The sequence below is a fragment of the Muntiacus reevesi genome, chromosome X (genome assembly GCF_963930625.1).
Source record: "Muntiacus reevesi chromosome X, mMunRee1.1, whole genome shotgun sequence".
NCBI lineage: Eukaryota > Metazoa > Chordata > Mammalia > Artiodactyla > Cervidae > Muntiacus > Muntiacus reevesi.
In genome coordinates this window covers 66,583,214-66,655,302 of record NC_089271.1, presented here as the reverse complement: position 1 = coordinate 66,655,302, position 72,089 = coordinate 66,583,214, and the positions used below count along the sequence as shown (strand labels likewise).

At 39.2% G+C, this 72,089-nt stretch overlaps 1 long non-coding RNA gene and 1 other non-coding gene across 3 annotated transcripts; both read left to right on the top strand.

Annotated features, from left to right (window-relative positions):
* Positions 1-23,878: 23,878 nt before the first annotated feature.
* Positions 23,879-23,950, top strand: TRNAC-GCA (transfer RNA cysteine (anticodon GCA)). Its single transcript has one exon. It is a non-coding gene; the product is annotated as a tRNA-Cys (tRNA).
* A 1,725-nt stretch (positions 23,951-25,675) lies between these two features.
* Positions 25,676-54,160, top strand: LOC136154253 (uncharacterized). 2 transcript variants are annotated; one of them, XR_010660501.1, is made up of 7 exons: positions 25,676-27,807; positions 45,232-45,320; positions 46,803-46,939; positions 48,482-48,689; positions 48,972-49,294; positions 51,749-51,879; positions 52,951-54,160. It is a non-coding gene; the product is annotated as an uncharacterized lncRNA (long non-coding RNA). The 2 variants fall into 2 exon arrangements; XR_010660500.1 differs by lacking the exon at positions 25,676-27,807 and adding an exon at positions 28,579-43,808.
* Positions 54,161-72,089: the final 17,929 nt, after the last annotated feature.

Genomic DNA, 72,089 nt, shown 5'->3' with positions numbered 1-72,089 from the left:
GAAATCTTGATTCCAGCTTGAGCTTCATCCAGCCTGGCATTTTGCATGATATACTCTGCATATATGTTAAATAAGCAGGGTGACAACATACAACCATGTGCATGAATGCTAAGTCACTTTAGTGGTGTCTGACTCTGTGCTACCCTATGGACTGCCAGACTTCTCTGTCCACAGGATTCTCCAGGCAAGAATACTAGAGTGGTTTGCCATACAGTCTTGAAACATCTAAAAATCCACTATTTACATTATGTGTAAAGTTAACTTATCCTAAAGTCCTTTTATAAGTTTTTTTAAATTTTTTAAATTGAAATATAGATGACTTACAATATTATATTAGTTTCAGGTGTGCAGCAGAGTAATTCAATGTTTTTTATGGATTATACTGCATATAAAGTTATTTAAAAATATTGGCTATATTCCGTGTGCTATACATTGCATCCATAGAAGCAGAAGATATTAAGAAGAGGTGGCAAGAATACACAGAAGACCTATACAAAATAGAACTTCATGACCCAGATAATCACGATGGTGTGATCACTCACCTAGATCCAGACATCCTGGAATGCAAGTCAAATGGGCCTTAGGAAGCATCACTATGAACAAAGTTAGCAGAGGTGATGGAATTTCAGCTGACCTATTTCAAATCCTAAAAGAAGATGCTGTGAAAGTGCTGCACTCACTATGTCAGCAAATTTGCAAAACTCAGCAGGGCCACAGGACTGGGAAAGGTCAGTTTTCATTCCAATCCCAAAGAAAAGCAATGCCAAAGAATGCTCAAACTACCACACAATTGCACTCAAATCACATGCTAGCAAAGTAATGCTCAAAATTCTCCAACAAGGCTTCAACAGTACGTGAACCGTGAACTTTCAGATGTTCAAGCTGGATTTAGAAAAGGTGGAGGAACCAAAAATCAAATTGCCAATATCCGTTGGATCATCGAAAAAACAGGAGAGTTCCAGAAAAACATCTACTACTGCTTTCTTGACTATGCCAAAGCTTTTGACTGTGTGGATCACAACAAACTGTGGAAAATTCTTCAAGAGATGGGAATACCAGATGACCTGACCTGCCTCCTGAGAAATGTGTATGCAGATCAAGAAATAACAGTTAGAACTGGATATGGAACAACAGACTGGTTCCAAATCTGGAAAGGAGTACATCAAGGCTGTATATTGTTACCTTGCTTGTTTAACTTAAATGCACAATACGTGAGAAATGCTGGACTGGATGAAGCACAAGCTGGAATCAAGACTGCCAAAAGAAACATCAATAACTTCAAATATGCAGATGATACCACCCTTATGGCAGAAAGCAAAGAACTAAAGAGCCTCTTGATGAAAGTGAAAGAGGAGAGTGGAAAAGTTGGCTTAAAACTCAACAGTCAAAAAACTAAGATGATGGCATCTGGTTCCATCATTTAATGGCAAATAGATGGGGGGACAGTGCAAATGGTGAGAGACTTTATTTTGGGGGGCTCCAAAATCACTGCAGATGGTGACTGCAGCCATGAAATAAAAGACGCTTGCTCATTGGAAGAAAAATTATGACCAACCTAGACAGCATATTAAAAAGCAGAGATATTACTTTGCCAACAAAGGTCCGTCTAGTCAAAGCTATGGATTTTCCAGTAGTCATGTATGAATGTGAGAGTTGGATTATAAAGAAAACTGAGTGTTGAAGAATTGATGCTTTTGAACTGTGGTGTTGGAGAAGACTCTTGAGAGTCCCTGGTCAGCAAGGAGATCCAACCAGTTCATCCTAAAGGAGATCAGTCTGAATGTTCATTGGAAGGACTGATGCTGAAGCTGAAACTCCAATACATTGGCCACCTGATGCGAAGAACTGACTCACTGGAAAAGACCCTGATGCTAGGAAAGATTGAAGGCAGGAGGAGAAGGGGACGATATAGGATGAGATGGTTGGATGGCATCACCGACTCAATGGACATGAGTTTGAGTAAACTCTTGGAGTTGGTGATGGACAGGGAGGCCTGGCATGCTGTAGTCCATGGGGTCGCCAAGAGTCAGACACAACTGAGTGACCGAACTGAGCTGAACTGAAATGTGAAGGCTTATTTCTGAACTCTCAATTCTATTGCATTGATGTATATGTCTAACTTTACGTCAGTATCATGAGTCTTAATTTCTGTAGTTTTGAAATGAATTTTAGAATCAAAAATAGTGAGTGCTACATCTTTATTTCTTTTTCCTCAAATTCTTTTAGCTATTCTGATCTCTTGCAGTTCCTTTTGAATTTTAGGATTAGCTTGATAATTTTTGAAGTAATCAAGGTGGGGTTTTGATAGGGATTGTGTTGGATATGTAGAAAATTGGGGGAAATAATGACATTAAGTCTTCCAACCCATGAACAGGAAATGAATGTTTTCTCATATACACAGCTTTTCTTAATTTTTTTCAGTGACATTTTGAAACTTTTTATGAAAAAGTTTTGTAATCTTTTGTTGAATTTATTCCTAAATTTTGTTATGCTATTTTAAATGGAATTTGCCTAATTAATTTTCAGATTTTTCATTGCAAGTGTATAAAGCTACAGTTGATTGTTATATATTGGTTTTGAATTGTACAACCTTGTTAAAATTGTTTCTTAGTTCTAGTTGTAGTAGTTTTGTATGGATTTTTTAGGGCTTCCTATATACAAGATTACATCATCTAAAAATAGATATAGTGGATTTCCATGGTGGGCCACTGGCTTAGACTCTGTGCTCCCAATGGAGAGGGCCCAGGTTTGATCCCTGGTCAGTGAACTAGATCCCACATACCTCAGCCAAGAATTTGAATGCTGCAACTAAACATCCTGCATGCTGCAGCAAAGATTGAAGATCCCACATGCCACAACTAAGACCCAGCATAGCCAAATTAATAAACAAAATTATTTAAAATAAAAAATAGATACAGCTTTTATTTCTTTCTTAATTTGGATGCCTTTTATTTCTTTTTCTTGCTGAATTGTCCTGAACCTCTACTGCAAAGCTGAATAGAAGTGGTGAGAGCAAACATCCTTAGCTTGTTCCTGATCTGTGGAAGAAAGGGATTTCATAGGTGCTATATTAACTTCTTATTGCCACTATAACAAATTACTGCAGTTAGTGACTGAAAATAATACAAATTCATTCTCTTAACTCTTTTGGAGGCCAGAAATCTGAAATCAGTTTCACTTAGTTAAAATCAAGGTGCTAGCAGGCCCATGTTCCCTCTGGAGGCTGCAGGGGACAATTCGCTTCCTTGCATTTTCTTCCTTTAGAGACTGCATGCATTCCTTGGTTTACAGGCTCTTTTTCCATCTTCAAATCCAGCAGTGTAGCATCATCTCTAATCTCTCACCTCTGCTTCCTGTCTCTCAACTTTTCTCTTTGACTCTGATCCCTTGCCTCTCTTTTAGAAAGAACCTTGTGATTACACTGGGCACATCTGAATAATCCAGCATAATTGCCCCATCTCAAGATTTTAATCACATCTACAAAGTATCTTTTACCATATGAGATAACATGCTTATAGGTTCTGGGAACTAGGACAAGGACCATTATTCAGCCTACCAAAGATACCCTTTGTGGGTGAGTTCCCTTCTATTCCTAGTTAGGTGTTTGTTTGCTTTTTTCATGAAAGAGTTTGAATTTCTTTAAAGGTTTTTCTACATTTATTGAGATGATCCTGTGGTTTTAGTGCTTTTTCTATCAGTAGGGTGATTGACTTTCCTGTGTTGAACCAACTTAGTATTCCTGCAATATATCCCACTTGGTTGTGACATATAACCCTTTTTATATTTCCAGGTCCAATTTGGTAGTATTTTGTTGAAGATTTTTGTGTCTATATTTTTAAGAGATGTTGGTCTTTAGTTTCCATTTTACATGTTTTTATCTGGTTTTGGTATTAGGGTAATGCTGGTCTCAGAGAATCAGTTGAAAATTGTTTCTTCCTCTCCTATTTTTTGGAAGAGTTTGTGAAGGACTGTTAATTCTTCAAACATTTAGTAGAATGACCAGTGAAGCCACCTGGGCCGGGGTTTATCTTTATGGGCTTTTCTTTGATTACTGTTTCTCTCTCTTCACTTTTGAAGGTCTATTCAGATTTTCTATTTCTTCTTAAATCAGTTGTTGATAACTTTTCTTTTTTCATGCTACCTATCTATTTCAGATGAAATTTCTGCAGGATTTAAGTTATCAGAATGTTTATGAGCCAAGTCATTGGTTGCTTTTTTTTTTTAAGTCAGAAATGTTCATAGAAGATAACTTTTCTCTGCTTAAAAATGAGGATTGGACTTCCCTCATGGCACTGGAGAAGGAAATGGCAACCCACTCCAGTATTCTTGTCTGGAGAATCCCATGGACAGAGGAGACTGGCAGGCTACAGTTCATGGGGTTGCACAGAGTCAGACACAACTGAAGTGACTTAGCAGATAGGAAGGCATGGCACAGTGGACAGGAATCCACCTGCCAATGCAGGGGACACTGGTTCAATCCCTGGTCCAGGAATATTCCACATACTGAGGAGTAATTAAGCCCGTGTACCACAACTACTGAGCCCCACTCTAAAACCCATGAGCCCCAACTACTGAGCCTGTGTGTTGCAACTACTGAAGCCCACACATCTAGAGCCTGTGCTCTGCAAAAAAAGAAGCCAACACAATGAGAAGGCCATGGGCCACAACAAAGAGTAGTACTGCTCACTGCAACTAAAGAAAATCCATGCAAAACAATGAAGACCCATTGCAGCCAAAAAAAAGATTGTGAGGATACTTTATTTTTTCATAGCTCCACTTCGAATGTGAAATTAGGGCATCTATAATTTCCTCAATTTCTATTTGATATGCATTTTCTCCAAAATAATTGATGCTCTCATCTGGCAATTTGAACATTTACAAATTATTTGCTATTTTTCATTTATTGTTGATAAAGTTTTACATTTATAAAGCATACTTTCCAAGTTGTTTTTTTAATTAGAATTAAAAATATATAGAAAATGTATATGTGAACACACATATTTTCTTTTGCTTCAGGCTCATATATGGCTCAGCACAGCACTGCCAGTTTCTGGCTTTACTTAAAATTTCAATATTTTGCTTACCATGGATCTATTGGGCTAATTTTATTTTTTTAATATTGCATTTACAACTTCATGTCTACTAGGATGACTGTAATAAAAAAGACAAACATTGGTAAGAATGTAGGAAAAGTAGAACTCTGATATGTTGTTGGTGGGAATGTATAAGGAAGGGTAGTTTGGCTCTTCCTCAAAAAGGTAAACCAAGAGTTACCACATGACCCAACAGTTCCACTCTAAGTATATGCTCAAGACAAAATATGATATCTTTGGGCTTCCCTGCTGGCTCAGATGGTAAAGAATCTACCTGCAATGTGGGGGACTCAGAAGGGAATGGCAGTCCACTTCAGTATTCTTGCCTGGAGAATTTCATGGACAGAGGAGGCTGGCAGGCTACAGTCCATAGGGTTGCAAAGAGTCGAAAGTATATGCCCAAGACAAAATATACGTCCACACAAAAATCTTGTTCATAACTGCATTATCCATAAGTCAAAAAAAAATGTCCATCAACTCATGAATGGATAAACAGAATGCAGTATATCCACTGAATGGATGAACCTTGAAAACATTATAAAAAATTAAAGAAGCCAATCCCAATAGGCAAATCCATAAAGACAGAAAATACACTTGTGGTTGCCTAAAACTTAGAGGAGAGGAGTTGAGATTGAGGAGAGGGGGGACTGTCTCCTAATGGGTACAAGTTTTCTTTTTGGAGTAATGAAAATGTTCTTAAAATATATTATGGTGATGGTTGTACAACTCTATAAATATGCTAAAAAACTATTTTATTGTGCACTTTAAATTTAAAATAAAGCTGTAAAAAATATTATCATTTTACATATGATAAAAAAAAGAAGTTAAGCTGAATGATAGTCAAGACTAGAATCCAGGTCTCATTGTGTTTTCACTGCATCCTGCAATTCCTGCACACAGATCCCTGTTTATTCTCATCAGGTCACATCCTCAAAATTTGCTCTCCTAGATATTCCCAAAGCCTCAGCCAACACTAGAAAAGGATAAGGGAGGCAAGAGTGAACACGTCTTTAGCCAAAGGATATATACATACTATACTGGATATACTAGAGTTCCCCATAATGAGCTCTGGGCCAGCTTCTTGCTTTTTGTCAAGTAAACTAATAAATGGCATTATTGATCATCTCTAAACAAAAACAGATAATCATGATGGTGTGATCACTCACCTAGAGCCAGACATCCTGGAATGTGAAGTCACATGGGCCTTAGAAATCATCACTACCAACAAAGCTAGTAGAGGTGATTTCCAGTAGAGCTATTTCAAATCCTGAAAGATGATGCTGTGAAAGCACTGCACTCAATATGCCAACAAATTTGGAAAACTCAGCAGTGGCCACAGGACCGGAAAAGGTCAGTTTTCATTCCAATCCCAAAGAAAGGCAATCCCAAAGAATGCTCAAACTACCACACAATTGCACTCTTAACACGCTAGTAAAGTAATGCTCAAAATTCTCCAAGCCAGGCTTCAGCAATACGTGAACCGTGAACTTCCAGATGTTCAACCTGGTTTTAGGAAAGGCAGAGGAATCAGAGATCAAATTGCCAGCATCCGCTGGATCATCAAAAAAGCAAGAAAGTTCCAGAAAAACATCTATTTCTGCTTTATTGACTTTTTAAATTTCTATGTTTCTCATAGCATAGCCTGGCTCAGTGCTAAGTTAAAACTTGGTTAGTCAGGAGAGGGAATAAGAGTGGTGGGAAATGACTTTCTAAGGGATATTGAGGCCTCTTAGAGAAGTGTAACCATTGCTCATGAAACACTCACGCTAGGTAGCTATTTTAGGTATAAAAACCACAAAAAGATCATTTTTTTCCCTCAGAAGAATAAGCTTGTCTCTATAGTAAATCTGGCCAGGCTGTCCTAAGGAGGCTATACAGACCTGAGGTTATGTAATTTCTTGACTCGACACTTCCATCCCTCAGGAAAGACAATGAATGCCTAGATCTAAAAAAGCTCATTTCTAGAAAGAAAATAACTTTAATAGAAATTTAAAACTTGTACAGTAACTCTCAGAAATGGGTCCAACCTGATTTTTTTTTCATTTATGTTTATTAGTTGGAGGCTAATTACTTTACAATATTGTAGTGATTTTTGCCATACATTGACATGAATCAGCCATGGATTTACATGTGTTCCCCATCCCGATCCCCCCTCCTGCTCCCTCCCCATCCCATCCATCTGGGTCTTCCCAGTGCATCAGCCCCGAGCACTTGTCACATGCATCCAACCTGGGTTGGTGGTCTGTTTCACCCTTGATAGTATACTTGTTTCAATCCTATTCTCTCAGAACATCCCACCCTTGCCTTCTCCCCCAAAGTCCAAAATTCTGTTCTATACGTCTGTGTCTCTTTTTCTGTCTTGCATATAGGGTATCATTACCATCTTTTAAAATTCCATATATATGCGTTAGTATACTGTATTGGTCCTTATCTTTCTGGCTTACTTCACTCTGTATAATGGGCTCCAGTTTCATCCATCTCATTAGAACTGATTCAAATGAATTCTTTTTAATGACTGAGTAATATTCCATTGTGTATATGTACCACAGCTTCTTTATCCATTCATCTGCTGATGGGCATCTAGGTTGCTTCCATGTCCTGGCTATTATAAACAGGGCTGCGATGAACATTGGGGTGCACATGTCTCTTTCAGATCTAGTTTCCTCCGTGTGTATGCCCAGGAGTGGGATTGCTGGATCATATGGCAGTTCTATTTCCAGTTTTTTAAGGAATCTCCACACTGTTCTCCATAGTGGCTGTACTAGTTTGCATTCCCACCAACAGTGTAAGAGGGTTCCCTTTTCTCCACACCCTCTCCAGCATTTATTGCTTCTAGACTTTTGGATAGCAGCCATCCTGACTGGCGTGTAATGGTACCTCATAGTGGTTTTGATTTGCATTTCTCTGATAATGAGTGATGTTGAGCATCTTTTCATGTGTTTGTTAGCCATCTGTATGTCTTCTTTGGAGAAATGTCTGTTTAGATCTTTGGCCCATTTTTTGATTGGGTCATTTATTTTTCTGGAATTGTGCTGCAGGTGTTGCTTGTATATTTTTGAGATTAATCCTTTGTCTGTTGCTTCATTTGCTATTATTTTCTCCCATTCTGAAGAATGTCTTTTCACCTTGCTTATAGTATCCTTTGTTGTGCAAAAGCTTTTAAGTTTCATTAGGTCCCATTTGTTTATTCTTGCTTTGATTTCCAATATTCTGGGAGGTGGGTCATAGAGAATGCTGCTGTGATTTATGTCGGAGAGTGTTTTGCCTATGTTCTTTTCTAGGAGTTTTATAGTTTCTGGTCTTACATTTAGATCTTTAATCCATTTTGAGTTTATTTTTGTGTATGGTGTTAGAAAGTGTTCTAGTTTCATTTTTTTTACAAGTGGTTGACCAGTTTTCCCAGCACCACTTGTTAAAGAGCTTGTCTTTTTTTCATTATATATCCTTGCCTCCTTTGTTGAAGATAAGGTGTCCATAGGTATGTGGATTTATCTCTGGGCTTTCTATTCTGTTCCATTGATCTATATTTCTGTCTTTGTGCCAGTACCATACTGTCTTGATGACTGTGGCTTTGTAGTAGAGCCTAAAGTCAGGCAGGTTGACTCCTCCAGTTCTATTCTTCTTTCTCAAGGTTGCTTTGGCTATTCGAGGTTTTTTGTATTTCCATACAAATTGTGAAATTATTTGTTCTAGTTTTGTGAAAAATACCATTGGTAGCTTGTTAGGGATTGTGTTGAATCTATAGATTGCTTTGAGTAGTATAGTCATTTTCACAATATTGATTCTTCCAATCCATGAACACGGTATATTTCTCCACATATTTGTGTCCTCTTTGATTTCTTTCATCAGTGTTTTATAGTTTTCTATGTATAGGTCTTTTGTTTCTTTAGGTAGATATACTCCTAAGTATTTTATTCTTTTTGTTGCAATGGTGAGTGGTATTGTTTCCTTAATTTCTCTTTCTGTTTTCTCATTGTTAGTGTATAGGAATGCAAGTGATTTCTGTGTGATAATTTTATATCCTGCAACATTACCATATTCATTGATTAGCTCTAGTAATTTTCTGGTAGAATCTTTAGGGTTTTCTATGTAGAGGATCATGTCATCTGCAAACAGCGAGAGTTTCACTTCTTCTTTTCCTATCTGGATTCCTTTTATTTCTTTTTCTGCTTTGATTGCTGTGGCCAACACTTCCAAAACTATGTTGAATAGTAGTGGTGAGAGTGGGCACCCTTGTCTTTTTCCTGACTTTAAGGGAAATGCTTTCAATTTTTCACCTTTGAGGATAATGTTTGCTGTGGGTTTGTCATATATAACTTTTATTATTCTGAGATATGTTCCTTCTATTCCTGCTTTCTGGAGAGTTCAACCTGGTGTTTTAAATGAAAGAGAGAGGATATGGTCCCAGGGTTTCCCCTTCACTCTTTTTCCTGCTTCCAGGTACTTCTAACAAAAACTTAAACTGTCTAAGTACAAAGCATTATCTTACTTACAGTTTTAATTTGCAGAGCAGAGCTTAGCACAATGCCATGCATTGTGTGTGTGTGTGTGTGTGTGTGTGTGTATTATATATTATATATATACAAATATATTCACACTCAGCAAAGAAAGGTTTCTTGAAATGGAAAGTTAAACATGGACTCTTAGAAGTTACAGATAAATGATATCTAGTATTGGGAACAGGACAGAGTGGGTGTTTTGACTAATCAGTCAACCACCAACAATTAATAAATATCTTATAAAAGACTCTGAAGCTGCTACTTCAAGGGATACAGAAATGAAAAATACATGATCTTTGCATTCCAAAAATTCACAGACTGATTGCAAATAGAAGACATACTCACAAATGAAACAATTCCAGAAAAATATCAACTTAGTGTAGAAGCAAGAATCAAACTATAACTCGGGAATAAGGCTGGATCATTATTGATGATTTATTCATTTGTGACTTTTGACAAATAATCTCTCTGAATGTGTTTCCTCCTCCTTGTTCCACCTAACTCATAGCACTATGTAGTAGTTCAGATAAGTGAGAGGATCTACATATGTAAAATAATATAACATGCCAAGCTAAAGTAACATATAGTTAAAACATCATATTGTTATTGTATTAAACAGGTTGGTTCAGATTATAGGCATGCCATTTGGTGCCAGCATCAGCACTACAAGAAACCCAGGCAGGGATTCCTGAAGCAAAGAGGACAGTTTCCTCACTCACCCCTTATTTACCAGTTTTTAAAATAACCTTATTGAGGTGTGATCAATACACAAAGTCTTTACATATTTAATGAATAGGACTTGATGAATTTGGAGAAAGAAATGGCAACCCACTCCAGTATTCTTGCCTGGAGAGTCCCATGGACAGAAGAGCCTGGCGGGCTACAGTCCATGGGATCGCAAGAGTTAGACACGACTCAGCGACTAAACTACCACCACCACTTGATGAATTTGAAGGTAAATATATACATGCAGCCATCACCATGATCTGTGTCATGAACATATACATCAACTCGAAAACTTTCCTCCTGTCTTATTAATTTTTGTGTGATAAGAACACCTAACATCTACTCTCTTAGCAAATACAGTACAGTATTGTTAACTATGGGCACTATGCTGCACAGTAGATCTCTAGGACTTACCCATCTTGCACAACTAGAACTTTGTACCCTTTGACTAATACTTCCCCATTTCTCCTTCCCCCTAATCCCTAAAAGCCACCAATCTATCCCCTGCTTCTGTGAGCTTGACTGTTTTACAGTCCTCATATAAATGGTGTCATGTAGTATTTATCCTTCTGTGTCTGGCTTCTTTCACCTAGCATAATATTATCCAGGTTCATGAAAGAGGACAACTATTAATAAGCAAATCATTCCCTGTTTCCTCCATTTTCTTTCCTGGCAGCCTCCCTCTATACACACACATTTATATTCAGATGAAATCAATTTTTATTAAAGGTTAAATGTAGTCTTTAAAAGTTATAAATGTCAGTCACAAAATGATAACTTCAGGAACATGGATGCAAATTCCCAAAGTCATCTCCCTACCATTTCCCATTTGGAGATAAAATGATACTAAATTTGGCCTAGTCCTTGCCCTCAAATAACCCTAGCTGGCCAATTGAATATCTCCCAGGGAACAGAGAAGTAACATAAATCAGTTAAATTATCAAATAGAAGACAATAAGGAGTTATAGAGACTATGGGCAACTAGACAATGCATGTTCCATATGATGATATTTTTCCTTTAAAATCGACAAAATAATGAACTTGAACACAAAATCTCAAAAGACCTGTCTATTTACTCAAAAGGTTACCCTAAAAAAGCACTTAGTTGCTCTTTTGTCTTTTTCTTGGCCAACTGGTACCCACCAGGCCTAATCTCTTTTCAGCTCTCTGCACATTTTTCATTTAAAGAAAGTGGACCTGGCAGTGGCAGTGAGGGCCACTCTGGATAGGGAAACTGGAAATCTGATTTTTAGTCTCAGTTCTGACTCTCTTTTCCCACTTGCCTATTCCCAAGTACCCATCCTGAATATACTATACAAGGTGACAGTAGGTCTTTGAGCCTTGGTTTCATTGACTATAGAAATAAAAGACTTGGATTCTGACCCATAAAATGCCCTTCAACTGAGATGTTCTGTATTTAAACTTGGGCTGAGGAAGATATAGTATTGGTAGCTCTTTTTCTGTTACTCTTGCCAGAATTCCACCTGTCTCTGGTCCTGGGAACAGCCACATTAAATTTGGATTGACTCAGACTCAGAGGAGTCAGCTTTCTTTGGATAAAAAGTTTCTTCCTGACAACTTTGCCTTTAGTCAGAGAAGAGGGCTACCTTTGCAGGAGGAAACCAATTAATATCTCTTTGATCCCCTGCCACTGATGGAAGCAAGGAAGAGGGATTGGATGCAAGAGGTGAAAGCCAAGAAATGACATCTAAGGAAAGTGGCAAATGCTAGCAATAAAGATATCTGAGAGATCTTCGGCCTTTGGCCCTCTTTGCTTTGCAATGAAGAGATACGTGGCCCATATCTACCTCAGTCACGTCCTAGTTTTCTATCAACTTTCACCTGGTGCCTATCCCAGAGTATCCCATCCTGGACAGCCCACTCAACAGGAACATCAAGATAGTGCTGTTGGGGGAAGCCATGTCGGGGTCACTGTGAGTATGTGTGTTTGGGGTAGGAGGACAGAGGGCAATGAAATTCTGGGGTCACCTCTCCTCACAATATAGTAAACAACTGAGAGGTCTGGCTGATGAGGGTGACTGAGAGGAGAAAGACAAAGGAATTTCACCAAGAAGGATGCTGCCAATCAGGTTGAAGGGGGTTGTGTGGTGCCAAAGCCTATGGGTAGGATATTTACATGGGAAAAACAGAGAGGAGGGAGTTTGGGGCTGAAAAAGAGGAATTAGGTAGTTACCTCCTGGTCCAGGGAACAGTAACTTGGGGAGATGGAGTTGCAGCCCCTCCCCTCCAAACTCAATCAACAGGTGGCTCAGCTGCATAGGCAAAAGAGCTAAACTCAGTGATGCTCTTCACTACCCCACCACCCAGGCACCCTCTACCCATGGAGGGGAAATGTGTGGCTTTCCCCTACTGCTACTGTCACTTGTTTCCCTCTTTTTCTGCTCTCTAGTGCTTGGCTTAGAATTTTTTGAGGAAGGTGGAGTGGGGAAGTTACCATTCTCCAATTCTAAGACAGATGCCTGTCTTAGAAAGGAACAAAAGTCTACTCAGGGCCAAACAAGTCAATCCTTCAACCCAAGAAACTGTCCCACCTCCAAGGGCTCTTAAAGCAAGAAGCCAAGAGGAGGGTAGGGTAGCATAAGATGTCTTTACCTTGCTTTGCAGCTCTGGTGGTCGGCTTTCTCACTCATCATTTCACTGGAGGATATGAGGCCAATGCTGGTAAGTGGTTCCTGAGTCTCTTCTCATCACTACTCTCCTCGAAAAAAGGAAACAGATGCCTTGTGGAGAAAGAAAAACTCCCATTAGTTCCTTTTTCACCCCCTCCCCACACCCCATATCAGAATTCCACCAATTTACTCATCTTCTTTTTCTCTAACCTTTGTCTTTGTCCTTCAGATGAGGCCAAAGCATCAAGAGTTGAGGCATTCAAGCCTGAACCTTCTAAGGGAGGGGAAAACTCCCCTTATATTTCCATGGGCCTCCCTCTTTCAGAAAATCTATCCAAAGATGTGAAATTAAAGGAGAAAATCTGAGAAGGTAAGGATGGCATAAGGTAAAAGTACACTTTTTCAATCAGAAAGTGCTGTTTAGGAAAGACAGAAAAAACATATTACATGCATATTTTTCCTCTCTATGTTTGTCTCTATCTTCTGTGTGTGAAAATGTATGTAATGTGTATATGTGTGTATTTGAAGTATAATGTATGTGATTATGAGATAATAATTTATTTTTTTGGTTGTCATATTTATTGAATAATATCTTAATTGATTTTTATTGCAGTATAGTTGCTTTTTACAATGTTGTATTAGCTTCTACTGCACAGCAAAATGAATCAGCCACACATTTACATATATTCCCTCCTTTTTGGATTTCTCTCCTATTTAGGACACCACAGTGCATTAAGTAGAGCTCTCTGTGCTTTACAGTGTGTTCCCATTAGCTAAGAATTTAAACTAAGCTGCATATAGCATTACTTTCCTGGCACTCTAGGAGTTATGCCAATCGTTTTCCCAGGAAGTGATTACATGACTTCAAGAATTATTTTTCTAAGATTTTCTAGATTATACCATGGCAAGCTGGCAGAAGATGTGCTAGCATTTCCAAGAGACAAGAGAAGTGCTGTGCTAGAAGCCCCAAGGGCAGTAAGTGAGTGATATGTTCACTGTACCCAAGCTCAGCCAGCCGTCTCCTTTATGAAACTTTCCTCCCTTGGACCTTGGTTCTGGCTGATTAAAGCACTACTATTCACTGAATTTTCTGTGACAGATCAAGGGGGAGCCTAATTATCTACATGCCATTTTACAGAGTATCAGCCTAGGCATTACATGCCCAAGTGATAGCCATGTATCCACCCCTAAGACTAGACCAAAGGCAGGGTATTGGTAGCAGTGAGCAAGAGGGAGAAGTAAACCTTCAGAAAAATTAGAAAGCAGGTGAAGCTGAATCCTTGCACCTCTCCATTTCTGAAAGATGTATCCTTCTCAGGCGTCCTGTCTACCCCTATCCCAACTTTCTCACCTGACATCTAAAACCTGATCCATTTCCATTAATGAATGGATTGCAGACCGTTTTCCCACTCAAACAGCTATTTCAGTTCTGAAGACCCTTAGAGATTATGTGTTCACCAGTCTTGATTTTCAACTAGGAAACTGAGTTCAACAATATGGAAGTGACTTGCCCACAGTCACACAGCAAATTGTAGAACTGGAAATTACTCCTAATTCCTTAATCCATGTTTTTTACTACAACCCAGTGAGTCTTAATTTCTGTTCTGTTAGTTAGGTGCCTTATAGTCCCACTGTATTTCTATAAAGTGGGGAGCAGATCTAGCTCCAGGTTCAAGGTATATGTTTTTACATGTAAGAACTCTTTCTCCAGTCTCCTCATTGGTTTACCTGTATGTATGTCACACTGGCTCCAGCAAAACTACCCTGTCAACATTCAACTTCCCAATATGATGAGGGAGAACTCATCATATTGGCAACGTGGTAGGAGGATTCTGACCTATATAACTCTTCCAATGGTTTGAGTCCCTACGTATTTAATAGACTGGCCCCTGGAAGAACAATTGTTTTTTAAATTACAAGAAGTGTGATAGTGAGTTGAAAGCCACATATATAGGCCCAGATAACCTCAATACTAAAGCTAAGTAGCAAGCAGGAAGGCCAGAGATTCCAGAAAGAAAACAGGAGATATTTCCTGTTTGAAACCTCCTTGGCATTGTTATTCCTTATGCCTATCTCACAAAGTGTAAAAATGACACACCTCTCACATGTCTGAACAAGGTCTTCAGATTTGTGTGGGTATTTCCACACCAAGAAGTCAGCTTCTTCATTACTTGAAAAGATAAAATGAAATCAGAAAACTTAGAGTGACCTCCAAAACTACATATAATCCATGTAATGCCAAAAAAATCAGATGTGTTCTTTTCATTCGAGTATTTTAGTGTTTATCTCCACATTGATCAACTCACTGCCTTTGTAAACAAATTCTGTATACACCACCCATTTAAACTCTTAACTATTGCCATTGGTAAGAATGTCATATAATAAAGCATTTATTTCTTAGGCATTTGCTATTAGAATGGTATTATATTTAACACTAAGACTTTCAAGACATCATATTTCAGAGTCTTATAATATCCCAATCATTTTGAGAGAATTCCTTTAGATAATTCTTCTAGAGTTGAATCACTGTATGTGAGATTTAGTGGGGAAAATGAATGTGAATATATTTGATTAATAAATTTAATTTCCCATCAAATGTATAAAACTAATACACAGCATCTTGCTCAAAACAATGCTAAATATTCAAAGATATTTCAGGAACATCTAGAAAGATAATAACAACTTGTTCATTTCATAGTTCTGAGACTGCTATGAAAGCCTTTAGTCATTATCTACTTTTAAAAAATGGTACACCTAATTTTATAAAAGACAAACTAAACTTCCAGAGAGTTTCAGTATATTGTCTACAGACACACAATAAGATTCTAATTTCTTCTGAATCCCAATCCACATCACACTTCCCTTCAGGTTTACCTCCTAATTTACTCATTCAAAAATTTTGTTCATTACTCATTAACCAAAAAAAAAAAAAGGAGGGGGGGGAGGAGGCTGAGATGCATGTCTGAGTGTTTGTTCTACTTATCCTTTTAAAAAAGATTTTTATTTATTTATTCATGGCTGCACTGCATCTTCGTTGCTGCCCACGGGCTTTCTCTAGTTGCAGAGACTGGGGGATACTCTTCATTAACAAGCGTGGACTTCTCATTCTGGTGACTTTTCTTGTTGTGGAGCACAGGCTTTAGGTGATCAGGCTTCAGTAGTTGCAGCTCATGGGCTCTAGAGCGCGGGCTCAGTAGTTGCGGTGCATGGGTTTGGTTTCTCTGCTGCATGTGGCATTTGCCCAGATCAGAGATCAAAGCCATGACTTCTGCATTAGCCGGAGGATTCTCAACCACTGGACCACCAGGGAAGGCCTGTACTTATCCTTGACTTCTCCAGCTACATCTTCATGTGTTCTTTAGTTCTTTTTTATGACCATGGTTTGGGGCTTGTGGGATCTTAGGTCCCCAACCGGAGGTCGAACCTGAGCCCTAGGTCGTGAAAGAGCAGAGTCCTAACCACTGGACTGCCAGAGAATTCCCTGTTTCTTAGTCTTTAATGCCTCAACCTTGATTTTAACAAACAATGCCATTTGTAAATGAGACTTGGAGAAGGAATGCAGAGGAGAGAAGATAAAAGGAAAGGAGACATAGTCTGGAATGTGTTTATCTTTCTTCTTGGATTGATCTTTCTGATGAAGAGGAAAACTCCTACTTAGATCAGCTCCTAAAGAAGCCTAGAGATTTGGGATTGTGCTGTGAGGGGAAAGTAAGAGATGAGAGAGAAAAGATAGGAAAGAAAAGAGGAGTAAGTGAAAATAAGTAGTAGGTGAATGTAGGTACAAGTGTGGGAAGTGAGTAGGGTTAAAATATTAGGGTAGAATGATAGAAGCAAGTGCTGAGGTGAGTGTCAAGGAGTGGGAGGGAAGGTGGGGAGCAAGGAGAGATAAGAGTTGAAGGAGAAGCCCTAAGGTTTTAGTCCCAAGTGCTGCACATTTGAACTACTGCAAGTTCAGAAGGGTGTTCATTTGTGCGCACATATGTGATTAATAGCTGGCATCCCAGAATTCTGCGCTCACACTAAAAAATGAATCTCTATTCACATGTTTTCCCAAGAAGCAAAACAAGAGAAAATAAGTTAGGTGGATCTTTGTGGTTTTTAAACAGAGATTTTCACCTGAGATTGTCCCCCAGAACTTCCAAAACCATGCACAGCTGATCAGAGTGTTAATGGTGGAAAATACCCCATTAGTAAATGTAGCCTTAAGGACTTTGCAGAGAAGTTGTTTAGTGTTTATTCAGAGTAGCAACCTCTAATCTTCCTCACTCAAGGAATTTGGGGGTGGAGGGCAAGCAAAAAGTATGAATATGGACCTTTCAGACATTTTTCTTCCTTAAAGTGGTAAAGATAAACTCAGCTTTGTCCTATCAACTGATTTTTCTTTCCCCACTATTTCCACCCAGTATGACCCTACCTTCATCTGTATTTTTCCAACTCAGGTATTTGGACAGCTTTGCCTATAAGACCTCCAGGCCATAATCATGCTCTTCCCATGTTTGCCCCTACAAACCAAACTCTCTGGCATCCATCCATATTTCATTCTACTTCTCAGCCTCACCTTTTTCCATTTATGCAAAGAATAGTAATGTTGTCATCTTCCCTGAGCAAATCAATTGTTCCTTCTCATGAGTTGATGACTTGGTTTGTGTCTACATTGTCACAGACTATAAAAGCTACCATCTCGTGCACCTCCTGTTCCTTGATCGACATGAGCCTCAACATGCCTATGCAGCTGGTAGCCAATAAGCCTTTCTTGACTCTTTCGCTTTTCCCTCTTCCCTCATTCTTACTGTCCTGAGAAGGTCTTTCCCATAGAAGGCATTAACTCTTAATCCTTGCCCAAGTCTCTGTTTTCTAGGAAAACTCAGATAATAAAAATACTGTTTATCTTACAGTAGTGGTCCCCAAACTTTTTGGCACCAGGAATCAGTTTCAGGGAAGACAGTTTTTCCAAGGACCAAGGTTGGGGGGATGGTTTCAGTATGATTCAAGTGCATTGAATTTATTGTGCACTTTATTTCTATCATTATTACATTAGTTCCATCTCAGATCATTAGGCATTAGATCCCAGAGATTGGGGACCCTGTGCTGTGGAACCATCTTCTGTCATCAGAAGACATTGTACAGATTCCCAGTGACTCAGATAGCAAGCTCTCTGCCAGGGAGTATGTTTGATACCTTCCAGAAGTTGTGTCAGGAAGTGAACCCAGAAAACTCAGCTTGGTGACAGGCTCAACTACAGTACTCAAGTCAGTGGGGATGGGGGGGGGGCAGTAATAATAGTGTGAACAGCAGCAGTGTGGGCAATGCAGAAAAACAGAAGGTGGTTCATTTTTCATCTAAGTCTCCCAAGTCTTCCAAAATCTCCCAACATACAAACAGGCACTGACCTCTAAGAACAGGGCATCTACTACCCATACTTGAAAAGTCAGAAATAGTGAGCTGAGAATTAGAGTATTTTTTTCTTTCTCTTCCTGTATTATTTAACTTCTTGGTTTCTAAATTTGTGGCTTTCTGCTCTCATTAATTATTTCTATGGAAGCAGAAACTCTCTGAGAAGATCCATCCCTTCATACTCCTGGATGCCTCTTCATCAGATTATGTCTGCCCTTAGCTCAGACAAGGTAGAATTGGGTCCCCTGAAATTGTTACTACTGCTTAGTACTTTAGGGAATACACCACTTGTGGCTGGTCTTTAGGTCTGTTTTTCCTCCTCTCCATCTTATTCATTTATTTTTTTACTTAAAAACTATTTATTTGACTGTGCTGAGTCTTAGTTGTGGCACATGGGGTCTTCAGTCTTCATTGTAACATGCAGGATTTTTAGTTGTTGCATGTGGGATCTAGTTCCCTGACCAGGGATAGAATCTGGGCCCCCTACCCTGGGAGCATGGAGTCTTAGCCACTGGCCCACCGGAGAAGCCCCTTTTCATTTATTTTTAAAGTCTAATAAATGACCTTGCTCCTAAGATTTTGTTTGGGTTTCTCTTCTTTTCCCCAAGGTGATCCCAGAGACTTAACAGCTATGTGTAAAAGAATGAAATTAGAACATTTTTCTCATACCATATATGAAAATAAATTCAAAATGGATTAAAGACTTAAATATAAGGCTGGAAACCATAAAACTAGAAGAAAACAGGAAGTCTTAATATATTTTTTGAATCTCTCTCCTTAGGCAAAGGAAACAAAAACAAAAATAAAAAAAAATTAGAACTAAACTTAAAAGCTTTTGCACAGCAAAGGAAACCATCAGCAAAAAAAAAAAAAAAAAAAAAAAAACACAACTACTAAATGGGAGAAAAATATTTGCAAATGATATGTCCAGTAAGGGATTTGTATCTAAAATAAGTAAATAGCTCATATTCAAAATGAAAAACCATATAAAAATGGGCATAATACCTGAAATAGATATTTTTCCAAAAAAAACATATAGATGGTCAACAGGCACAAGAAAAGTGTTTAGCATGGTTAATCACCACAGAAATACAAATCAAAACTACAGTGAGATAGCACCTCACATCTGTCAGAATGGCTATTATTAGAAAGAAAACAAATAACAGATGCTGGAGAGGGTGTGGAGAAAAGGGAGTTCTAGTATACTGTTGGTGGGAATGTAAGTTGGTGCAGCCACTGTGGAAAACAGTATGGAGATTTCTCCATTTTGGCTGCTGTGAATAATATTTTAAACTTTCTTCTGAAATTGTTCATTGCCACTGTATAGAAATACAACTGATTTTACATCTTTCACTACTGCTGAATTGATTTATTAGCACTAGCAGTACTTTTCTGGATGTTTATGATTTTATATACATGTGTAAAAGATCGTGTCACCTATGAATGAAGTAAGCTTACTTCTATTTTTCCAGTTTGGATATCCTTTATGTCTCTTTCTTGCTTAATTGCTTGGTTAGAACTTACAGGACAATGTTGAATAGCAATGGGGGAAGTAAGCACCCTTGTCTTGTTCTTGATCTTTGGGGGAAAACTTTCAGATCTTCACTAATAGTCTCCTGTTTGCTGGGTTCTTTAAAAAATAAATGCCCTTTATCATGTTGAGGAAGTTCCTTTCTATTCTTATTTTGCTGACTTTTATGATGATAAAGCATTGGATTTTATCAAAAGCTTTTTCTGCATCAATTAAGATAACCATGTTGTTTCCTACATTTCATCAATGTGGTATAGTATTACATTGATTGATATTCATATGTTGAAGCACTGTTGCATTCCTGGGATAAATTCTGATTACTCATGGTTATAATTTTTTTAATATGTTGCTGGAGTCAGTTTGCTAGTATTTTGTTGAAACTTTTTGCATTTTTGTACAGAAGGGATCTTGGTCTGTAGCCTTCTTTTTTAAGACGTCTCTGTCTAGCTTTGGTGTCATGGGATGAGATAGGAGGTATTTCCTACTCTTTTAACTGGTATTAATTCTTGAAACTTTTGGTAGATTTCACTAGTGAAGCCATCTGGTCCTGGGTTTTTCTTTGTTGGAAGGTTTGACATAACTGATTTAACTGCCTTACTTGGAATAGGTTTGTTCAGGTTTTCTATTTCCTCTTGAACCAGATTTGGTAGCTTGTGTGTTTCTTGGAATTTTCCCATTTCATCTGGGTTATCTAATTTTTAGCCTTTGATCATAATAATCACTTATTACTATGTAATTATAGTAGTCACATTATTATAATAGTAATCACTTATTATAACCTTACAAAAAAAAAGAAGGTAAAGTCTTTTTCTGTTAGATTGTAGCGATGTCTATAAGGTTGTTTTTTAAATTGTAAAACAAGGTCCATTTTCTTCCCCCTGACACAAGTAAGCCACAATAGTTGTGCATGCTGCCACCCCCATAGCAGATGTCCAGGTGAGAAATGGGGAGTGGTAAGTGTGTACAAAAAAATAACATAATACTCTCTCTCTCTTTTTTTTAAAGCAATCTTTCTTCATTAAGCACTCTTCTGGTTGTTCTTAGTTGTTTCTTTTTTTTTTTTTTCCCCTAGATTCCAGAGTTCTGAAAAAGTTGATTCTAATAGTTTTCCCCAACCTAATGGTGGTTGCTTTAGTGGATGGATAAATCCTTGGAGTTTCCTCTCCTTCATTCTTAGTGATGTCATCCCTCCCCCCAACATTTCATTTTGATTATGAAAACTTTCAATCACACAGAAAATATAAAAGAATAGTACAGTGAAGACCTACCACAAAAATTGTACCATAGACATGTTGTTATACTTGTTTTAAATCTCATAACCATTTCTCTATGAATCTCTCTATCAGTCTATTAACTTTTCTTATGCTTTGATGCATTTCAACATAAATTGCAGACTTCCATAAACTCTCTTGTTCTTTTTTGATAAACATAAAAACCTCTCCCAACATCCTGATCTACACTTAAAGGACACTATAAGTGGTGTGTGTGTGTGTGTATGCGTGTGGTGGGACAGGACTACAGGGATGTCCCACATACTCTGAGGAGGTTAGTAAAATCTTGAGCTAGTTAAAAGACCCTCAGGGCATGTTGCCCAACTTTTTATCTGATCAATCTCTCCATAGCATCCCCATAGAATCCACCGTTGGCTTATATACCTTCAGGGATTGGCATCTCACCAATTCTGGAAGTAGACTGTTCCATCTTTGGACAACTCAAAATATTCAGACATGGGGCTTCCCTGGTAGCTCAGCTGGTAAAGAATCCGCCTGCAATGCAAAAGACCAAGTTTCAACTCCTGGGTTGGAAAGTTCCCCTGGAGAAGGGATAGGCTACCCACTCCAGTATTTGTGGGCTTTCCCTGGTGACTCAGATGGTAAAGAATCCACCTGCAATGTGGGAGACCTGGATTCCATTCCTGGGTTGGGAAGATCCCCTGGAGGAGGGTATGGCAACCCACTCTAGTTTTCTTGCCTGGAAAACCCCATGATCAGAGAAGCCTGGCGGGCCACAGTCCATGGGGTCACAAAGAGTTGAACACGACTGAGCGACTAAGCACAGAGCAGCACAGAACTACACAGAAGATTAATCATCTCTCTCCCACTGCAGACAGTCCTCATGAGTTGTAAAGAGGCCTTCCTCAAGTATTCTCTTCTCCAAAACATGCCCTGGTTCCTTTAACTACTAACTTCCCCATTGGCCTGCTAATTCAACTCTGAATGCTTTACCAAAGTCCTCTTTAAATGGCACGAGTCGAAGCGAAGCCATGGACAAACTCCCATTAATATGGGCTGTTCAGATTAGAGGTAGTTGAGTACTTTTCTTTCACTCTTAACTGAACATGTATAAGACGATTTCTCCTTTGACTCAGACCTTAGCGGAGCTTGGTATAAGACGTTAGCTCTTTTCCCCCAAGCGACTCAGTGTTTCTTTGATTATTCCATGCTGCCATCTGGTGGCTCAATCAGGTAGTTCCTGCCTGCCTCTCCCCCTGGCCTTCGAACTATGAGAGCAGGGGAGAGGAGGTATAGGTTAACAAAATAACGAGCCTAGAAATAAAACAATCGAAGTCTTTTAAAAAGCGAACTTGAATCCTCCCCCCACCCACATATAATTCCTGCTGTGTGTCCTACATTTGGGAGAACCAAAGTAGAGGGAGTGGGCAGAGCTAGGGTACAGCCCCAGAAAATATGCTGAGACTATCCCATTTCGGTCCAACTCTTGACTTTCAGCATGTCACTTTTTCTTCTAGTGTCTCTGTATCCAAACCTGTGATCCCAACAGATTTATCAAATGAAGTCAAGCAGAACTGAAGGTAAAGCCAGGCTGTGAAAGGAAGAAAGTGAAGTGGGCTGAAAGTGCGGGAAGGAGGCAACAGGAAGGAGATAAATAAACCCTGAACCTGATAAACAGCAAGACAGTGCTGGGTTGCTGCAGGGAATGCTGGACCCTAAGCATGTGTTTCGGGGGCTTACCTTTCTATATACGTAGTTCTTTCTATAAAACTCATTGCCCCAAGAGAGATGTAGTGATTTAGCAATGAAGATTTAGAATGATGGGTAGAGAAGAGGTACTTATATGCTTGTTTATTAAATAGTTCATGTGGAAATTCTTCATAAGGGCTGAATACCATCTCTTCATTTTTAGGTCTCGAAACCACTTCTTCATGTTTTTTAATGTCAAATGAACCATACTTGTCTAATTTCACGTCTTCCCTTACTGGAAAAAGGTAGCAACACTTACTACTTCCAGAACAAGGCTCTTTAGAAGCTGTTTGTGTCTTCTGCATTTCTTTTAGCACAAGTCTTGGCATCGGACCTTGGTAATCTAGAGCCTTAAATGTCTTGTGTCTGATGTGAATGCGAGTACCCCAAATTAGCATGTTAACACCAATTGGGGGCCTAATCTCGCCCGATCCCATGAAAGATTACTGTGACAGTCAATGGGAATAATCTGGAGACCCTCTTGGAACCAGGACCTAGCTGAAGAACTACAGGACAACCAGTTTATAACTTGTCTTTTCACCTTTTAAGGTGTTTTTGTGAAACAAAAGGTTTTGATTTCAAAAATTCAAATTTATCAATTTTTTTTTTTTGTAGTCGATGCTTTTTGAGGTTTGTTTTAGAACATTTTCCCTAATCCAAGGTCTAAAAAGTATAGAACATTTCCACAATTGTAGAAGATGCAATTGGACAGGCCTAGTTACCCTAATTATTGGTAGCCTGTGTAAAAGACACACTAAGTTGAAACAGGTTAAATTCTATAGTGAGGTCAGATTCGGGATGATACTATTAGTTAGTGTCCTATGCAGAAGGAGCTTAGGACTGCTCTGCATAGTGTCGCTGCTGGTTACAGTTGACTTGCTATTTACCTCCTGCTGATTAGTCTAGGTTGAAATCACAGGTGTTATATAATAACTACTTACATAATCAAATCATTTTTTTGTGTGTGCTGACTGAACATTATCAAAGTGGTTGTAGCTATTTATTGCCTTTTTCAGGTATGGTTTCCCTTGTAGCTCAGTTGGTAAAGAATCTGCTTGCAAAGCAGGAGACCCAGGTTCAATCCCTGGGTGGGGAAAAATCCCCTGGAGAAGGAAATGGCAACCCATTCTAGTATTCTTGCCTGGAAAATCCCACGGACAGAGAAGCATGGCAGGCTACAGTCCATGGGGTCTCAAAGAGTCGGACACGACTTAGCGACTAAACCGCCACTAGCTTTTAAATCAGAACCAAAGAAAATAACATTCCTCAACCTCAATTTACTACTCTATGCAATGAAAGACCTTTTTCTCTATTTGTCTCATTAGAAACTTGTGAAAGATTAAATTAAGGTGAAATCTTAAAGACTTGCAGAAATACATATACCATATATATGAATCCCATTTCCTGCCCCAAATTTGGAGAGTATAGCAGATTTGTTTGAAGGCATTTGCTTCATAGGTTAATTTCTGAGTGTTCAGGAAGGGTTCAGTGGAAAATTACACCACTTTTACAATATAATATTCCTTATTCGGAATGACAAGTCAGAGTACCATTTTGTGTGAACCAAAAGCACTTAGAAGATGGAGTGTGTCATTTAAGGAAGAAAATTTTGCATACATTAAAACTTACTTGGAGACTGGAGGTCATAGTTACCTGTTAGTATTTGGGTTAAGTTACACTTTCCAGTTCAGCCACTGGGAGGGCAATGTATCCTTTGATTTTCTAGGAGTTGTGTGGAATAGTTAGTTGTTTCCCTCAGTTCAGTCGCTCAGGTTCTCTGTTATTTCTCTGATAAACAATATAGGACAGTTTATGAGATTAATTCCTTCTCACCAAAATAGCTATGTTTCTGGGGGCGGCTTTGGCTTTTGTATGAGCATTTTCCTATCAGTTACTAGCAGCGGGTGAACTTCACTACTGTATTCTTATGACTACTTCAATGTTGGGGTCATCAGATTCACGGAGGAAGTAGAAAAAATACTGAAGATTAAGGTTTCACAGTTTAAAAGTTACAACTAATATAGATTAGTTAGGGGCTAAATCAGCATTCTGTGAAATGATTTTTCTTTCCTCTCTCTTGCTCACTTAGAAGCACTTCCATTCTTATATTTTCAGGGGCCACAGAAATGCAGAGTGCTGAAGTAGAAAATACACTGACTCAGAATTACAGTGTGTGACTTTGAGCACATCATGTAACCTTTATAGGTCTCTTCCTTTATAGGTCTCTTCCTTTATAGGTCTCTTTTCCGAGTAAACCTTCACTATCACATTAGATAACGGAAGGGAAAGTCCCTTGAAGAGGGTTCTAACCTTAATGTATTACCCCTTCCTAGCTTCTTTGGTTCCTATGTCTGGTGGAGAAGTTCTACATTCTGACTAAATGAAGTATTTGGATAGTTTATTAACATATCAAAGCTCTACCCCCCTCCTTCCTCCTATTTCAAAACCAAATTAAACTAAAACGTTTTCTTTTGTTACACTGTTTGGGAGAATTTTAGCATAAGTTATCTAATTTGATTTACTTAACGTCCCTATTTTACAGACACGAACCCATTGAAAACCCTTTGAAGTCATGGCTCCTGGACTAGAAATGAAGCCTACTTCCAGTACAATGTTCTTTTTAGTATGTTGCTATTTTCTTGGGCTCTCTTTTTCTTGTTACTGGGTAAATTTTTGAACAGGCTAAACTACAAATATGTCTGGCTTTCAATCTTCTAGGCCACGCCTCTTCTACTCCCTCCGCCCTCAGTCCCCTCCCTCTCACTTCTTAAAGCGCTGCACTTTGCTGCGACCGCCATATTTCTTCTTTTCCTGAGGTGGAAGCTTATTAATATTGGATCTCTTTGCCCGTGTGGTTCTTTCTGGAACATTTTCCAGACCCCAACCATGCCTTATGGTGTATTTCTTGGAAAAAATTACACCAAAAATTCATAAAATATTTTTAAAAACCTGAACTTTCTTCTAGCATTTTCTTGACACCTTCTCAGTATTTTACAGATACTTGGGGATATTTTTAGGCAATTTTCCATTTTAAAGGACGTTTTCTTTGGAATGATTTTTGGTTGACTCCTCTGGTTTTTTGTGGTTTCTTTTTCTTTTTATCCTCTTTTTCTATATTTTTTGCCCATCGGGGCTGTGGATGCCTGGTTTTAGTGTGTATATAGATAGGTAGATAGATATATTATTATTGTTATCATTTTTTACCCAACGGGGTCATGGATACCTGCCTTTTAATTTTTTTTTTTTTAATTTGCCCATCGGGGCCACGGATACCTGCTTTTAATTTTTTTTTTCTCCTTAGCCCATCGGGGCCTCGGATACCTGCTGTGTACCCCCTCTCTCCCTAACCCTCTGGCCCATCGGAGCAATGGATACCTGCCTCTTTTTTAAATGTGGTTTTTCTTTCTTTCTTTCTTTCTTTTTTGCCCATCGGGGCCTCGGATACCTGCTTTAATTTTTTTTTTCCCTTGCCCATCGGGGCCTCGGATACCTGCTTTAATTTTTTTTTCCTTGCCCATCGGGGCCACGGATACCTGCTTAGATTTTTGTTTTACATCACCCATCGGGGCTTTATATGCTTGGAAAAGTGTTGGGTTTTGTGGTTCGTTGTACTATCTGCAATGTCTACAAAATTTTGCTGCTAATCGTTTGTGTTGTGTGAGTGTACCTACAGCTTTGGTTGGAGATGACTTTGCAGTTAGGCTAGAGGGTTGGTTAGGGTGGGGAGGAAAGATGGCGGCCACTTCAGATTTGCCGCCCAGTTGCCGCCCAGCTTGGCTGAGGGTAACTGTGCTAAGTATCAACTAGGAAGTTAAGATGAATAATGGGACAGGCAAAGGAAATGGTATGCATTGCATGAGTTAAATATTTTGAATGAGTTGACTTTGGTCATGTTAGGAGCTTGACATGAATTGTGGTATCATGAGGTGGAAAAACATAGGATCATCCTATGTCATATTACAAGGGTCTAATGGAAAATGAGCGGGAGAAGAATTAGGCGCAGTGTTCAAAATGGCGATTTTGACCTTGCAGCATTGCTTAGCATGGCTCTCTGCTTTGTTAGAGTGTTCAAAATGGCGGATCCATTTTGCTGCAGTGTTCCAGTGGCGGGAAGCCACATCATGGATGTCTTTGTTCTAGTGTGCAGCATGGCAGTGGAAATATTCTGTTACATAGTAAAAGATGGCCGCTTAAGTACTTGCCGCAGTCTGAAACATGGCGGGCTTTTGTCTCTGCCGTGTGCGTTTCCTGATAGATTTTGCTGCAGGGACAATATGGCTGACCTTGTCATGTGGCTGTCATGGCAGTTTATCACGTGGATATCGTGGCAGGGGTGTTTGACCGTTACATTCTTGCCGGGCTTTGCAGCAGGAGGCCCTGCCGCATTGTTAAAGATGGCGTGCTTTGCCGCGGAAAAAGTGAAAGGAGGGATTGGCTGTGTTAGATTGCCACGTGACTCACCCAATCAGAAAGGGTGGTAGAATTGGTCACAGCCAGTTAGTGGAGGATGGAATTAGATGAGTTAGCATAGCACCTCGCTACCGTCTCTATTCAGCCAGTCAGGACTGGCCACATTTGTACTAATCTCAGTGGGTGGTACCAAAGTCTTTCCAAGGACATTTGGCCTTTCCACCTCCTCCCTCCCCTCTCACTGGCTCCCTTCCCTCCTTCACTGCCACTTGCAGTGCTGATATTAGGTTGTGCAGACAGAACCTCACGCCATTCCTCTGCATTGGTGCCGTGGCCGAAGCCCTTCCCCCACTTCCCCCTCCCCTGCCCCCTGCTCTTCCTCGCTGTGGCCAGAGGCAGTGCTCCATGCCTGCTAAGTGTGAACTTGGCGGTGAGTCGTGGCAAGGACCAGAATGGATCCCAGATGATCGTTGGCCAACTGTTGGCAGAAGAGGAATCCCTGCCTTCCTCAAGAGGAACACCTACCCCGTGGCTAATACTGGGGTCGGATTTTGATTTCTATTTATTTATTGGATGTCAGTGGTACATAGTTTGATTATGTGGTTTGCTAGTGTTCGATTTCAGCCTTAAGTGACTAGTCTGGAAATGTGTTTAGGGGCTTTATTTGTAGAATTCATTTTAATTACATTTAATGGGTTTTCATATTTGGGTTCCTTTAAAATTCCTTAAAGTTTTCAATTTCTTTTTTACAAATCCCTCAAACTTTTTTTTGTATTTAGATATTCAAAGTCAAATAATATAGCATTAAGAATTTTTTTTTTTTTTACTATTTTTTTACTTTGAAATTGACTTCATAAACTACTTCCCTTTGGATTTTTGAAGAGTCTTATAGCATAGAAGTAGTTAATTAAAAATTTAATGTTATGACCGAATGTGAAAAGGAATATTTGAAAGTCCACTCAGGTCCAGGCCTTGCTTTGTCCCCACACTTAATGCTGCACTAATTGACTAATGATCCACCTACCTGCAGGAAACCAGTTGCTGTGAATTTGTTTCTTCTATTTGAATGTATTATATTGGAGAATTATTGTTCATAATTTCAATTTTTTGTGGTCCCCTGCCTCCACAGTCCCTAGCTCCTCCTCAGCCCTGTTCCCAGCAATCCCCTTTCTGGCCCTGGCCCCAGCCCCGGCCCCAGCCCCTGCCCCAGCCCCAGCCCCAGCCCCAGCCCCAGCCCAGCCCCTGCCCCAGCCCCAGCTCCAGTCTCTGGCCCTGCCCCAGCCCCAGCCCCAGCCCCAGCCCCAGCCCCAGCCCAGCCTCAGTCCTGTTTCTGCTTAAAGCCAGTGCAATTTTTGTTGGTTCAGTGAAAAAAATAAGTTGTCCATTGCTCATCCGTTAGACTGGGATACCCTGTATACCTATAGCATTCCTGATCTTGAGTGCTGGCTATCCAAGTCATCATTTTCAGTTAATGTACAGAATCCCTTGGCCCATGTTAGAAAAAAGAATCCCTTCATCCTTTGCATTAATGTTAAGAAACGTTAATTAATTGAGAGCTTCACATCAGACAATTATTGCCCATAAGTCTAGTTACTCATAATCTTCTCAATCCCCTGTCTTTAAGGGAGAAACCATTCCTCTGTCGTTGCTGCAGTACTCACAATCCTAGTTTTCTGGACATTGCATATTTACTGAGCTGACCACCTAAACTCTGTACTGAGTGAAGTTGTAATTGCCCATAACCCTGCCTATTGGATTAGATTCCAGTCCAAAACCCTCTTTTATTCAGCAAAGGGCACAGAAAATCCAATTTTTTTGGTTAATGTGCTCAGTCCCAGTTGTCATAGTCTTGTCCATTAAACAAAGGCATCCTACCAGTTTTGCCCTGCTTCTGGGGAGTCCTGTTCTCGGACAGTTAAAGCACCAAATTGTAATTTTACACTGTTTCCCCCATTGACCAATGATCCTCCATTTTATTTGCATTGGTCTTAGGCATTGCTGATTACCTGAGACCATGTTCCTTGAATTATTAATGTGTAGAATCCCAATTGTTCATTACACAAGTCCTTTGCAACTTCTTTGCACTGTAACAGAAGTGCTCATCCTAAAAGTCACTTACTTTGGAATATTAATAGATTCAGTTGTTGTTGATCATGGTCCTGCCTAACAGGTAAGACCCACCCATGCTCTTTTCATTGCCTCTAGGCACTACCTGCCACCTTACACTAATATGTAAAATTCTCATTTCTCATGATCCTACCCATTAGTCTAGGATATCTCTTATCTCGATGCCATTTCTTTTGAGGAGTTCTGATTACCCAAAGTCCCTTCTCTTATTAAAAAATTGACGAGCATACTTGCATATATCCATGGTCCCATGCAAAAAAAAAAAAAAAAATCCCACACTTGGTGGAATATTGCTGGGTCGTGCAGATCATTCAAGAACTCAGCTCTTGGACAGTTAATTTGCATAGTTGCAGTTGTCCAGAGTCCTGTCCGTTTTAATGGGCCATTGTTATCCTATTTGCAAGCTACGTGGGTTGAACTCTCAAGGGCCCTTCTCTTGAATTTATAATGTCCATAATTGCTTTTGTCCATGTCCTGTAAATTAGTCACACCGGCCCACGTTGTCTTCCACCAGGGCACCCTTACTACTTAAGAAGTCTGAACTAGAACAGTTTATGTGCGCAAACCTAATTGATTACACCTCAGCCTTTTGTATCAGGAACTCTGTATCATCTTTACTTCTGAAAGGTGCTAATTACCTAAGGCCATTTCCTAAAATTGTTCACTTGCAAAACCGGAATCCCTAGGGACTCCTTCCTTTTAACTAGAAGCCCGTCTCCAACTAACTGTCTTTGCATTACAGCAAAGGATACTTGGGGCAGTTAATGGGCTTGATTGCACGTAGAGACCTTTTGGCTAGTTTAACATCCATTCCCCTACTGAATGATTTGCATTACCACAGGCAGTACAAAGGAATGATAATGGGTTTATACAGCTACAGTCCCTTATGTTAACCTAGAAACCCATCCCCACCTAACTCTGTATGACTGCATAGGGTACTTGGGACTGTTAATGAACTATATTGCAGCTACAATTCCTTTTGTTAGTCTAGAACCTGTTCCCTTCCTGCTTGATTTGTATTACCACAAAGGGTACAAGGGACTGTTAATGTGCTTAGGTGAAGGATACAGTCCTTTAGGTTAACCTAGGATCCCATTAGCACTTAACTCCCTTTTTCTTAATGCACAGCATATGTGGGACTTTTCATGGATTTAATTGCACTACTGTCCCTTTTGTTAGTCTAGAATTCCATCACTCTACCCAGTTTGCATTACTCTAGAGTGTACCAGAGACTGTTGACATGCTTTTAAATGCATCTGCAGTCTCTTATGTTTACCTATGATCCCATTCCCAACTAAATCTCTTTGTATGACTGCAGTGGATACTTGGGACTGTCAAAAGGCACTGTTAGAGTTACAGTCCCCTCAGTAAAGACTCCCATGCCCTTCTACTTTATTTGCATTATCAAAAGGGGGACAATGGACTTGTAATGGGCTTTATTACAGCTAGCATACCTTCTGTTAAACCGGAATCAGTTTCTTTCTTACTGAATTTGCCTTACCACAGAGGGTTCAGGGACTGTTAATGTGCTTAAAGGCTGCTGCAGTCCTTTATGTCAATCTAGGATTCCATCACCATCTATCTCCCTTTCATTACTGCAGAGCCTACATAGGACTTGTTAGTGGATTTAACTATACTACTGTTTCTTATCTTTGGTGGATAGTCCATGCATGCAGTTGTGTCCAACTCTTGTGACCCTGTGGACTGTAGCCTGCCAGGCTCCTCTGTCCTTAGGATTCTCCAGGCAAGAGTACTGAAGTGGGTTGCCATGCTCTCCTTTAGGGGATCTTTCCCACCCAGGGATCAAACCTGCATCTCTTAAATCTGCATTGGCAAGTGGGTTCTTTACCACTAGCCTTGGACCCCATCCCCTCTTAATTCCCTTTACATTACCAAAGAGGACAAAGGGACTGTTAATGTGCTTAGATGCAAGTATAGTCCCCCTCCTCTGTTTTTTAACCTAGGATCCCATCCCCCACCTGACTCCCTTTTCCTGACTGGAGATTACTTGGGACTGTTACTGTGCTTAAGAGTAACTACAAAAAAAAAAGAGTAACTACAGTTCCTTCTGTTAGTCTAGATTTCTATCCACTCCTACACAATTGCATTAACACAATGGACTGTTAATGTGCTTAAAAGCAGCTACAATCTCTTATATTAACACAGGATTCTGTCCCCAGCTAACTATTTCATGACTGCAGAGGGTATTTGGGACTAGTAATGCACTTACCTGCCTATACAGTCTCATCTGTTGGCCTACTTTCCCATGCCCTCCTACTAATTTGCATTATAAAAGAGGGTATAAGGGACTGTTAATGTGCTTTACTGCAGCCACAGTCCCTTCTGTTAATTTAGAATCATTTTCATTCTTACCGGATTTGTATTACCACATAAAGTAACTGGGACTGTTAATGTGCTTAAATCCAGCTACAGTACTTTCTATTAATCTAGGATCCCATTCCCACCTAACTCCCTTTTTATTACTGCAGAGCCTACAGGGCCTTGTTAATGGGCTTATATGCACTGCTGTCCTTTTTGTTAAGCCTAGAACCCAATTTCTCCCAGTCAATTTGCAGTACCCCAGAGTGTACAAGAGACTTGCTGTGCTTAAATGCATCCACAGTCTGTTATGTTTACCTAGGACCAACCCTATTCCCACCTAACTCCCTTTTAATGAGAGGGTCCTTGGGACTATTGATGGGCTTAACTGGAGCTTCAGTCCCTTCTATAAACCTAGAGTCAATTTCTTTCTTATTGGATTTGTAGTACCACATAGAGTAACCAAGACTGTTAACGTTCTTAAATGCATTTGCAGTCTTTTGTATTTACCTATGTTTGTTGCATGACTGCAGAGGTTACTTGGAATAGTTAATGGACTCAATTATAGCTACAGTCTCTTCTGTTGAAATTCCCATGCCCTCCTACTCCATTTGCATTACCAAGGGGGATACAAGGGACTGTTAATATGCCTAAATGCACTGTCCTAGGATCCCATCCCCCACCTAACTCCCTTTTCATGACTGAAGATTACTTGGGACTGTTCCTGTGCTTAAAAGTAGCTAGTTCCTTCTATTAGTCTAGATTTCCATCTACTCCTACATGATTTGCATTAACACAGAGTGTTCATAGACTGTTAATGTGCTTAAAAGCAGCTACAGTCTACGTTAACTTAGGATTCTGTCCCCAGCTAACTACTTTTTCATGACTGCAGAGGGTATTTGGGACTGGTAATGCACTTACCTGCCTATACAGTCTCATCTGTTGGCCTACTTTCCCATTCTCTCCTACTAATTTCCATTATAAAAGAGGGTATGAAAGTGAAAGTGAAAGTTAAGTCGCTCAGTCGTGTCCGACTCTTTGCGACCCCGTGGACTATAGCCCACCAGGCTCCTCCGTCCATGGGATTCTCCAGGCAAGAATACTGGAGTGGGTTGCCATTTCCTTCTCCAGGGGATCTTCCCGACCCAGGGATGGAACCTGGGTCTTCTGCATTGCAGACAGACGCTTTAACCTCTGAGCCACCAGGGAAGCCCAAAAGAGGGTATAAGGGACTGTTAATATGCTTTACTGCAGCCACAGTCCCTTTTGTTAATCTAGAATCATTTTCGTTCTTGCTGGATTTGTATTACCACATAAAGTAACTGAGACTGTTAATGTCTTAAATCCAGCTGCAGTCCTTTCTATTAATCTAGGACCCCATTCCCACCTAATTCCCTTTTTATTACTGCAGAGCCTACAGGGACTTGTTAATGGGCTTATATGCACTACTGTCCTTTTTGTTAAGTCTAGAATCCTATCTCTCCTACTCAGTTTCCCCAGAGTGTGCAAGAGACTGTTACTGTGCTTAAATGCATCCACAGTCTGTTATGTTTACCTGTGACCCCATTACCAAAAGTTAGTGACTCCCTTGCACTACCACAGAAAGTGGAAGGGACTGGTACTGTGCTTAAAAATAATTGCAGTACCTTATGTTTACCTAGGACCCTATCCCACCCAATTTGCTTTTAATGATTGCAGAATGTCCTTGGGACTATTGATGGGCTTAACTGGAGCTACTGTCCCTTCTATTAACCTAGAGCCAATTTCTTTCTTACTGGATTTGTAGTACCACATAGAGTAACCAGGATTGCTAATGTGCTTAAATGCATCTACAGTCCTTATGTTAACCTAGGACCCCATTCCCACCTGACTCCCTTTTTATTACTGCAGAGCCTACAGGGACTTGTTAATAGGTTTAATTGCACTGCTGTCCATTCTGTTAGTTTAGAATCCCATCTCTCCTACTCAGTTTGCATTACCCCAGAGTGTGCAAGAGACTGTTACTGTGCATAAATGCATCCACAGTCTGTTGTTTGGCTATGACCCCATTCCCAACAGTCAGTGACTCCCTTGCATTACCACAGAAAGTAAAAGGGAACTGGTACTGTGCTTAAAAGCAACTACAGTCCCTTATGTTTACCTAGGACCCTATCCCACCCAACTCCCTTTTAATGACTGCAGAGGTTACTTGAGACTATTAATGGGCTTAACAGCAGCTACAGTTCCTTCAGATAATCTAGAATCAGTTTCCTTCTTGATGGATTTGTATTACTACATAGAGGAGCTGGGATTGCTAATGTGCTTAAATGGAGCTACAGTCCTTTATGTTAACCTAGGATTCTGTCTTCATCTAACTAGTTTTCATGACTTCAGAGGGTACTTGGGACTGTTATTGCCCTTATCTGCTTATACAGTCTCATCTGTTGGTCTAGATTCCCATGCCCTGCTACTCAATTTGCATCATAAAAGAGGGTATAAAGGACTGTTACAGTGCTTAAATGCAGCTACAGTCCCTTTTAGTAAGGTGGGATCCCATTCCCACATTATTCCCTTTGCAGCATCTCAGAGGCTCCCAGGGACTTTCAGTGTACTTAAGTGCAAACCCAGTCCCTTATATTAACCTTGGATCCCATTTCTACCTAATTCCCTTTTTATCACTGCAGAAGGTGCTTGGGACTGTTAATGCACTTCCTACCTATACAGTCTCCTCTGTTAGTCTAGATTTCCATGCCCTTCTAGTAAATTTGCATTATAAAAGGATACAAGGGACTGTTTATGTGCTTAAATGTAGCTATAGTCCCTTATGTTAACCTAGGATCTCACTCCCACCTAACTCCCTTTTCATTACTGCAGAACTTATATGGAACTTGTCAGTGTGCTTAATTGCACTGCCATTCCTTCTATTATTCCAGTAGCCCATCCATCCTAGTGGATTGGCATTATCCCAGAGTGTTTGAAGAGGCTGTTACTGTGCTTAAATGCATCCACAGTCTATGTTTACCTATACCCCCATTCCCACCTGACTCCCTTGCACTACCACAGAAGGTAAAAGGACTGGTACTGTGCTTAAAATCAACTACAATCTCTTATGTTTATCTAGGACCCTATTCCCACCTAACTCCCTTTTAATGACTGCAGAGGGTACTTGGAACTGTTAATGTGCTTTACTGCAGCCACAGTCCCTTTTGTTAATCTAGAATCATTTTCGTTCTTACTGGATTTGTATTACCACATAAGGTAACTGGGACTGTTAATGTGCTTAAATCCAGCTACAGTACTTTCTATTAATCTAGAATTCCATTCCTATCTAACTCCCTTTTCATGACTGCAGAGGGTACTTGGGGCTGTTAATGCATTTACCTGCCTATATAGTCTCATCTGTTGATCTAGATTCCCATGCCCTGCTACTCAATTTGCATTGTGAAAGAGGGTACAACGGACTGTTATGGTGCTTAAATGCAGCTTCAGTCCCTTATGTTAACCTAGGATTCCATTCCCACCTGACTTCTTTTCATTAATGCAGAGCCTATATGGGACTTGTCAAAGGGCTTATTTGCACTGCTGTCACTTCTTAGTCTAGGAGCCTATCCCTCCTACTCAATTTGTATTATCCTGGAGTGTAAAGACTGTTAACATGCTTAAATGCATCTACAGTCTCTTATGTTTACCTATGATCCCGTTCCCATTTAAATCTTTTTGCATTACTGCAGAGGTTACTTGGAATAGTTAATGGGCTCAATTAGAGCTACTGTCCCTTCTGTTAGTTGAGATTCCCATGTCCTCCTACTCAATTTGTATTACCAAGGGAGATACAAGGGACTGTTAATGTGCCTAAAAGCAATGACCTGGGATCCCATCCCCCACCTAACTCCCTTTTCATGACTGAAGATTACTTGGGACTGTTACTGTGCTTTAAAAGTTCCTAACAGTTCCTTCCGTTAGTGTAGATTTCCATCCACTCCTACATGATTTGCATTAACACAGAGTGTTTATAGACTGTTAATGTGCTTAAAAGCAGCTACAGTCTTATGTTAACCTAGGATTCTGTCCCCAGTTAACTACTTTTTCATGACTACAGAGGGTATTTGGGACTGGTAATGCACTTACCTGTCTATACAGTCTCATCTGTTGGTCTACTTTCCCATGCTCTCTGACTTATTTGCATTATAAAAGAGGGTATAAGGGACTGTTAATGTGCTTTACTGCAGCTACAGTCCCTTATGTTACATAGGACCCTATTCTCACCTAACTCCCTTTTAATGACTGCAGGGGGTACTTGGAACTGTTAATGTGCTTTACTGAAGCCACAGTCCCTTTTGTTAATCTAGAATCATTTTCGTTCTTACTGGATTTGTATTACCACATAAGGTAACTGGGACTGTTAATGTACTTAAACAGAATTACGGTCCTTTATATTAATCTAAGATCCCATTCCCACCTGACTCCGTTTTCATTATTGCAGAGCCTACAGGGACTTGTTAATGGGCTTAAATGCACTGCTGTCCTTTTTGTTAAGTCTAGAATCCCATCTCTCCTACTCAGTTTGCATTGCCCCCAGTGTACAAGAGACTATTACTGTGCTTAAATTCATCCAGTCTGTTATGTTTACCTATGATCCCATTCCCCAACAGTCAGTGACTCCCTTGCACTACCTCAGAAAGTAGAAGGGACTGGTACTGTGCTTAAAAGCAACTACAGTCCCTTATGTTTACCTCAAACCCTATTCCCACCCAACTCCCTTTTAATGACTGCAGAAAGTACTTGGAACTGTTAATAGCCTTTATTACACTTACAGTTCCTTCTGTTAGTCTAGATTCCCATCCACTCCAACATGATTTGTATTACTACTGACTATACAAGGAATTGTTAATGGGCCACAGTCCCCTCTGTTATTCTGAAATTTTTACTTTTACTTGATTTGCATTACTGAAGATGCTACAAGAAACTGTTAATGTGCTTAAATGGAGCTACAGAGTCTTACATTTATCTAAAATCCTGTTCCCACCTCACCCCCTGGACATGATTGTAGAGGGTACTTGGGACAGTTCATGGGCTCAATAAGAGCTTAGCCCCTTCTGTTAGTCCTGATTCCCATACCCTCATACTTGATTTGCCTTACCACAGTGAGTACAATGGACTGTTAATGTGCTTAAAAGGACCTACAGTCCCTCACATAACCTAAGATCCCATTTCCGCCTAACTCCCTTTCCTGCCTACAGAGGGTATTTGGGACTGTTAATGAGGTATATTGCAGCTGCATTCCCTTCTGTTATCGTACATTCCTATGCCCTCTCACATGATTTGCAGTACCACAAATTGTACAAGGGACTGTTAAACGGGATTAAATGCAACAGCAGTTTCTTATATTATTCTAAGATCCCATTCCCACCTAACTCGTTTTCATTAATGTAGAGCCTACATGGACTTGTTAATGGGCTTATTTGCACTGCCTTCCCTTCTGTTAGTCTAGATTCCCAGGCTATCCTCGATTTGCATTACCAAAGAGGATATAATGGACTGTTAATGTGCTAAAATGCTGCTGCTGCTACTGCTGCTAAGTAGCTTCAATCGTGTCCGACTCTGTGCGGCCCCATAGACGGCAGCCCACCAGGCTACCCCGTCCCTGGGATTCTACAGGCAAGAGTACAGGAGTGGGTTGCCATTTCCTTCTCCAATGCATAAAAGTGAAAGTGAAGTCGCTCAGTCGTGTCCGACTCTTAGCGACCCCATGGACTGCAGCCTACCAGGCTCCTCCGTCCATGGGATTTTCCAGGCAAGTGTACTGAAGTGGGTTGCCATTGCCTTCTCTGAAAATGCTGCTACAGTCCCTTATATTAACCTAGGATCTTATCCTCAACTAAGTCTCTTTGCAGGATTGTAGAGGATGCTTGGGGCTGTTAATGGCCTTAAATACCCCTATGTCCCTTATGGTAACCTAGGATCCCATTCCCAACTATTAATATCTTCCTTTTAATTACTGCAGAGCCTACATAGAACTTGTTAATGAAATACCATTGTTCCTTCCTTTTGTTTAGATTCCCATTTCCTAAAGATGTACATCACCACAGAGGATACAATGGACTGTTAATGTGCCCATACAGTTCTTTTCCCTCCCCCTTCCTTTTAAAACCCAGAATCCTATTTCCACCTAACTCCCTTTGCATTACCAGTGACTGTACAAGTGCCTGCTAATGTTTTTAAATGCAATTACAGTCCCTTATGTTAACCTAGGATCCCACCCCCAACTAAGTCCCTTTGCATGATTGCAGAGGACACTTGGAACTGTTAATGTGATTCACTGCAGCTACATCCCCTTATCTCATCTAGGATCCATTCTCTTCCTTCTTGATTTGCATTATCAGAGAGGATAGAAGGGATGGTTAATGCACTTAAATGGAACTCCAGTCCCTTATGATAATCAGGATCCTATTTCTACCTAACTCCCTTTGTATTACTTTAGAGCATACATAGGACTTTTTAATGGGCTTAATCGCACTACTCTCCCTTCTTTTAGCCTAGATCCCCATCCTTCCTACTCCATTTGTGTTACTCCAAAGTGTACAAGGGACTGTTATTGTACATAAATGCAGTTACAGTCCCGTGCTTTAGTCTAAGATTCCCTCTCACCCTTTAATTCCCTCTATATTACTGAAGGGAATACAAGGGACTGCTAATGTGCTAAAATGCTGCTTGCAGTCCTTTATGTTACCTAGGATCCCATTCCCACCTATCTCACTTGCCAAAGAGGCTACAAGGAACCGTTAATGTGTTTAAATGCAAGTATAGTGCCTTAAGTTAACATCAAAATCCATTCCTACCTAACTCCCTTTTTCAGGACTACAGATGGTAATTGAGACTGATAGTGAGCTTTATTGCACTTACAGTCTCTCTTAGTCTAGGATCGCATTCTCTCCTACTAGATTTACATTACCACGACTGTACAAGGGACTTTGCTGCTGCTGCTAAGTCACTTCAGTCATGTCCGACTCTGTGTGATCCCATAGACGGCAGCCCACCAGGCTACCCCATCCCTGGGATTCTCCAGGCAAGAACACAAGTGGGTTGCCATTTCCTTCTCCAATGTGTGAAAGTGAAAAGTGAAAGTGAAGTCGCTCAGTCGTGTCCGACTCTTAGCGACCCCATGGACCGCAGCCTACCAGGCTCCTCCACCCATGGGATTTTCCAGGCAAGAGTACTGGAGTGGGGTGCCATTGCCTTCTCCGACAAGGGACCTTAAATGTGCTTAAATGCAGCTATAGTCCCTTATGTTAACCTAGGATCCTATTCCCACCTAACTTCCTTTTCATGACTGTTGCTGCTGCTAAGTCACCTCAGTCATGTCCGACTCTGTGTGACCCCATAGACGGCAGCCCACCAGGCTCCCCCATCCCTGGGATTCTCCAGGCAAGAACACTGGAGTGGGTTGCCATTTCCTTCTCCAATGCATGAAAGTGAAAAGTGAAAGTGAAGTCGCTCAGTCATGTCCGACTCTAAGCGACCCCATGGACTGCAGCCTACCAGGCTCCTCTATCCATGGGATTTTCCAGGCAAGAATACTGGAGTGGGGTGCCATTGCCTTCTCCATTTCATCACTGCAGAGGGTACTTAACGACTGTTAATGCGTTTACTTGCCTATACAGTCTCATCTGTTGATCTAGATTCCCATGCCCTCTTACTTAATTTGCATTATAAAAGAGGGTACAAGAGATTGTTAACTTGCTTAAATGCAGCTATAGGCCCTTATGTTAACCTAGGATCCTATTCCCACCTGACTCCGTTTGCATCATCCCAGAGGCTACAAGGGACTTTCAATGTGTTTAAATGCAGGTAAAGTCCCTTATGTTAAGTTCAAAGTCCATTCCCACCTAACTGCCTTTTTATCACTGCAGGGGGTACTTGGGACTGTTAATGGGACTGTACTTGCTTATCCAACCTCATTTGTTGGTCTAGATTCCCATGCCCTTCTACTCAGTTTGCATTATAAAAGAGGGTACAAGGGACTGTTAATGTGCTTAAATGCAGCTACAGTCCTTCTAGGATCTCACCCTTCTCTTCTCACTTGTGTTACTTGTTGTTATTTGGGACAGAAAGGTGCTTAAATGCAACTGTGGTCCATTTTGTTAACCTAGGATCCCATGCCCTCTAACTCTTTTAACTTTACCTGGGAGTGTATTTGGGACTGTAGAACTGCTTAATTGCAACTGTGGTCCCTTCTGTTAGTCTGGAGTCCATGCCCTCCAGCTTTGTTTTTATTACCACAGAAGGTACCTGGAACCTGTGAATGTGCCTAAATGCAGATGTGGTCCCTTTTGTTAGTTAGGATCCCAGGACTTCCTTTACGTCTGCGAAGGCATTTGGGACTGTCAAGGTGATAATTGCTGCTTGTGTTCCCTTCTGATGTTTAGGATCCTGTTCCCTCCTACTTTTTCCGTTGCGTTATACGGAAGGGTGCTTAACTGTAGCTATGGTCCCTTCTGTTAGCCTAGTTTCCATTCCCTTTCTACTCCCTTTGCTTACCACAGAGGGTACTGACTACTGTGGTGCATCTCATCCTCTCACATTACACCTTAGGGTCCCGAATATTAAGGCCCTTCTTTTTGTGCATTTTAATGTGCAGTTGCATTTGTTTCTCTTCTTCTGCAGTGTATAAAGACTCCACTCATTTCCCTTGTATTCAGTGGTGGATGTCCTTTACTCAAGACCTTTATACTAGAATAAAGTGAACCGTGACAATTCACCACCAATATATTCTTTCACTTCAGTCCCTTGTATTCTGTTTTATAAAAATATATATTAATCACCTCCATTACTTTTTTCCTGGGAGTATTTACATGCAAAATTCCAGTGTTTAATGTCCTTCTCTTTAAATTAATATCCCTCCCTTTTTGCATTATATCAGGGGATAGTAGTAACCCAAACTATTTCTCTTGGGACTCAATGTACATGTGCCCTCATGATAAGCTAATATATTGAGTTTTTAGTATTAAAGCAGGGACTACTGACTAGTTTTTCTTTTGGACAGTTAATGTGCAGAATTACACTAGAAACCTATCCCATTCCACCTCCTTTGCATCAGGGGTCCTAATCAACTGACTGCTTCTTCTGTACAGTTTAAATGTGCATAATTTCAGTAGTCCATGCTCCCTTATGTTAGACTAGGATACCATGTCCTTGCCCCGTTTACATTACTGCTTCTGACTAGCTGAGATTCACTCTCTTGGACTGTTAATGTATGTACTTAGGTTTGCTCCTGTACCTGTACCTCAGGTAAGGACCCTCCCCATTCTATTTATATTTCAGCAGGAGGTGCCTACTATTCAAGATCTTACACACTATTGCAGTTAATGTGCACAATCTTAGTTGTCTTATACACATTCTCAGTTGTCCACAGCTGTGCTTTTTAGATCAGGGCCCTTTCACTTATTGAAGCACAGGTTAACTTACCACCTTAAAGCCCTTGTTCTGGGACTGTGACTATGTGTAATTACAATTGTCTATGGTCTTCTGAATTAACTTGTTTCCCTGACTCTTTTCATCCTCTTTGCTTTACTGCATGGGATACTGTCCACTTAAAGCCCCTTTCTTAAATATGTGTAATGGCAATTACATTATAGGGGCTTCATACTCCCTTTAAGATTCTTATATTTGTATAAGGTATATGATTTTAATTGACCACACCATGTCCCTTCAACATTAATTTACATAATTGCAACTTAGTTCATCTTATCCTGTTGCCTTCCCTTTCCTTAGCTTGTGAATGTGCATTCTTGTGCACTAGACAAGGACGCTCCCCCTCACTTCCTATGCCTTCCAGTAAGTTTGCCCATTGCTAAGACCTTTCCATTTGGACAAATAATGTGCAGAGTTGCACTTTCCCATAACCCTATTACTTCTAGGACTATCGTATTTCCTTTGTAATAGTGCAGGGGATACTGTTTCCCTGCCAAGATCCCTTACTGTTAATGTACATAATAGAAATTCTTGGCTTTATCAGTATACTTCAGTAATACTCCCTCAGTCAGCTATCATGACCTCAGCTCTTGGACAATTAATATGCACCAATAGTATATCAAATGTATGATCTTTAGATAGGATCCCTGAACCCTCACCATGGATCAGGAGTACTGACTTAAGGCTTCTTTTTTTGACTCTGGGTGTGAATATTTATCTATACACCCTTCAATTAGAGTAGCACATCATTCCCTCATACTCCCTTTGCATTACTGCATGGGCTGCTGATGACACAAAACTTTTACTGGGACTGCTGATGAGCACAATGGCAGTTGGCAATGGGTTTTTCCTCCCTGGTCTTGTTAGGCACACACTCTCAGCTTCAATTTCTCATGGTATAATAAACTATAAACACTGCACTGTGCTGTGAACTTGTCCATCAAAGGGTGACCCACATTCCCACTCCTTTTGCACTGGTTCCAATGTATCAAATTCCAAGTAATCATGGCCTTGCGCTTATCTTCCCTCTTCAAACCGCTTGCCTGCCCTTGGACCCTTCTTATGGATTTTTAATGTTCACAATTTCAGGTGTCCATCTATCCAGATAAGATTATGCTCCCTCACCCCTCCCACCCCTGCCCTGCCCATTTTTCACTGTTGCTGGGAAATGTTGACTGAACAAAACGTTTCTCTTGGATTTACAATGTTAACAGTCCCATATGTCATTGTTCTGCCCACTTTGAATTTCTATAATTCCCTGTTGCGCTTTCCTTGGTCCCACCCATCAGTCACGGACTCTTCCACTTCCTTCTTTGAGTTACTTCTGAATAGTGCTGACCACCCACAGCCCCTTCTGTGTTATTAACACAGTATTGATTGTCCCATTTGTTAGCCCATCAGCCCAAGATCTCCACACAATTTTGATATTATATTTGTGCAGTATGGACTACCAAAAGCAGACCTGACCTAGGTGGCTGGACCTTCACTCCTTTTCCTGCATTTGTTAATGATCCCAGTTCCGATTATTGTCATACTCTGGGAACAGAACCGTTCCTGATCCCCTCTGTTACTACTTTACTAGGCAAAATGCTCAAGGCAAGTCGGACCCAAGGGAACTGGATTGCTACCCTTTATTTTGGGTTTTCATTATATATAAATATCATTTGAAAATTGACTTCCCAGGAAGGAAGTTTAGCACTATCTGTGCATTCTTCCTTTCAAAGCAGATTGCCTGGCTATGTCTCTCCTTTCCTCTTGTATATTGCCATTTTATAGTGCCAATTGCCAGGATACAACCAAAAAGTTTTTTTTTTTTTTTTAAATTTTTTAAGAAAGACATCTGGATTGCAGGGTGGAATTGATAACCTGGTCATTGAAATTTTGAAGTCGGTAAACCCATTTATATCATGTACCTGGTGACCAGTGTCTCTCATTTTACTAAGGGTGGTGAGTCTGTGGATAGACTACTGTGACTTTGATATTTTAGTATATTACCAAAGGAGTTTTAGAGTGGAACTCTTAAGACCAGTGTCTTTGGGCTCTACCACCATTTTCAAACCATTCCTTATTTGGGCTTTACCAGTATTCACTTCTAGGAAAAACTACCTAAACTTCCAAATCGTTAAATTTCTTCATCTGGAGCTCCAATTAGTCTGTACTTATTTCAAGAAGATTGCTGTAAAAGGATAAAATGAGAGAACATGCTGAGGTGCTTTTGAAAACCATAGATCACTTTGTTTGATTAATCTATTACATTTTATGTACTCTGTTTAATTCTGCTATTTTAAAGTTACCTAAAGCACCACACTGAAGTGAGGACTTAGAAATGATGGAACCAGTTTCCCCATTTTATATGAAAAGAAAAATAAGCCAAGGTCTAATCAGTCTTTTGGATATAAATTTCAATAGTGAAAATGAATACAAATGAATAATATCCCAGCCTCTAGTGTATAAGGTGTTTGACAGAGAATTATTTGATATGGAACTGCTGAAGCAAGTAACTATCACCACAGCAGTTCTTTGTAATCACTGAAAAAGGATACTGTTGTCTGAGAAGGATGTCAAAAGATCGGCCCAGCTCAGGGTGCAGTTTGCACTACTAGCTCCTTGGACAGCTGTAAGAAGAGTCTCTGGCTCTTTAGAATACTGTAAGTACTACTTTGTAGCTATTAAGTAATCTTTTCCCTGTTCCATTTTCTTTCTCTTAGATGCTACCCACACAAAAATTGGAGGGTCCTATAAGTCTCCTTCCATGTTTCTACCTCATCTGTAATTTATATATCACCATATGAGTTAACACAATTACAAAATTAATATTGTGTATCTGGCCCTATGCTAGACTATATTGAAGTGAGGGATTGAAATGCTATAGTCTTATATAATCTCATCCCCAATATGGTTATATTGTTTAAAAAGCTAATATAAGCACACTTGAAATAACTGTAGAACATAATAATCAAGTGCTGTCTTGTGTGAGTTATATGTTATAGAGTTTTAAAAGATGAGCACACTAGGGTTTGAAGTTGATAGGGTGAACTTAAGGAGGTGGGTTAACTTTTGTCTTTGGTCCAGGACATGATTACTATTACAGCCACCTGGGTAGTATAATTGGTTTATTTTAATGTCATTTGGTTTTTACCTTTTCTGAACTCACGAAAGGTGATTAGAAATAATGCCTGGCCATTGTGTTTCGCTATATCCAGGCTGGCAAATTGTTGATTGTTTTAAGCTTGAGTTTTTCAAGCTCTAGGGATTGGGAGTATAAATCTGACATGTTAGAACTTTGTACGCTTCTTATTCTCTCTCTGCCCAAGAACAGATGAGAGTAGCCGTGTCTTTTTAGTTTGAGAGATTTGTGGATCCTCTTTGGCAAGAGGGCAATAGAGAAATATGTTCTATAAGAAGACCATGACCTTCCCCTCTTCCCTTTCACATTTTTCAACAAATACTTTTATGAGCTAAAAAGATTAGCCTCTCTGGTGTAAAAAGAACAAATATTGAACTGAAAAAATATTAACATCAAATTTGAAAACTTTTTTTTGTGTATGTCCATGTATCCCAGCAAGAGCAAAAAGAATTATATTAATGAGCTGGGCTTCTCTTACTGCCCATTTTAATTCATATCCATATTTCCTCACAGCTTGTTTCCCCCAGCCAGTGCCTAAAGATATTTGTCTGACTGACTGGAGGTAATATATGAATAGTCCTGAGCCTTCTTGTTTCTCAAACTGAAGTAATTTGTCAGGATGCAGCACCTTTTAAAGAAACAAGTTTTCTTGAGATCCTAAAGAGTAAATGTTTTGAGTAACACTGACTTAAGTTATTTGAAAAGTAAACATGGTTTCCATTTTCAAAATAGCTTTGTCAAAGATACAATATTTTATATAACATTTTAAATAATTTATATAAAACTTGGAGATCGCGTGAATGTATCCACAAACCCCCAGGGTTCTTATCACCCCAATTTGAGAAACACTGGTCTGTGCTTATGAAATCTTTTATTGTAGTTAATCAAGTTATCATTCAATACTAATATACAGCTATAACTATTTATTGGAATTTGTTTTAAAGGGATGAATTCTGAGCTGGTTCCCTCCACTCAAGAGGAAGTATGGATCAAGTTTAGGTGGATTGAAGCCTGCACTGGACAGCATCCAAAGGTGAATCTTGGAGTTGTATTTCAGTTCTTTGCCTGAAATAAAATCTCTAGCAGTTGTAGAAAGGGATGCTCTGGGAATGTGGGCATCTTCAAACTCAAGATAATCCTTTTGCTAATTCAACAAATATTTATTAGACCAGGCACTGGAATAAATAGTAAAATCAAAGGCATAGTTCCTATCCAGGAATCTGCTATCTCATGGTGGATACAGAAATGAACAAATTATTATGGTGTTGGGCAATTTGATGAGTACCATAAAATTTGGGGGAAATTCTGTGGTTCATAGAGGAAGAAGAGTGGAGGAAAACACTGTTACTAAGCAAAGTGATCAGTTCAGTTCAGTCGCTCAGTCGTGTCCGACTTTTTGCGACCCCATGAACTGCAGCACGCCAAGCCTCCCTGTCCAACACCAACTCCCAGAGCCTACCCAAACTCATGTCCATTGAGTTGGTGATGCCAGCCAACCATCTCATCCTTTGTCTTCCCCTTCTCCTCCTGTCCTCAATCTTTCAGGGTCTTTTCAAATGAGTCAGCTCTTCACATCAGGTGGCCAAAGTATTAGAGTTTCAGCTTCAACATCAGTCCTTCCAATAAACACCCAGGACTGACCTCCTTTAGGATGGACTGGTTGGATTTCCTTGCAGTCCAAGGGACTCTCAAGAGTCTTCTCCAACACCACAGCTCAAAAGCATCAATTCTTCAACGCTCAGCTTTCTTTATAATCTAACTCTCACATCCATACCTGACTACTGGAAAAACCATAGCCTTGACTAGATGGACCTTTATTGGCAAAGTAATGTCTATGCTTTTTAATATGCTGTCTAGATTGGTCATAACTTTCCTTCCAGGGAGTGAGCGTCTAGGATTTGTTTGATGTTATAATAGATCCTTATAATGTGGTAATTCTTGATCAGGGATCTGGAAGCCATACCTGGTTCTTTCCACACTATATCATAACATAAAAAATATTTTCAAGATTGCAAACCTGACTTAGACCTTCTTCAGTGACCTTCTATCCTATAGTAAGGGCAGGTAACTAATTATTAAAAATGATCAAGGCAATTGTACTTCCAGGCAGCAGTAGCAATTCCTCTGCTTCTTTGCATCTTGAAGTATTTTTAGCACCTTTAGGCCACAAACTTAGACAGCCCTTAAAGTGGCTATTGCTTTGACTCATACTTTCATTTAGCTCTTTTTTCTATACTTGCTTAGTTCTTCTGTGATACTGCCAGTGCTTGCCATTACAGGAACTTAGGGAGACAACAAGCTAGAGATGAAAGACAGGAGATACCTATATCTAATGCTTCAGGTTAATGCTTCTTAGTGGGTTTTTTGTTGTTGTTGTTGTTGAGGTTTTCTCAGCATTTAAAAAAATTTATTTATTTTTTTAATTGAAGGATAATTGCTTTACAGAATTCAGCTGTTTTCTGTCAAATCTCACCATGAATATTATATTGACCCTTGCCCTGTCTTTCTTCTCAAGGACATTCCAAGCATATCAAACCTGAGAACTGCAAGCAACTTTAAGAAGCTCCATATTCAGCAGGTCTTTCCTTTTGAGAATCTGGATAAGCTCCAACCAATCTAATAGGATGGCTTGCAGTTTCCCTGGAGAAAGAGGTAGTGTAAGGAGCTTATTGTGTGAATTCTGTCTTTGGGTTTAAAGGCTTTAACTTCCTATACGTCTCCTTTTAAAAATAGAACATACTGTAATTTCTTAATTTAGAAAGATGGTAACGATGGCCCTATATGCAGGGCAGAAGAAGAGATGCAGAAGTACAGAACAGACTTTTGAACTCTGTGGGAGAAGGGGAGGGTGGGATGTTTCGAAAGAACAGCATGTATATTATCTGTGGTGAAACAGACCACCAGCCCAGGTGGGAGGCATGAGTCAAGTGCTCGGTCCTGTTGGGCTGGGAAGATCCAGAGGAATCGGGTGGAGAGGGAGGTGGGATGGGAGACCGGGATGGGGAATTCGTGTAACTCTATGGCTGATTCATATCAATGTATGACAAAACCCACTGAAAAATAAAAATTTAAAAAAAAAAAAAAAAAGAACATAAGCCAATTTTCATCTATTTCTATACATTTTTTTCTTTTTGATTTTTTTCTTTTTGAGTGTAAGAGTAGAATAATAGAGACCCAAGGGCCTGTGTAAGCTACATTATTGGATCCTTGTTTTTCCTTTTGCATAGATTTGCTTAGTTGTTGTAATAACTGGGATTTTATGTGCCTGTAGCAATTCTTGATTTTTTTTAATATCCTGGTACTTTGGTGGTACCTCATTTATATAAGCTATTCAAGAACTGTACCATGTAGATTGAGGAGAAAACAATTCTGTTTACCTTGGCAATGCTCCAACATCTTACTACTTAATTTACAAATTATTAATAAAAGAAGGGAATGCTACAAAACTAGGTGAGAGAGACGTGCTTTTGTTGAGATGGATTGCTCAATTCTTAAAATAGTACTTTATAAAAGAAGCCTGAGGCAACGTCTTACAGAATTCACATGGTCAGACCACATTGGAATTCTTCTCAAGTGGCTTGATGGCTCTCTTGATAGAGAAAGCTAGCTCCTCCTTTTGTTATTTTCAATCCCTTAATTTCTTGATGTTTACTTTATTTTTTGAGAACACAAGGACATTAAAAATTCATGCTCTCAAGCAGGGTCCCCAACCTCCAGGATCTAATGCCTGGTGATCTGAGGTAGAGCTGATGTAATAATAATATAAATAAAGTGCACAACAAAATGTAATGTACTTGAATCATCCCAAAATCATTTCCGCAACCCTGGACCATGGAAAAATTGTCTTCCATGAAACTGGTCCTGGTGCCAGAAAAGTTAGGGACCACTGCTCTAGAGGATTATTCATCAGTAGAGACTGGTGACTAAAACAAAATATGGGAATTTTGGTAATTATTCAGCTCTAAATTGCTCTTGGAAATGAGGGGAAGTACAGGGAATGGAGCTTGAAAGAATAGAGGAATTTGCATGTTGCTAGGCTGGTAGCTATTAATAGAATATAAAGTTCTAAATCTCCAGTCCTTACTCTGAAGAAAAGGGTAGATATAGTTTAATTTAACCTCTAGTTACTCTTTGGGACAGACTTTCGCAGTATACTGCATTTCAGTAATTATTTTTCTTTTATCTCTTTTCCAGATCTACCTCAAAAGAATAGGCCTGTTGCTTTACAGTGTTAGTGACCCATTCCCTTTGACGATTCCTAGGTGGAGATGGGGCATGAGGATCCTCCAGGGGAAAGACTCACTACCACTGAGCAACAACTAGGCCATGAGGTTCTACCAAGATTCTTTCCTGGGCCCAGTTAAGAAGGTGAAGTCTCAAGACAACCACCACACATCCAGAGGTGGGTAAACTGTCCCTAAAAGCATAATAAATAGTCTTTAATTTCTTGTTTTTCAGTATACATTGCACTTAGCTTTTCATTTAGATTGTTTTTAGTCATTGTCATCTATGTCTGCTTTGGTTAAAAAAAAAAACTGCCTCCTAATTAACCTGGGAAGTAACTGAGTGTGACATGGGTTAAAATGACGATGTGAAGAAAATAGCAGGCTGCATTAGTTAGGGTGTTTAGGATGGGACTGTAGTATGTGGTAGAGGCTTACAGCTAAGTTTTTCTTTCTTTTAGGGCAACATGGATGATGACTGACACATCTGTGACACTGATCATGGGCAGATCATCATTCTGGACCCTTTGATCCCCAAAGTCTCCCTTGAGGCCCTGTTGGAGAACTTTGCCAATCATTTACATACTTCAAGATGCCTTGGGAAAGCTGTGCAGCAAAACAAAAAACAAGCTGTTTGAGAAGATAAAACAGAGATTTATCTTTTTATGCTCTGCCTGCTAATTGACAGAAGCTTCACAACTATGAATGGGAATGTGATTAGAAGTGGCACAAAGTTGTCTATCATCAGACTGGATTTAAAGGACTAGCACACTGTATACTCTAGGTCAGTGATGAGAGAGAATGGTTAGGGGGATGCAGGTTGGGAGGTAGAGGTAACTGTTCAGTGTAGAAAGTCCTGATTGTATAGGCTTTGTACAGATTACTATCCAATTAAAGGAATAAGGTTATGATTGATGATGTTGTTTCCAGAGCCTCACCAAGTGTTATTCAGTTCAGTTCAGTCGCTCAGTCGTGCTCAACACTTTGTGACCCCATAAACTGTAGCACACCAGGCCTTCCTGTCCATCACCAACTCCTGGAGTTTACTGAAACTCATGTCCATTGAGTTGGTGATGCCATCCAACCATCTCATCCTCTGTCATCCCCTTCTCCTCCTGCCTTCAATCTTTCCCAACATCAGGGTCTTTTCCAATGAGTCAGCTCTTCGCATCAGGTGGCCAAAGTATTGGAGTTTTAGCTTAAACATCAGTCCTTCCAATGAACACCCAAGACTGATTTCCTTTAGGATGGACTGGTTGGATCTCCTTGCAGTCCAAGGGACTCTCAAGAGTCTTCTCCAACACCACAGTTCAAAAGCGTCAAACTTTGGCGCTCATCTTTCTCTATAGTCCAACACTCACATCCATACATGACCACTGGAAAAACCATAGCCTTGACTAGATACACCTTTGTTGACAAAGTAATGTCTCTGCTTTTTAATATGCTGTCTAGGTTGGTTGTAACTTTCCTTTCAAGGAGTAAGCGTCTTTTAATTTCATGGCTGCAGTCATCATCTGCAGTGATTTTGGAGCCCCCCAAAGTAAAGTCAGCCACTGTTTCTACTGTTTTCCCCATCTATTTGCCATGAAGTGATGGGACCAGATACCATGATCTTAGTTTTCTGAATGTTGAGCTTTAAGCCAACTTTTTCACTCTCCTCTTTCACTTTCATCAAGAGGCTCTTAGTTCTTTGCTTTCTGCCATGAGGGTGGTGTCATCTGCATATCTGAGGTTATTGATTTCTCCCAGCAATCTTGATTCCAGCTTGTGCTTCATCCAGCCCAGCATTTTTCATGATGTACTCTGCATATAAGTTAAATCAGCAGGGTGACAATATACAGCCTTGACGTACTCCTTTTCCTATTTGGAACCAGTCTGTTGTTCTATGTCCAGTTCTAACTGTTGCTTCCTGCATCCAGGTTTCTCAAGAGGTAGGTCAGGTGCTCTGGTATTCCCATCTCTTTCAGAATTTTCCACAGTTTATTGTGATCCACACAGTCGAAGGCTTTGGCGTAGTCAATAAAGCAGAAATAGATGTTTTTCTGGAACTCTCTTGCTTTTTTGATGATCCAGCAGATATTGGCAATTTGATCTCTGGTTCCTCTGCCTTTCCTAAAACCAGGTTGAACATCTGGAAGTTCAGGGTTCACATATTGCTGAAGCTTGGCTGGGAGAATTTTGAGCATTACTTTACTAGCGTGTGAGATGATTGTAATTGTGTAGCAGTCTGAGCATACTTTGGCATTGCTTTTCTTTGGGCTTGGAATGAAAACTGACCTTTTCTTGTCCTGTGGCTACTGCTGAGTTTTCCAAATTTGCTGACATATGGAGTGCAGCACTGTCACCGCATCATTTTTTAGGATTAGAAATAGCTCAACTGGAATTCCATCACCTCCACTAGCTTTGTTCGTAGTGATACTTCCTAAGGCCCACTTGACTTCACATTCCAGGATGTCTGGCTCTAGGTTAGTGATCACACCATCGTGATTATCTGGGTCATGAAGATCTTTTTTGTATAGTTCTGTGTATTCTTGCCACCTCTTAATATCTTCTGCTTCTGTTAGGTCCATGCCATTTCTGTCCTTTATTGAGCCCATCTTTGCATGAAATGTTCCTTTGGTATGTCTAATTTTCTTTAAGACATCTCTAGTCTTTCCTATTCTCTTGTTTTCCTCTATTTCTTTGCATTGATTGCTGAGGAAGGGTTTCTTATCTCTCCTTGCTATTCTTTGGAACTCTGCATTCACGTGGGTATAGCTTTCCTTTTCTCCTTTGCTTTTCTTTTCACAGCTATTTATAAGGCCTCCTCAGCCATTTTGCTTTTTTGCATTTTTGGGGGTGGTCTTGATCCCTGTCTCCTGTACAATGTCACAAACCTCCATCCATAGTTCATCAGGCACTCTGTCTATCAGATCTAGTCCCTTAAATCTATTTCTCACTTCCACTGTATAATCATAAGGGATTTGATTTAGGTCATACCTGAATGGTCTACTGGTTTTCCCCGAGTGTTATTAGGCAAGATATTTTCCTATTTATGCCATAGTTTCCTATTCAGTTGAATGAAGCAGTTATACTAGTTTTATCTCTAAGAATCTAAAAGTGTCAACTTTATATTTTTCTCAGCTCTGTAGAGACAGTTTCTGTAACTCATAAATTTGGATCTTCCCATAACTCTAGCACAGTACTCAGTTAATACTTCATGGCATTTACATGGTTTCTTTCTTGTTTTCTTTTGTAGCTCCTGGTTGTTCCCTTCATATTTGCCAAATCATTATCTTTCCCTGAAGCAGTGCAAAGAGCAAGAAATGTGAACACACCAAGGAAGATCAACATGCCTGGCATGCTAGCATTTTAGAATAGCAAAGTGAAGTAAGTTGTTGTTGGTGTAATCCTATGAGGATTACTTTAGAGCTAATGGCTGTTTGATGGAGGTTTGTGTCGGATGACGTATAATGATCTATGGTGGAAGAGGTGCTGAATGTGAGATGGGAGGATGATCAGTAACCTACATTAACAGTTGGTTTCACTAAAGCAACTCAAAAGATAATATAGTCTGTGTACCAGTTGTGTCATAGGGTAATTTAGTTTCACCTTGTCTGTTTATCTCTTCTACATAGATCTTTTGCCACTCTTAGAGGCCTAAACATATAGAAACTTAAGCCAAAAACGTTTTTGTTTTTTGCTGAAAGGCTGGCCTCTCTTGTGAGCAAATCTGCAGTTAGGATTTAATATTAAAGAAAACCTAGTCCCTGAAGCAGCTACTATAATCATCAAAAGTATAAAAATCAAGTCAGTTTTATAAAGGAATGGGGAAAGGTGAAGATATAAAATGAGAGGACTAACTAGGTGCTCTCTAAAGGCCATTTACTATGTATAATATTCACTTATGTGTGGCACCTTATTTGACTGTCTTGGAAATCTTGGGAAAGTTGTAACAGAATGTTGAGGCACATATTCTGTGTTTACCTCTGCCACTCCTACATGAACAACCTTTGGGCAATTTAGAGTCTGATTAGACTTGTCTGTTTGTGAAGCTTAAATGAAATCATTTATGTAAAGTGCTTAGCACAGTGCCTAGTACATGGTAGGTAAAAGGTAACCTAAGAAGTTCATTTGACACAATACAAGTGACCACTGATACCGTCTAGTAGCACAGGGTTGATGTGGTTTGGTTCTATGTAAAAAATTCCCAAATTAAAAGTTTGTAAGTAGAAGAGTATCTGTGCTGGTGGTAATTGTTGTTATTATAATTATTATTGCTAGTAGTAATATAAATAGTATTGACACTAATAACAGATTATTGCAATTATTAATGCACTTTTTGTTTTCTTCTCTTTGTGTTGCTTCTTGTGATTATCATGCTCGTCACTGTATTTGTCTCTTCTGTTTCTTACCCTCTTCCACGAATGTCTGCCTTTGCTTATCTTTTAAACTCATAAGTGTGTATTTGTTTGCTTGTCTATTTCTTCTCTGAATGTCTTTGGTCTTTCTTGTCTAAAATATGTCTTACCCATTTCCATGATTCTCTTGCTGGTTTCTTCTCTGTGTATCTTTGTCTCATTTACTTTTTCGTACTCAGGAGTGGTCTGTGTCTTGTCTTAGATGTCTCTCTCTAGTTTTCTTCATTTTGTTACTGATTCTCCTTGCTCTGCTAGATCTAGCTCTTCTTTCACTGTTTTCTTTGAACCTCTTGTGTGTGCCTTTTGCTCATTTCTTGCTATGCCTGCCTCTCTTCTTTTTCTCTTTGTGAATTCTGTCACCTGTTCCCCTTGTTGGTTTGACATTTCACCTTTTCTGATACTGACTACCCTTCTGCTGTTTCTACTCTTTATCTTGCATATTTCTCTTTTCTACATGTTCTTTGTGTCTTTCTTGGGCCATTTTCTCTTTTTTTCCCCATGCTTTGTGTGCCCCAGTGTCTCTTTGTTCTTTGTGATTTTCAGTTTCAGCATTCATCTCTGTTCTCCTGATTCTTCTCTCCTTTTGCCTTTCTATTCACTTTTGAGTATTTCTTGAGTCTATGTCTCCCCCTCTTTGATTTCATGCAATTCTCTCTCCTGCATGTTTTTTGTGCATGTGTGTGTGTACTCTTGTGTGTGTTTGTAAAGGGGTCTCCTAACCCCTTTCAGTAGGTGCAGAGTGTCAGCTATCAAAATAAGCATTGCAGAGCTGTTCCTTATGCCAGATCGCCCTGTGAGATGATCCAAAACCAACAGAAGGTCCAAATGTCTAGACTGGAGTTGGATTGAAGACTCAAGTCTCAGTGAGACAGAAGGCCAAAGACTCAGGATGGGATTAAAAAACCTTGACTTGAAGACCTGTGACCCAAGCACACATAAAGACCCAGGACTCAAACCTATCTGTATAAGACAGAAGGCCCAAGAGAGACAGATATTTCAAGACTAAATTAGATGGGAAACTGAAGGTTCATGACAGAGATACCAGGAAGGAAAGAAACCCCAGGACTAAAGGAAATTCCAAGATGAGAATCTTAAACCCCAGCTCTTCTCTATTGCTCTTTTCCTTACTCTTGGACATTTTTAGTTCTCCCTTCCTTCTTCTCATGTCTCCATTTAAATCTACTTCTTTTGAAATATCCTTTTTGATGTTGCTGTTACGTTTAAAAAAAAACATATCTTTAGATCAGTAATATTATGCTTTGGCCTGTTTTTATTACAGTTTTGAGCCGCTTATTAATTTTTGAAGTTTTAAACTTCACCTCCTCTCTTCACCTCCTCTCCACTTGAGAGGGACACATAGCTGACATTATATTTCAGTCCCCTCTTTCCTCAGCAGCTCTAGGCTGATGAGAGAAGGAAAGTATCAGATTCAGTTACTGAGGGGAAACAAAGTGCCAAGCTATCTAGAGAAAATGTGAAGAGATGCTCCAGGCCAATGAGAAGAATTAGATAAAAAATACAGGTGTGCCAGTTTGCTGAGAATTGCCAGCCAGCAACATCTTACTTATTTGAGCTTGAGTGAGCAGGACACCTGAGGTTTGGGGTTCTTACTGATGGTTATGAAGGAGGATTGGACCTAACACGTAGTGAGGCCCCAAGGAAGGAGTGTGAACTCCCTGTTCATAGTAGTGGCCTAATAATGTGGTAAGCTGCATCAGTTCTGTCCCTGGGTTTAATACCCACCTCTAGGTTTAAAGGTGAGAAAATTTGGGAATATTTAACAAGCTTAATCCTTTCCTTGATTTTTTTCCTCTTACCATAAATAAAGATAATTTTAGTGATAATATATATGAAAGCACTATAAAACACAGAAAAAAAGCAAGGCATTCTCATTAATAATGTATTGGCACCCATGCACAGCTAATATTTGAAAATGCATTGTCAGTTGTGAAGCATTATGTAAATCAAGGGTTATCACACCCTTTTGGTAAAGGGTCAGATGGCAATTATTTTATACTTTGCAGGCCATATGGTCTCTCTTTGCTTTTTTTTTAAAAGTAAATATTATCTGTGGGCCACAGTTTATCACCCCTGATGTAATTGCCAGGGACTGTGTGCTGAACGATATTAATTTCTTTGTGCCTGTCCCTGTATGCACTAAGGATGCAGTGATTACTTATGGTCATATCCAGGTGATATGAAGAAAAATATGTGAATGTGAGTTATAACCTATTATGCACTTTAAAAGCTTGTCACAATTTTCAGACTTGATGAATGAACATTGATTACATGGTATATACATTTCTAGGCACTGTATATACAAAGAACAAAAGCGTGAATAAAGTGCTTTCTCAAAAGTATGTAATACTGTACAGATATTAGGAATTAAGTCTATGATAAATGAGTAATTCATATATTTGTGGCCATTGTGTTTCTGTGGCTATGGTGATTTTGAGTAAAGATGTAGTATTCCAAGTCACAGAAAAGAAAACATTGTTCAGTCGCTAAGTCGTATCTGACTCTTTGTGACCCCATGAACTGCAGCATGCCAGGCTTCCAAACCCTTAAACTATAAAGTATACTGTAAACACAAGGGATTTAAGCTATTGTGATTACTTATAATGTGCCAGATAACATCCTGGGCTCTACAGATGTCAAAGGAAAAAAATGTTCTTATTATAGAATAATTAAAATTTTTAGGCAGTACATTTTAAAGTGCTTTGTACTAAAGCACTGTATAAATATCAATGGGCTATATGTTCATGAATGAATGAATAAGTATTAATTTCCTTATATATGCCAGCTATTGTTTCAGGTACTGTGAAATCCAAGACAATGCTCCCAAGTAATAAGAGGGATGTTTATGTCCTATACTACTTAGATATAAGGAATTAGATATTACGTATTTTAATCAATAAAGACTTTACTGGTGATGTTGAACCAAATTATTACCAGTATATTTTCCAGGGTAACAGGAAAATGTAATGAATGAGATTGAGCTTTCTAACTATAAAATACTACATAAATATAAAACATTAGGTGTTTTCTCTGTGAACAAAACTTATGTGAGACAGACATTTGTGTGTGTTAGTCGTTCAATCGTGTCTGACTCTTGTGACCCAGTGGACTGTAACCCACCAGACTCCTCTCTCCGTGGATTTTTCCACACAAGAATACTGAAGTGGGTTGTCATTCCCTTCTCCGGGGGATCTTCCTGACCCAGAAAGTGAACTGAGGTCTCCTGCATTGCAGGCAGATTCTTTACCATCTGAGCCACAGATTCTCATTGTGTTCTTGACCCACTATGAGAAAGGTAGTATAAATAGTTATACAAACTGAGAGTTTAAATACTCGGTAAGTGAATGGGTCATTAATATCAGTTGCCTACTATGTGAACTCACTGTTACAGGCACTAAAGAGACACACAAATTTATCATTTTATTGTGCCTGCAACTGAGAATAGGCAATACATATGTTAGTATTTTGTGAACTCTAAAGCATCATATAAGTGTAACTATTGGTTTCCTCAGTTGGTATGCCTAATACTAGGCTTACAAAATTGTATCATAGTTATTATACAATGAAAAAAGTCAGAAAAAATTTGAGCAAGGATTGTTAATTATTGAACACTTCAAATATGATACATAAAGGACTAAATGTCTGATGAATGCAAGACTGGATGATAATTATGTGCCAGTCTCCTTGATAAGCATAAAAGATATGAAGATAATGCATCTTTATTGTATTCTGGGCAGCAGAAGGTAATGTATAAAATCAATTTGTAGGTCTTAAACTGGCACACATATATAAGTCATATCTGCTGAATGAACATTGATTACTTTTTCTTATTCCAAGAGATAGCAACTAGGGATGCAAAAATTCATTGTCATTATTGTTGAACCTGCAACAGAGATCTGTGTAAATTTTACAAAGCTTACTGTTCTATACAGATCTAAAGAATTAACTATTGGCTTAATGAATGGTTACTGATTACTTTCCATCTATAAAGCTCAGAACTGTGTATGCTCTAGGATATAAAAATGACTCTCCTTATCAGATGGAGTAAATAACATGTGTGGTAATCCAGACTAAAAGTTACTTAATCATTGCTTAGCTTATTTGATGATAAAAAAACATGGGCAGAATGGAATTGTGCAAGGCAGTATGCTGAATTCTGAGCTAGGTGGAAAGATAAAATCCATACCAGAAGGCCACTTGCTCCTTGGTTTGACTGAAGGAATGGAATTTTTTTGTTTCTTTGTTTAAAGAGCAAGATGTTGTCATTCTCCATTGATTTTTTAAATGCTGAATGCTGAAGATGGAGGTGAATTCGATCCACTCTGGCCTGGCATAGAGACATTGAAAGAGTAAAAAATGGTTCAGGTTGGCTTTTAGATTAATTTGATGAACAGCATCTTTTATATAAAATGCATCATTCTAGGTCCTGACCATAAGAGAAGTGAAAGGGGCCTAGTCTAAAGGGCTTTAGATAGACCAAAGATCATAGCTGAAGATCCAAAAACATCTTTGAGTTTTGAGTAAATATTTGAGTTCCTGTTCTCTAGATCTTATTCCTGTTCCTTGAATTCTTGTTCCGGTTTTCTTGGTTAAGTCTGGTCCAGAAAACCTATTGATTTGCTATGAAAATTTAAAAAAATAGGAAAAAAATATGGTTCTTTCAATGTAAAATGAAGATATTTTTCTTGGCTCCAGAAAGTATCAATGTCATGTGCTCATTGACCTAGATTGAAGCCAGAAGATTGTTAAAAAGACCTCAGGGTTTGTCCTTTAATTCATTAATATTCTGTTTTTATTATAGTTAAATGGGTAAGATGAGAATTAAGATTATTATGGTATAGAGCCAGGAAGACAATAAAAAAGATCCTTCCTAAATTTTCCATATTTTGTAAATTATTCACTTGAGTGAAGTACTGTTCTTAAGTGCTGAGGAGAATAAAGAGATTTAAAAGACCTAGACCAGAATATAATTTCACTAGTTCATGGAGGACACACAAGAACAAATTTAATAGGAGATTGCAGTTCTTTCATTAGTTGAAAAAACTAAAGTAGCTGTGATGTTAAGATACTGAGATGGATTGATTAAACAGATCACCTTCTCTTTGGCATGTTTTGTAGAGAAGGAATAAGAAAGCTTTTCAATTATTCATACAAACATTGAAGAAGGTGATGCTAAATGAAATAGATGTGGTAAAAAGGTAATTGTCTTGGAGATGCAGTTAAAAAAAAACCAGGAAATGGAGTGAAACTTCATTGAATGAGTGTCTATTTCAAGGCATTGTGCTAATTCCTAGACAGAAAACAAAAAAGATCTTGACTGAAAGACACTTACTTGACTTGGAAACTAGTATGTAAGAGAAAAGGTTATTGTTAATTAATTTTTAAAATTTATTCATTCATTCTACAAGTATGTTTGAATGCCTATTGTGTATAAGCTCCTTAGCTGGGTTCTAGCTAGGTTCTCTAGCTAGCCCCCAGAGACATGAGAAAATGAATGCCTTCCCAGAGAACTTAAAATTTGCCGTTTGGCCTGTTTTCTGATTAGGGCTATGGCTTACTTCCTCGGTAATATTGTGTGGTTTAATTCTGACTCCACCTTCAACCACTCTGGCCACTACAATAAGCAGGGATTTTTTACTGAGCTTGCTCCTTAAGTTGCAGGATCCTTCCTTATAATAAAACATTTCAGTTTTTCTAACCCATCCCTCTTGAAAAATGGTTGTGACCATAGTAGGCCAAAAGAGGGATGAGAAGCAACTGATTCCCAAACCTCAGTCTCATTGGTACCAACCTTGAAGATCCACTCATACTCAAATCACAGTTGGTTTTGAAACACACTTACAGTTTTGTCTATGACAAACATACACTGCCTAAGTCTTTTTAAAATACAATCCTCTAATATTACTTAGCAAGTTTGGAGATGGAGACATGATTTGTGTTTTGCAACAACAGCTTCTCAACTTACAACTTAGAAATCTTTTCCTTTTCACTATCAAAACCTGCTTAAGATAAGACTTGAAAATAGCCTAACAATTTTACCATGCTTAAATCTTAAGAATAATAGAAATTGAAAGTATTTAGCAAATGTTGGAGGGAAAAAAATCTACATCTAGGCCCAAATGGGCTTTGGCCTTTTCTATTTTTAAATCACTCACAGAGGGTGGGATAGGAGGAAGAGTGAAAGAAAAGGTCAAGCCTAATTCTAAAAATGGGTTGATCTTAAAAGCATTGCTACCTCCAGACCTAACTTGGGGGTTGCTGTTTTTAGTGTAATTCAATTTTAATCACTGGTCACTGTTAAAATGAGGACAAAGTCCTTTGTCCCTACTCATTTCTAAAAGTGTTTCAAGTGCTCAGGCCTGGTGCATTGGGAAGACCCAGAGGGATTGGGTAGAGAGGGAGGTGGGAGGGAGGATCGGGATGGGGAATACATGTAAATCCATGGCTGATTCATGTCAATGTATGACAAAACTCACTACAATATTGTAAAGTAATTATCCTGCAACTAATAAAAATAAATGGAAAAAAAAAGAAATAATTTTTGGCTTAATGGCTATCAGTTAAGCCTGGGGTTATATAATTATGGAATTTATTAAATCTATGTGACCTCTCCATCATAAGGTAGTCTTAAAGCTAAAGTCAGTCCACCACAAAGAAAGAGGACTTTATCGTTCACTATATTCATACATACTTTCAAAGCATCTAAACTTTGAAGTTTACATGGCAAGACAACAATACCATCTGTAAATATAGAAGGAAATAGAAGAATGGCAGGGGATAGTTGCTGGAGGGAGCAAATTTGAAGGGGATTTGGGGTAATGTTTGTAGTTTTTGCTTTATACATTTTTATTTAGGCATAAGGTATATCTGATATTAATAATGTTTGGTGTTTAGTATGTACTACTAGCTGGATTCAGTAACTCCCCTTTCTCCAGGTAGGGATGAGAGATGCATTATTGGAAAGGAGAAAGTAACAATCTTCATTTAACAGTTTTTGGCATCCCAAGGCCACCACTACTGATGAACAAAAATAATAGAACATTCTGTCATCTGATTTTTGTGGCATAAATGAAGTTGTGAACAAATTTTTTTTTTCTTAAGAAAAAGAAACAGCTTTGCATCTACCCTTTTACCTTAAAGGGATCTATGCCAAAATGCTCTGATGAATGGAAGACACAATTGGACTTGTGAACTGATGTGAAACACATAATATCTGAACCTTGGTTGTTTTGAAGATTGAAAAGTCTTGCTCAGTTCAGATGACCACCAAAAAAGCAACCTAAAGCTGTCTATATGTCACAACTGAGACAAATTGGGGAGTTTGTTGTTTAATGTCAAATAAAAATGTACTGTTTGAAAGCTTTGTTTTTGATGCTAAAACAAGTTCTACCTCACTGTCTTTTCCTAACCACACTAGTTACCTCAGTTTTTAAAAAGATTATCTTAACCACCCAGCTTGGGTAAGTGATTTGAGGTCTCATTTTTCCCCCTAGCTTCAGTTGCTTTGGTTAGAAATTCTGAGAAGCACAGAGCCAATTTTAAAGATGTGCGAAGCAAAAAAAAAAAAAAAAAAAAAATATATATATATATATATATATATTGAAGAACAAGGGTGGGATAGGAATAGGGCATAGAAATTTTAAGGCTGTGGGAAGTAGGATGTATCCAGGAAGGTAATCACTGTAATTAAAGTAACAGGTCCAATCCTTGAGTAGCTGAATGGATCTTTGATGTTCTTAAAATTAAATACCAAAATGTTAGATTGGTGACTTCAGAGGCATATGACCCCATGCAGTGTTTATAGGCAAGAGTTTCTACTCCTTTGTTGGCATTTTATGCCATTCTTAATTTGGCTAGAGACAGTGCTCAGCTCCCTCTTACAGAAGTCAATCACCAAATTTTTTCCCCATCAAATTTTTTTTTTTTTTTAAACATGTCCATCTTTGGAATAAGACTTGCTGGAGTAATGGCCAGTGTAGAGGAAATAAATCTGTAAGGGAAGTCACAGAAGAGGCTGCAAGATTTAGGATAGTACGGCATGGAAGGAATCTGTTATCAGGCAGGGGCTCTCATATCCTAGAGTTCCAAAACAGATGTTAATCTGGTGGGGAGGTCTGCACATTACGTGATGGGCTGATTGATCAGATACCAATACCAAGCAACCTTTAGTTGCTTCTATGATCCTTGCCTATATTCCAGTCCTTTGTCATCTTAGTGTTTGCACCTATTCTGTCAAGTGCTCTCGATTTCCTAATGTCTCTGAAAAATCACATTCTCACTTTTATTAAATTAGTCTGTGATGTGATTTCTAAGGTACACGAAGGCCTTATTTCTCAAGCCTGTATCTCTCTTTATTGGTAGCTGATGTCTGATGTTCCATTATCTGGAGTTGAGTTTCTGATTCTTTAATATATGGTAAAGCAGGGACAGTTTTTCTTTTTTTATCTGCTCAGAAACAACAGTGCCTTGCCCATATGAGATGCTCAACAAATACCTGTTGAATTATACTTAAACTTCAGTACCCTCTAGGAGAGTAAACATGACATTCCATACCTAAGGCAGGAACAACTAATAACATCTCTCCTAATCCATAGCAGATGGTATTAAAAGAATCCTAATATTCCTTCTATGTCTAGTCCCAGGAGACTGCTGGTTGCCCATCAAAATATATTTTCCCCTTGTTTAACATGTGGTTGCTAAGCTAGACTACATTTCTCAACTTCCTTTGTAGTTATGTGTTGCCAGATGATTATAATCAATGAAAAGTGAATGCAAATGATGGGTGCCATTTATGGGCCTGGTTTAGGGTATGTTCCCCTCTACCTTCTCACCACCTACAAACTAGACAATGGCTATCCACCTTCAACCTTTCAGATAACGAATCATTCCTTATGAGATGGAAGTACAATGACTTGAGAAAAAAGGAAGTTGCCCTTCTGCTCCGAACTTTTTAAATTGAGAATGTCATGTCCCAATGACAGGAAATAATATTTATTTAAACATTGAATTGTTGATTTTCATTCTTACAGTAGTCTATTCTTTTCTCCATAACTCAAAACAACAGGATGCAGCACCACAATCCTTTACACAGCATTTCATATAATTGCTACTAGTAATAAACTTTCAGTTATGACCTCAAAAAAATTTCTGTTTTGTTCCTCACCCTACTGTCTTTAAGACACATAAGATTTTAGTTGTGCTGTTGAGGCCTACTGCTAAGTTTTCCACTTTGTTTCCCAACAAAATCAGTAATTTCAGAACTCAGCTATGGTAACTTTTACAGGTTATAGATCTACCATCAAGTTGTTGTCCATGATATGCAAAGGGGAAGCAAATGGTTTTATGTTCATCAAGCCATAGACTTGGTATTGCTTAACATAATTAAGCCTTCCAAATATCTTCAGTAAGCCCATAATTAAAACAGTCAGATGGATCACCACCTTCAAATAAACAAAACCAAAAGGGAAAATGAGGCTGAGTAGTACATTTAAGAAATGTTTATTTAATCCTTATTAAATGTTAGTGTTAGACACTTGTGAATAAAACTCTAATAGACATTGTCCCTGACCAAAGGTAACTTAAAATCTATTAGAGGAGACCAGACAAGAACCAAGGAAATTTAAACATAGTTATACATTGTGATAAGAACATTAATAAGAAATAGGGTGCAGTGATAAGTGAGAGGGGCATATTTACTTTAGAAAAGGTGGTTAAGAGAAGGAATATATGAAAAGGTCATACTTAAAGACAAACCTCAGGATAAAGAAGTCAGTCCAAAGGGAATGGATTGTACTTGCCAGGTAAGGTAATTAAACTACAATTAGCAAACTACAGGTCATAGGTCAAATCTGCTCTGTTTTATATATATATGTGTGTGTGTGTGTATACACACACACACATATATATACACACACAGTGGCCTGAATCCTAAGAGTGGCTTGTACACCTTTAGATAGAAGGAAAAAAATGAATATTTCGATATATATGAAGTTCAAATATCGGTGTCCATATATAAAGTTATTTTTGGATACAGCCAAAGTAATTAGTGTTGTCTATAGTTTCTTGATGTTAGAATAGCATAGTTGAATACTTGTAACTGAAACCATATGACACAAGTTTAAAATAATTGATATCTGGCTTTTTACAAAGAATTCTTGACAACCCTTATGCTAGACTATAGAAAGTAAGGAGGATAATGGCATGAGATACAGTTGGAAAGGTAAGAAAGAACAAGATCATGCAAGACCTTATATGAAAGAGAGAGACAGAGGAGATGAGTAAATTAGTTTGAAATGTATTAATTAAAAAACTTGCTGTACAATGTGAAACCACTGAAAGGTAGCAAAGGAGTATCTACATTTTAGGAAGATTATTATGACATTTGATTTTCAATCATAATGTAAAAGATAGTTAAAAACCATCAGGCCCATTGTAACAACTATAGAAAACCTAAGCAAATAAAACACAGACATCGGGAATTCCTAGATTCCACATAAGACATAGCAGGCTGGAAAAGATATTACTCTCACAATAACAACAAGAAAAAGTAAAAAAAAATAACAACAAAAAAAGTAAAAAAAAGCATAACTTGAATCCATTTGAGAGCTGAGATTACAGGGCAATTAGTCTGAATTTTTAGGAAAGATGTGTGCATTCAGGAGAGAACATGAGCTCTGGCTGACCTCTGCCAATGGAAAGAAAATGAGATATCCTTATAAGCAGGTTATAGGAATTTGACTAAAAGTTTCAACAAATTTCTAAAGGTCAAATGTGGGTTAGTATGAAACTATAGACCCCCCTGGGAGCCACAGACAGAGGGTAAATTCATAACATTGCATGTTCTTTCCTGTAGACTTCTTTGAGAGCTTATGAGAATAATTAGGGAATGGACAAGAGAGTGAAAATAACCAACCTTGGGTAAAAGATTGGAAGAGAGTAGCAGACATGTTTATGTGAATGGTATGAAGCCCCACCAAAACCATTTCCAATAAGAAAGAAAAGTCTTTGTGACTCTAAGAAAGGAGAGTAAACTATTGCTCTTAGGTGACCCAAAGCAACTGCAGAAAGAAAAATTTTCTACTCCTGAAGAGGGCCAAGAAATGCTCCTAGGACCAAAGCACTAGAGATTTTCCCTACCACTGGAGATTACCATGAAGGTACTACCTTTTAAAAAAGGGAAATAGTGTCTGTTAATGTTAAAGCTATGGTTGAATGAGAAAAATGGAAACTCTCTCACTCCCTACCCTCAACCAGATAGGAAACACTGAGCAGCAAGAAACTGTAATCTACACTGGTGGAAGGGCAAGAGATCTCACATATGGAAAGGAACACTTAGGGAAGGCCTTAAAGCCTTCTCTTAAAGCATTCAAGCTTTAAAGGAGAGGGAGCACTGAGAAAAATCTGGTAAACCACCACCCTAGGAACAATGTGATGCTAGAAAAATTCGCAGCTGATGGTGAACTGAAGGTGGTTAAAACAATAACAAAACCAACTCAACTCCCAATTAAATTGAGTCAACATGTACTAAAGTCCTAACAGAAGGGTCATGCCAGTTTCTAGATAAACTTTACTTCTATCTCTATTGTTCTATATATTGTATACAGCAATCAATTTAAATTGCAGCATGTAGGGAAAAAAAGCAAACAAACAAACATACACACACACACACACACACACACACAAACAACTCAAGAGAGAAATCTCTCAACAGAACCTGAGTCAGAGATTGCCCAGAATCTAAAAAGTACTAAAATCAATATGTTAAAGGGTCTGATGGAAAAGGAAGTTGGTGTGAACAAAAGGAGAATTTTAGGAGACAGCTGAAAATCATCAAAAAGTTTCTAATAATGCTAGAAACAAAGACGGGAACAGAGATGAAAAATGCCTTTTTAAAATATAATTTTATTTATTTATTTATTTATCTTTGTGTTGGGTCTTCGTTGCTGTGTGTGCTTTTCTCTAGTTGTGGTGAGTGTGGGCTACTCTCTAGTTGCAGTGTACAGGCTTCTCATTTGTGGTGACTTCTCTTATTGCAGAAACACAGACTCTAGGGCACATGTGCTTCAGTAGTTATGGCAGTTAGTCTCAGTAGTTGTGACTCCTGGGCTCTAGACCACAGGCTCAATAGTTATGGCTCAGGAGCTTAGTTGCTCTGCAGCATGTGGGATCCTCCCGGAACAGGGATCTAACCTGTGTCTCCTGCATTGGCAGGTGGATTCTTCACCACTGAGCCACCAGGGGAACCCTGAAGAATGACTTTTTATGAGCTCATAAATATATTAGACAAAGGCAAAAAGAAAAAAAAAATCAGTGAACTTTAATATAGGTAAGCAGAAAATTTAAAAAACTGAAACAGAAAAAGAAAGTGCAACAGTAACAACAAAGTCCCCAGAAACCTACACCTAAGAATTGTGGAACAAAGTAAAACAGTTTAACGTATGGTTAAATTCTTTTCTCTAAAGAATGAAATAGGCTAACTCACCGAACCAAAAAATAAAACAAAACCCAAACAAAGTAACCCCCTTAGTACCCCAAGCAGGATTAAAAAAGAAAAAATCTAGATATATTATATTCAAATTGTTGAAAGCAAAGGTTAAGTATATTTGAAGATATTCAGGAAAAAAGTGACATTGTATACAGAAGAAAAAAGAATTATAGCAGACATATCAGACATCTTTCAAGTCAGGAAACAGTGGAGAAGAATTTTTAAAGCACCAAAAGAAAAAAAAAAATGTCAGACCAAATTTTTCCACACAATGAAACTATCTTTCAAAAGTGAATAAAGAAATCTAAAAAATAGTTTGAGAAAATCCGCTACTATAAAATTACACACAAGGAATATTAAATGAATTTTTTTTTCATGAAAAAGGGCTAAGATACCAAACAGAGCCCTGAATCTATTAATATAGAGAGAAAACAAGATCTCCACAAATGGATAGAGTGTAGGCAAATTTTTAAAAGTATTTTTACTCATTTTATCACTACCAAAAAATTGACAGCAATGATATCTTTTCAGATCAGTCTTCATGAACATTTTACTAGCCATCCTAACAAGGGCAGTAAGGTGAGAAGAACAAAAAGAATACATAGTAAAGGAAAAAAAATGAAAATGATTTCTATGTTTTTATGCCATGAATCTTAATGTGGAAATTCCCATAGAGATTACACAGATCTATTAGCTCTAATAAGAAAATGTGTCAAGATAATAGGATACAAGATTCACATTAAAAATCAGTTTGTAATAGACAAACTGAAATGGAATAGTATGCTAAAATGTAGCTATTTTGATATATCTAAGAAAATGTGTGGAAGATCTGTATGTTGAAATCTAAAAAAGTATTGATTAAAGAAAACAAAATAAATGGAGAGGAATACAGTCATTAGGAATTGGAAAAGTCAATACTGTTGAATGATGTCACATTTTTCAAAATTCAATGGAATCATGTATTATTCACTCTTGTGTAAATCTTCTTTGGTTCAGGATAAATTCTGTGAATCTTACTGACATATAGTTACATACACTCAATGGTATCCATTTAAAAGTTTACAACTTGGGGAATATGGACATATATGCACACAGAAATTAATCCATAGCCAGAAAAAAAATCAGACCAGTGGTTACTCTATCAGGGTAGTTGTGGAAATTTTTTTTTTTTTTAAGTTGTGGAAATTTTAAGGGTCATGAGCAAACTTACAAGAGTGACAGTTATGCTCTCTATCTTGATAAGGGTTCATGTTGCATCAGTATATTCATTTGTCCAAAACTTTCTGAACAGTATCATTTTGTTTTACTTTGTTTAAGCAATGACTGCAAAAAAGAACTAAAAAAACCTGAATTGTATTTAACAATACTAAATTGAAATACAAGACAGAGGAACCAGAGATGAAATTGCCAACATCTGTTAGATCGTAGAATAAAACAAGAGAATTCCAGAAGAGCATGTACTTCTGCTTCACTGGCTACACTAAAGCCTTTGACTGTGCGGACCACAACAAACTGGAGAATTCTTAAAAAGATGGGAGGACCAGACCACCTTACCTGCCTCCTGAGAAATCTGCGTCAGGTCAAGAAGCAACGTTAGAACTGGACATGGAACAATGGACTGCTTCAAAATTGGGAAAGGAGTATGTTAAGGCTATATATTGTCACCCGGCTCTTTTAATTTATATGCAGAGTACATCATGAGAAATGCCAGGATGGATGAGGCACTAGCTGGAATCAAGATTGCTGGGAGGAATATCAATAACTTCAGATATGCAGATGACATCACCCTTATGGCAGAAAGTGAAGAACTAAAGAGCCTCTTGATGACAATGAAAGAGGAGAGTGAAAAAGTTGGCTTAAAACTTAACGTTCAGAAAACTATCATGGCATCTGGTCCCATGAGAAATAGATGGGGAAACAATGGAAACAGTGACAGACTTTATTTTTTTGGGCTCCAAAATCACTGCAGATGGTGACTGCAGCCATGAAATTAAGACACTTGCTCCTTGGAAGAAAAGCTATGACCAACCTATACAGCATATTATAAAGCAGGGCAATTACTTTGCCAACAAAAGTCCATCTAGTCAAAGCTATGGTTTTTCCAGTAGTCATGTATGGATGTGAGAGTTGGATGATAAAGAAAGCTGAGTGTCAAAGAACTGAAGCTTTTGAACTGTGGTGTTGGAGAAGACTCTTGAGAATCCTTTGGCGTCAAGGGGATCAAACCAGTCAATTTTAAAGGAAATCAATCCTGGATATTTATTGGAAGCTCAGTTCAGTTCAGCTGCTCAGCCATGTCCAACTCTTTGCGACCCCATGGACTACAGCACGCCAGGCCTCCCCATCCATTACCAACTCCTGGAGTTTACTAAAATTCATGTCCATTGAATCAGTGATGCCATCCAACCATCTCACCCTCGTCGTCCCCTTCTCCTTCCTTCAATCTTTCCCAGCATCAGGATATTTTCAAATGAGTCGGTTCTTCACATCAGGTGGCCGAAGTATTGAAGTTGCAGCTTTAGCATCAGCCCTTCCAATGAACACTCAGGACTGATTTCCTTTAGGATGGACTGGTTGGATCTCTTTGCAGTCCAAGGAACTCTCAAGAGTCTTCCCCAACATCACAGTTCAAAGGCATCAATTCTTTGGCGCTCAGCTTTCTTTATAGTCCAACTCTCACATCCATACCTGACTACTAGAAAAGCATAGCCTTGACTAGATACACCTTTGTTGACAAAGTAATGTCTCTCTTTTCTTAATATGCTATCAAGTTTGGTCATAGCTTTTCCTCTAAGGAGCAAGCATCTTTTAATTTCATGGCTGCAGTCACCATCTGCAGTGATTTTGGAGCCCAAAGAAATGAAGTCTGTCATTGTTTCCACTGTCTCCCCATCTATTTGCCATGAAGTGATGGGACCGGATACCATGATCTTAGTTTTCTGAATGTTGAGCTTTAAGCCAACTTTTTCACTCTCCTCCTTCACTTTCATCAAGAGGCTTTTTAGTTCCTCTTCACTTTCTGCCATAAGGGTGGTGTCATCTGCATATCTGAGGTTATTAATATTTCTCCCAGCAATCTTGATTCCAGCTTGTGCTTCTTCCAGCCCAGCATTTCTCATGATGTACTCTGCATATAAGTTAAGTAAGCAGGATGACAATATATAGCCTTGACATACTCCTTTCCCTATTTGGAAACAGTCTGTTCTTCCATGTCCAGTTCTAACTGTTGCTTCCTGACCTGCATACAGGTTTCTTAAGAGGCAAGTCAGGTGCTCTGGCATTCCCATCTCTTTAAGAATTCTCCACAGTTTTTTGCGATCCACATAGTCAAAGGCTTTGGCATAGTCAATAAAGGAGAAGTAGATGTTTTTCTGGAACTCTCTTGTTTTTTTTTCATGATCCAACGAATGTTGGCAATTTGATCTCTGGTTCCTCTGCCTTTTCTAAAACCAACTTGAACATCTAGAAGTTCACGGTTCATGTACTGCTGAAGCCTGACTTGGAGAATCTTGAGCTTTACTTTACTAGCGTGTGAGATGAGTGCAATTGTGTGGTAGTTTGAGCATTCTTTGACATTGCCTTTCTTTGGGCTTGGAATGAAAACTGACCTTTTCTAGTCCTTTGGTCACTGCTGAGTTTTCCAAACTTGCTGGCATATTGAGAGAAGCACTTTCACAGCATCTGCTTTTAGCATTTGAAATAACTCAACTGGAATTCCATCACCTCTACTAGCTTTGTTTGTAGTGATACTTCTTAAGGCCCACTTGACTGCACATTCTAGGATGTCTGGCTCTAGGTGAGTGATCACACCATCATGATTATCTGGGTCGTGAAGATCTTTTTTTGTACAGTTCTGTGTATCCTTGCCACCTCTTCCTAATATCTTCTGCTTCTGTTAGGTTCATACTATTTCTGTCCTTTACTGTGCCCATGTTTGCATGAAATGTTCCTTTGGTATGTCTAATTTTCTTGAAGAGTCTCTAGTCTTTCCCATTCTATTGCTTTCCTCTGTTTCTTTGCATTGATCACTGAGGAAGGGTTTCTTATCTCTCCTTGCTATTCCTTGGAACTCTGTATTCAAATGGATATATAATGGATATATCTCTCCTTTTCTCCTTTGCCTTTTGCTTCTCTTCTTTTCACAGCTATTTGTAAGGCCTCCTCAGACAACCATTTAGCCTTTCTGTATTTCTTTTTCTTGGGGATGGTCTTGATCCATACCTCCTGTACAATGTCATGAACCTCCATCCATAGTTCTTCAGGCACTCTGTCAGATCTAATCCCTTGAATCTATTTGTCACTTCCACTGTATAGTCTTAAGGGATCTGATTTAGGTCAAACCTGAATGGTCTAGTGGTTTCCCCTAATTTCTTCAATTTAAGTCTGAATTTGGCAATAAGGAATTCATGATCTGAGCCACAGTCAGCTCCTGGTCTTTTTTTTTTGCTGACTATAGTAAGCTTCTCCATCTTTGGCTGTAAAGAATATAATCAATCTGATTTCAGTGTCGACCATCTGGTGATGTCCATATGTAGAGTCTTCTCTTGTGTTGTTGGAAGAGGGTGTTTGCTATGACCAGCGCGTTCTCTTGGCAAAACTCTATTAGCCTTTGCCCTGCTTCATTCTGTACTCCAAGGCCAAATTTGCCTGTTACTCCAGGTGTTTCTTGACTTCCTACTTTTGCATTCAGTCCCCTATAATGAAAAGGACATCTTTTTTGGGTGTTAGTTCTAGAAGGTCTTGTAGGTCTTCATAGAACCATTCAAATTCAGCTTCTTCAGCATTACTGATCAGGGCATAGACTTGGATTACTGTGATAGTGAATGGTTTGCCTTGGAAATGAACAGATATCATTCTGTCATTTTTAAGATTGCATCCAAGTACTTCATTTTGGACTCTTGTCTTTTGCTGACTATGATGACTACTCCTTTTCTTTTAAGGGATTCTTGCCCACAGTAGTAGATATAATGATCATCTGAGTTAAATTCACCCATTCCAGTCCATTTTAGCTCGCTGATTCCTAAAATGTCAATGTTCACTCTTGCCATCTCCTGTTTGACCACTTCCAATTTGCCTTCATTCATGGACCTAACATTCCAGGTTCCTATGCAGTATTGCTCTTTACAGCATTAGACTTTACTTCCATCACCAATCCCATCCACAACTGAGTGTTGTTTTTGCTTTGGCTCCATCTCTTCATTCTATCTGGAGTTATTTCTCCACTGATCTCCAATAGCATATTGGGCACCTACCAAGCTGGGGAGTTCATCTTTCAGTGTTCTATCTTTTTGTCTTCTCATAATGTTCATGGGGTTCTCAAGACAAAATTACTGAAGTGGTTTGCCATTCCCTTCTCCAGTGGGCCACGTTTTATCAGAACTCTCCACCATGACCCATCCATCTTGGGTGGCTCTACGCAGCTTGGCTTATAGTTTCATTGAGTTAGACAAGGCTGTGGTCCATGCGATCAAATTGGTTAGTTTTCTGTGATTGTGGTTTTCAGTCTTTGTGCCCTCTGATAGAGAAGGATAAGAGGCTTATGGAAGCTTCCTGATGGGAGAGACTGACTGAGGGGGAAATTGGGTCTTGTTCTGATGGGCAGGGCCATGCTCAGTAAATCTTTAATTCAATTTTCTGTTCATGAGTGGGACTGTCTTCCCTCCCTATTATTTACCTGATGCCAGACTATGGTGGAGCTAATGAAGATAATGGTGACCTCCTTCAAAAGGTACGATGCACGCACTGCTGCATTCAGTGCCCCTGACCCTATAGCAGGCCACTGCAGACCCACACCTCTGCCGGGTACTCCTAGACACTCACGGGCAAGTCTGGGTCAGTCTCTTGTGGGGTCACTGCTCTTTTATCCTGGGTCCTGATGTGTGCAAGGTTCTCTTTGTGCCCTCCAAGAGGCTGTTTCCCCAGTCCTGTGTTAAGTTCTGGTTGCTCAGTTGTGGGGTTAATGGCAACCTCTTTCAAGAGGCTTATGCCATAACCAAGTCTGGTGCACCCAGAGCCCCTACCCCTGCAGCAGTTCACTGCTGACCCGTACCTCCATAGGAGACACTCAAACACAGTTCTGTTTCGGTCTCTGTGGGATCTCTGGGTCCTGGTGCACACAAGGTTTGTTTGAGCCCCCTGAGTGTCTCTGGCAGGTCTGGGGTTTGATTCTAAACGTGATTTACCATCTTGCTTGGGTTTCTCCTTTGCCCTTGGACATGGGGTATCTCCTCAAAGTTGCTCCAGTGCTATGCAGCCATTGCTCCAGCACCTACTGTCAGAGTGATGCTAAAGCTGAAGCTCCAATACTTTGTCCACCTCATGTGAAGACCTGACTCATTAGAAAAGACCCTGATGCTGGGAAAGATTGAAGGCAGGAGAAAAAGTGATGACAGAGGACGAGATGGTTGGATGGCATCACCGACTCAATGGACATGAGTTTGAGCAATCTCCGAGAGATGGTGAAGAACAGGTAAACCTGGTGTGCTGCAATCCATGGGGTGGCAAAGAGTCGGATATGACTAAGAGACTGAAAAACAAAAACAATATCTGTTTTGGGTTGTCTTGTTTTTATTGCCATTTGTTTCTAGGCATATTTTGACTTCCTTTTTGATTTCTTCAGTGATCTCTTGGTTATTAAGAAAAGTATAGTTAAGCCTCCACGTGTTTGTGTTTTTTAT